The sequence below is a fragment of the Narcine bancroftii genome, chromosome 3, assembly GCF_036971445.1.
Source record: "Narcine bancroftii isolate sNarBan1 chromosome 3, sNarBan1.hap1, whole genome shotgun sequence".
Classification (NCBI taxonomy): Eukaryota; Metazoa; Chordata; class Chondrichthyes; order Torpediniformes; family Narcinidae; genus Narcine; species Narcine bancroftii.
The window spans coordinates 346,197,206-346,269,294 of NC_091471.1; the positions used below are offsets into that span (position 1 = coordinate 346,197,206).

A 72,089-nucleotide genomic window follows, 5' to 3' on the forward strand; every position below is an offset into this window, starting at 1 on the left:
ACTGCTTGTCAACACGATCCCTTTCTTTCAGGAGGATCTGAATCTTTGGAATTCTCGACCAAGAGAGCAGTGGAGGCTGAGTCATTGAATATGGGAGTCAGGAATTTGTGGAACAGGCAGGAAAGTAAAGTTGTGGCCAAGGTCAATTCAATTAGTCACTCAATGACAGAGCAGTCTTAACAGACTGGATGGAGGGAGGGCTATTGCTTTTATTTTCCAGTATGACAAGGGAATTAATCAGTTTATACTGACATTTTTCTTAGAAAAAACGTCATTGACATTTCCTGTCACTGTTATATACAAGAGAACATTTTAATTTCAATTAGATGTACCACACCCTTAATACTTCTTCCTGAGATAACATCCAATTACATATTGTTCATCTTGAGACAGTCACAGTTGAGTATGCATGTTAAAGGACATCCGCTGAGCAGTCGGATGGAGAGGCCGATGTTACTAACTGTTCACACAATCATAATCATTGTTCCACTGAACGCAAAGATTACTCCTCCTTTATGTCATTTTTGTTCCTAAAAAAAGATTTGATCACACTTCCCAATGTTTAATTTTGTAACACAAGGTAATTGCACTTCATACTGTTTAACTGACAAGGGCTCTAATGTTTGTGGAACATGGATTTTAATTTCAATTCACCTTTCATTAAACTAAACATAGTAGAAACCTATTAATTTTGTCATCCATGAGAATCACAGTAACAGGCTATAGTCAACATTTATTGCAATCATTTGGTGACTGATTTTGGGGTGAAACACAAAAGTTGACAGACACTGTGATTGCAGTAAAAACACAAAAAAATGCTGGAGGAACTCAGCCGGTCTCGCAGCAGCCAGAGGAGGTAAAGATTAGGAAGGGATAGAGTACCTTCCCAAAAATCTGGCAGCCTTATTTAGAGCATATAGGCATTTAGAGCCCACCTCACTGACAAAAGACAAAGGAGGAAAAACCCAACACCCAACCCCAACCAACCAATTTTCCCCTGCAACCGCTGCAACCGTGTCTGCCTGTCCCGCATCGGACTTGTCAGCCACAAACGAGCCTGCAGCTGACGTGGACATTTACCCCCTCCATAAATCTTCATCCGCGAAGCCAAGCCAAAGAAAGAAGAAGGCACCTCACTGGCACCATCATAAGGCTACGATTGCTACTGACTTGCTTCTGTAAAGATTATAACATTGTGGGTACTTGTCAGAGCTGCTGTGCGAATAATTCTGACGCAAAGTCCACAGACTGTACAACAGGCTTTAATTAACTTAAGGTTGTACACACCAGTCTTAGTATCTTTGCTGGCTCCACGTGTCTGCCTGTTCCCGAAGGGGCCGGCTCGAGTCTTTGACAGCCAGCAGGTGGGTCCAGCCTCCCAGGTTGCCTACCTGCAGGTACAGTGGTTGCCCCGTGCAGTAGGCTGGTAGGAGTGCGGCCAGTGTAGTGTAGTCTATCACCACAGTACTCATGTCTCTAGGTGTTTTACTGAAAGTACTAATGAATTTTCTTTTGTGTCATTTTTTTCTCTCTGTTTAATTCGACATACAGAGGGGAGGGGTGGTGGAGGGATGGGATTTCTTGACGTTTTGTATTTTGTATTATTGTTAAATACCTATAAAATAATAAATAAATATTACAAATAAAAAGATATTATAACCAACGTTTTGGGCCTGAGATCTTCTTCAAGTGAATTTTTTTAAGGTTATTGTATGCCATACATCACAGATGCTATTAATTTAAATTGACCAACCATATCCTAGTTTGCATATGCCAAGAGAGAATTTAATAACATAATGTGTGGTGTTGGTTAACTTTTTAAACCAGATTTCTAGTGTAGTTCTAAAAAGGCACCCTGTATTGATCAAGAGAGCTGCATGCTGTTTTTGAAATGAAAAAGAAACAAAATGAATGAGCCTAATGGAAATGAACTTCCCCAAAGCGTGATGTCCCATGGATGCATCTGTGGAGCTAAGGACCCTTGCTCCTGTTCTTCTGTTTGATTCTTTTAATCACATTTTACTCTCTAACTCCCTCACACCTAATTAGTGCTGGTCCAGAGCCATAAGTCCATCTTGTAGCATTGCCTCATTAAGATTATACAGAAGGTTTTTATTCTCAGCATTCCAGCTGTGAACACCATGTAGATTGCAATCTGAATCTCAGCATTTAAGTCTGTAATTTTTGTTGTTGGAGTTCGCCTTAATTATGTTAGCTAAAACTTACACAATGTTCCTTATTGACACTTAAGGTGACAGACTAATGGCAACTGTGTAAGAGCAAGCTAGGAGAAGTCATGGTAAATCAGTGCCTTGTTTATAGATGATGCAGTCTTTACTTTTGCCTCAGAATTCAGGTTGGTATTTCTTTCCTGCCAATTCGTAAATGAACACATGAATATGTGAACTCCTGTTAATGCAATAGCAAATCATATTGGGAAGAGAGTGGATGATGCAAAGAGGCTTCCAGGGAGTCTAGATCAGTTGAATGAGTGGGCAATAACTTAGCAAATATATATATATTGTGGGAAAATAAGAAGTTATCCATTTGATTAACCCAGTATTTTTGTAGTGGTGAAATATTGAAAGGTGGAACTATTCAAAGTGACTGAAATGACCTTGTGAACGAGTCACTGAAAGCCAACGTGGTTTACAGTAAACTCTTGGGATGAGAAACGAGGCTTTGCCCTTTGTATATTTCTGTGCAGGCCTAAAGATGCTTGTATTTGTTAAAATATAGAGAATTGATTACTTAATGAATGATAGATGAGCCATTGCAAGCTGTTTCTGTTTATGCATGGTGTGATATTGTGAAAGGATTGATGGGTTTCCGTTACACTTGGATATCTTTCGGTGAGTTGTTGTCAGTTGCAAATTCAAGTCTATTTTTTTTTGTTTATGGAGTTCCAAACAAACCCATACTTCAACTTACGAAGTGTCTTGTATTTTATATGCACTAAGTTTTGATTGTTTCACAGACATTTGTTCCACATCTCTCAAAGCAGAGGTGAAAATGATGCAAGAGTTTTAAAGAATAGTTCTATCAATGAACAAACCTGTGACAAGGCAATCAAACAGCAGATATTATAGGTATTGTATTGGATAAAGTAATCAGGTTGTTTTGGCAGACAATGTGAAGGAAAATCCTTAGAGTTTCTACAGGTACTGTCTTTCTTTCTTTGGCTTGGCTTCGCGGACGAAGATTTATGGAGGGGGTAAAAAGTCCACGTCAGCTGCAGGCTCGTTTGTGGCTGACAAGTCCGATGCGGGACAGGCAGACACGATTGCAGCGGTTGCAGGGGAAAATTGGTTGGTTGGGGTTGGGTGTTGGGTTTTTCCTCCTTTGCCTTTTGTCAGTGAGGTGGGCTCTGCGGTCTTCTTCAAAGGATGTTGCTGCCCGCCAAACTGTGAGGCGCCAAGATGCACGGTTTGAGGCGTTATCAGCCCACTGGCGGTGGTCAATGTGGCAGGCACCAAGAGATTTCTTTAGGCAGTCCTTGTACCTTTTCTTTGGTGCACCTCTGTCACGGTGGCCAGTGGAGAGCTCGCCATATAACACGATCTTGGGAAGGCGATGGTCCTCCATTCTGGAGACGTGTCCCATCCAGCGCAGCTGGATCTTCAGCAGCGTGGACTCGATGCTGTCGACCTCTGCCATCTCGAGTACTTCGACGTTAGGGATGTAAGCGCTCTAATGGATGTTGAGGATGGAGCGGAGACAACGCTGGTGGAAGCGTTCTAGGAGCCGTAGGTGGTGCCGGTAGAGGACCCATGATTCGGAGCCGAACAGGAGTGTGGGTATGACAACGGCTCTGTATACGCTTATCTTTGTGAGGTTTTTCAGTTGGTTGTTTTTCCAGACTCTTTTGTGTAGTCTTCCAAAGGCGCTATTTGCCTTGGCGAGTCTGTTGTCTATCTCATTGTCGATCCTTGCATCTGATGAAATGGGGCAGCCGAGATAGGTAAACTGGTTGACCGTTTTGAGTTTTGTGTGCCCGATGGAGATGTGGGGGGGCTGGTAATCATGGTGGGGAGCTGGCTGATGGAGGACCTCAGTTTTCTTCAGGCTGACTTCCAGGCCAAACATTTTGGCAGTTTCCGCAAAGCAGGACGTCAAGCGCTGAAGAGCTGGCTCTGAATGGGCAACTAAAGCGGCATCGTCTGCAAAGAGTAGTTCACGGACAAGTTTCTCTTGTGTCTTGGTGTGAGCTTGCAGGCGCCTCAGATTGAAGAGACTGCCATCCGTGCGGTACCGGATGTAAACAGCGTCTTCATTGTTGGGGTCTTTCATGGCTTGGTTCAGCATCATGCTGAAGAAGATTGAAAAGAGGGTTGGTGCGAGAACACAGCCTTGCTTCACGCCATTGTTAATGGAGAAGGGTTCAGAGAGCTCATTGCTGTATCTGACCCGACCTTGTTGGTTTTCGTGCAGTTGGATAATCATGTTGAGGAACTTTGGGGGACATCCGATGCGCTCTAGTATTTGCCAAAGCCCATTCCTGCTCACGGTGTCGAAGGCTTTGGTGAGGTCAACAAAGGTGATGTAGAGTCCTTTGTTTTGTTCTCTGCACTTTTCTTGGAGCTGTCTGAGGGCAAAGACCATGTCAGTAGTTCCTCTGTTTGCGCGAAAGCCGCACTGTGATTCTGGGAGAATATTCTCGGCGACACTAGGTATTATTCTATTTAGTAGAATCCTAGCGAAGATTTTGCCTGCAATGGAGAGCAACGTGATTCCCCTGTAGTTTGAGCAGTCTGATTTCTCGCCTTTGTTTTTGTACAGGGTGATGATGGTGGCATCACGAAGATCCTGAGGCAGTTTACCTTGGTCCCAACAAAGCTTGAAAAACTCATGCAGTTTGGCATGCAGAGTTTTGCCGCCAGCCTTCCAGACTTCTGGGGGGATTCCATCCATACCTGCTGCTTTGCCACTTTTCAGTTGTTCGATTGCCTTATATGTCTCATCCAGGGTGGGAACCTCATCCAGCTCTAGCCTTAGGGGCTGTTGAGGGAGCTGGAGCAGGGCGGAATCTTGGACTGAGCGGTTGGCACTGAAAAGAGATTGGAAGTGTTCTGACCATCGGTTGAGGATGGAGATCTTGTTGCTGAGGAGGACTTTGCCGTCTGAGCTGCGCAGCGGGCTTTGGACTTGGGGTGAGGGGCCGTACACAGCCTTTAGAGCCTCGTAGAAACCCCTGAAGTCGCCAATGTCCGCGCAGAGCTGGGTTCGTTTGGCGAGGCTAGTCCACCACTCATTTTGGATCTCCCGGAGTTTGCGCTGAAGATGGCTGCATGCGTGACGGAAGGCTTGTTTCTTCTCTGGACAGGACGGCTTTGTAAGGTGAGCCTGGTGGGCAGCCTCCACGTCCTCCCCCTCCACGTCCTCCCCCTCCACGTCCTCCCCCTCCACGTCCTACCCCTCCACGTCCTCCCCCTCCACGTCCTCCCCCTCCACGTCCTCCCCCTCCACGTCCTCCCCCTCCACGTCCTCCCCCTCCACGTCCTCCCCCTCCACGTCCTCCCCCTCCACGTCCTCCCCCTCCACGTCCTCCCCCTCCACGTCCTCCCCCTCCACGTCCTCCCCCTCCACGTCCTCCCCCTCCACGTCCTCCCCCTCCACGTCCTCCCCCTCCACGTCCTCCCCCTCCACGTCCTCCCCCTCCACGTCCTCCCCCTCCACGTCCTCCCCCTCCACGTCCTCCCCCTCCACGTCCTCCCCCTCCACGTCCTCCCCCTCCACGTCCTCCCCCTCCACGTCCTCCCCCTCCACGTCCTCCCCCTCAAAAGATGCTCACAAACTCAAGCTAGCATGCTGGAACATCAGAACCATGCTAGACAAGGCTGACAGCCACCGACCTGAACGTCGGTCTGCCCTCATTGCACATGAACTCCTCAGACTTGACATCGACATAGCCGCTCTCAGTGAAGTCCGCCTGGCAGATGTAGGCAGCCTCCAAGAACGCGGCGCGGGCTACACACTCTACTGGTCTGGCAAGCCTTCGGATGAACGACACCTATCTGGTGTAGGCTTCATGGTCAATAGCTTCATTGCCTCCAAACTCGAAAACCTTCCGACAGGCCTCTCGGACCGAATCATGTCCATGCGACTCCCCCTTCAAAACAAGCATCACATCACCCTCATCAGTGTCTATGCTCCAACCCTCCAGGCGGAACCAGCAGAAAAGGACAAGTTCTACACCGACCTGCGCAACCTCATCCAACGCACCCCTACAGCCGACAAGGTTGTCATCCTGGGCGACTTCAACGCTCGTGTCGGCAAAGACTCAGAGACCTGGCCAGGAATCCTGGGCAAGCATGGCGTCGGCAAGTGCAACGACAATGGGCGCCTCCTGTTGGAGCTCTGCGCAGAACAGCGGCTTGTCATTACAAACACCCTTTTTCAGCAGAGGGACAGCCTTAAGACCACCTGGATGCATCCCCGATCCAAACACTGGCACCTCCTGGACTACATCCTGGTGCGAGAAAGTGACAAACGAGATGTGCTCCACACCAGGGTCATGCCTAGCGCGGAATGCCACACTGACCACCGGCTGGTTCGCTGCAAGCTCAACCTTCACTTCAAGCCAAAGCCCAGGAACAATAAAGCCCCCAGAAAGAGGTTCAATGTTGGAAATCTGCAGTCAGACGAAGCGAGAGGAAACTTCCAGGCAAACCTCAAAGCAAAGCTCGACGATGCAACCCGCCTCAGGGACCCGTCCCCTGAAACCCTCTGGGATCAGTTGAAGACTACCATACTGCAATCCACTGAAGAGGTACTGGGCTTCTCCTCCAGGAAAAACAAGGACAGGTACTGTATGTTATGAGCAAAAGGACAGTTAAGGGACAAAATTAGTACCCTTTGAAGATCAGAGTGGTCGGCTATATATGAAGCTGGAAGAGATGGGAGAGATCTTAAATTATTTTTTTGTTTCAGTATTTACTCAAGAAACTGGCACAGAGTCTAGGGAAGTCAGAAAAACCTATGCATATTAAAGAGGAGGAGATGCATGATGTCTATAATCAAATAAGGGTGGATAAATCCCCAAAGCCTTAGACTTTGAGGGAGGCTAGTGTAGGAATTGTAGGGACCTTGGCAGAAATATTTAAAATGTCCTAGATGGCTAAGGACCTCTCTTTTTTTTTAAGGATTGGAGGGTAGCTCATGTTGTTCTGTTGTTTAAAAAAGGCTCCAAATGTAACCCCAGAAATTATAGGCCGATGAGCCTGACTTCAGTAGTTGGTAAATTATTGGAAGGTGCCCAAAGGGATCAGATATACAGGTATTTTGATAGCCAGGGACTGATTAGGGATAGTCGACATAGCTTTGTGTGTGGTGGGTCGTGCTTAACCAATCTTAAGGAATTTTTCAAGGAGGTTACCAAGCAAGTTAATGAAGAAAAGACTGTGGATGTTATCTGCATGGACTTTAATAAATGCCTTTGACCAAGGTCCCACATAGGAGTTTAGTCAAGAAGGTTCAGATGCTCGGTATTCATGGTGAGGTAGTAAACTGGATTTGACATTGGCTAAATGGGAGAAGCCAGAGAGTGGTGGTGGATGATTGCTTCTCATTCTGAAGCTTGACTAATGGTGTGCCTCAGGGATCAGTGCTGGGATCATTGATGTTTGTCATCTGTATCAATGATCTAGATGATAATGTGGTAAATTGGATCAAGTTTGCAGATGACACAAAGATTGGAGAAAGATCTGGACCAGCTGGAAAAATGGGCTGAAAAATTACAGATGAAATTTAATCCAGGGCAGTGTTTAATGAAGAGGGTTGCATTTTGGAAAGACAAACCAAGAAAGGACATACATGGTCAATGGTAGGGCACTGAGGAGTGTAGTGGAACAGAGGGAGCTGGGAACATGTATGCATCTTTCCCTGAAAGCGGTATCACAGGTAGAGAGGGTTATAAAGAGAGCTTTTTGGGATATAGGCCTTCATAAATAAAAGTATTGAATATAAGAGTTGGGATGTTATGGTAAAGTTTTATAAGACATCGGTGAGGCCAATTTTGGAGTATTGTGTGCTGTTTTTATCTCCTAACTACAGGATATCAGTGGGCTGATATCGCCTCCAACCGTGCATCTTGGCGCCTCACAGTTCGGCGGGCAGCAACCTCCTTTGAAGAAGACCGCAGAGCCCACCTCACTGACAAAAGACAAAGGAGGAAAAACCCAACACCCAACCCCAACCCACCAATTTTCCCTTGCAACCGCTGCAACTGTGCCTGCCTGTCCCACATCGGACTTGTCAGTCACCAACGAGCCTGCAGCAGACGTGGACATACCCCTCCATAAATCTTCATCCGCGAAGCCAAGCCAAAGAAGACAGGAAAGATATCAATAAGTTTGAAAGGGTGGAGAATAGATTTAATAGAATATTGCTGGGACTTCAGGAAGTGAGTTACAGGGAAAGGTTAAGCAGGTTAGGACTTCATTCCCTGGACCATAGCAGAATGAGGGGAAATTTGATAGAGGTGTACAAAATTATGAGGGGTGTAGACAGTCAATGCAAGTAGGCTTTTCCACTAAGATTAGATGAGGCACAAACCAGAGGACGTGGGTTAAGAAAGGGGAAAAGTTCAAGGAGAGTATGAGGAGACCTTCTTCAACAGAGTGGTGGGAGTGGATCAAGCTGCCAGCTGAAGTGGTAAATGTAGGCTCAATTTTAACATTTGAGAGGAATTTGGGCAGGTACATAGATGGGAGGGGTATGGAGGGCTAGACTGGGTGCAGATCAGTGGGACTCGGCAGAATAATAGTTCGGCACAGACCAGAAGGGTGAAAGGGCCTGTTTCTGTGCTGTATGGTTTTGCATCTCTGCAAAAGTCACAGGATAATTCTAAAGAAGCTGAAACCTATTTCAACTTTTCAGTCTCTAATTTGTTTAAGAGCTGTATGAAACCTGAAGAAGTGTGATTATTTCATGCATAATAATTTTTTTAACCTTAAATATAATATCATGGGGAGGTTTTCCGAGAAGGGTTGAATGTGTTAACATGCATTATTTCAGTAAAGCCCCCATCCCAAGGATCAGACGCAATATGTTTAATTATCACAGGCTCAATGCAAAATGTTACCTTGTAATTTTTTCAACAGACCAGACAATTACCTTGGATTATTTGTCACATTCTAACTTTGACACCATCATATGAAATAAAAATACTTACTACTCTCAATTGCTTGAACAACAATTGCTAGCCCCTTTTACATGGAGTTGTAAAGGTGGGTTTTTATCAGCCTTTCGAGTTCTGTAAAAAAAAATGGAAGGCAGATCAGGTGGTCCGAACTTACCCATCTTCGATCCTCCAAAGGGAGTAACCTCAGCGATGGAGCGAATTTGACTCATGGAGCCAGCTTTTCTTGGTTCTGCGTGAATATGCAAGCCGGCTTACTAAGAAGGGTCATGTCTACGGGAATACCGCAGCTTTGCAGTATAAAAGGTGCTACTGTTTCATCTGTTTTTTTCTACTCCAACAAATGGCAGAATCCGCCTCATAAATGAGATATACAAAATCCCATAGTGTATTCTTCATCTCTATAATAAAGTTTTCAATTTAATACTTCAAATTCAGTACAGTTTAATTTACGTAAGATGAGATGTTAGTTTTTAGGTAAAGAAATTAGCATGGAATTAATGGGAAGACAAAGGATTGGGAAGTTTTTTTAAAAATTGCAGAAGGAAACTAAAAAACTCATAAGTGAAATTAGGCTAGCAAATAACATCAAGGAGGAAATAAAAAGTTTCTTCAAGTATTTTAAAACGTGATTGTGTCAATGAAGGGTCTCATGGCCCGCATGTCCAAAAAACAACGATTGTTATGTGCACTTTTCTTCATCAGTCAGTCTAATTTCCTCACAAGCTTTGTTATTTTCTACCATCTCACTTCCTACTTGGTAGCATCAATTCACTGAGCAGCAGTGGAGCTGGAAGAATGTTGCTGCATACATAAAAAAAACACACCAAAATGCTGGAGGAACTCAGCTGGTCTTTTCAGCGTCAGTGGGAGAAAAAGATATATTGCTGATGTTTCGGTCCTGAGCCCTTCTTCAAGGAATAAGGAGAATAAGCCAGAAGCAAGAAATCTCATAAAAGTTTCATAATTCAAACAATATATTGGCTGGGGGAGGAATCCAGATCAACAAAAGGTGTTAATTAGTTACAGTAAGGGATGAGGTAAGAATTTATTATGTTTGTGTGAAAGGAGATGAAAGGAAGAGACATATGGGGGAAGAAGTGTGTGGGGGAGTTATGGTTAACAAAAGCCAGAGAAATTGATATTAATGCCTAAGTGCTGTATATCCCATTAAGGGCTACCTGTAAGATTGCACTTTCTGTCATAATGTAACAATTGCAAGAACTAGCAGCATATCAATGAGGAATGCTGGGCTAAAACCAACACTGTAACATTACACAGGGGGTATCCAAAAAGCATTATTTGGTAAGCTTCACAATGAACGTTCTTGCTCTATAAACCACTCTCACAAACAACATTAATATTTGGTGTGAAACAATTTCTGGACATATGCTTTTAAAAGCAATCAGTGATCAAGCATTTTTAATATTCCCCATTAACAATATATTTATTATGTCCTTTGATCATCTAGAGATTGATTCCCACCCTAAAATTATGGGAAAATAATGAGAATACATGGGAGTGAACATAATGGTAGACCTTGGGGCAGCTAATGTATGACTAACATCCCAGGGCAGGGCACAAAATATGCAGTTCCATATCATACTTTATTCTAAATAATATTATAATGTTGAAATGTCATGCTGATTAAAAATTCTAGCTATTGTTAATTTCTTTTTTTAAAATTACATTTATTTAAAACACTGTAGAAGTCCATTCCGGCATTAAAAGCGATGCCATCCAATTACATATGATTAACCTACTAGCCCCGCACGTTTTGGATGGTGGGAGGAATCTGGAACACCTGGACAAAACCCATGCAGGTCACAGGGGGAACGTACAACCTCCTTACAGACAGCGCCAGTTTCAAACCTGGGCCACTGGCTCTGTGACAGCCGCTGTGCTAAACCTGCTGCACTTATGTTAGAAACCTAACAAAATAATAACCACCCACTTCCAATTTTTGTCTCACAGACCTCAACAAGTCATAGTGTGCTAACTGCACCCCTGACTGAATGACTGGAGATCTGCTATTCCCAGCATTCTGTAATCCTTTCTTTTCTGGGCCATTGGGGTGAGGAACATGAAAATTGATTTGCTTTGAGTTTACTTTTGGAGTACAGCACTGTAGCGCGCGTCGAAAGAACCAAAGACTTGTTGATCCAAACCAAGGCTTTTATTAACTAAAAGACTGGAGCATATCACAAGTAGGTCGACCAGTCCAGAATGACTTGGTCTGGCTAGGAGCAATCCTTTAAGACCTGCCTGTAGGTGTGGCTACACTCTCAGCCAATCACAGTCATCCTACACTACCATCTGTAGGTGGTGCCGGTAGAGGACCCATGATTCGGAGCCGAACAGGAGTGTGGGTATGACAACGGCTCTGTATACGCTTATCTTTGTGAGGTTTTTCAGTTGGTTGTTTTTCCAGACTCTTTTGTGTAGTCTTCCAAAGGCGCTATTTGCCTTGGCGAGTCTGTTGTCTATCTCATTGTCGATCCTTGCATCTGATGAAATGGTGCAGCCGAGATAGGTAAACTGGTTGACCGTTTTGAGTTTTGTGTGCCCGATGGAGATGTGGGGGGGCTGGTAGTCATGGTGGGGAGCTGGCTGATGGAGGACCTCAGTTTTCTTCAGGCTGACTTCCAGGCCAAACATTTTGGCAGTTTCCGCAAAGCAGGACGTCAAGCGCTGAAGAGCTGGCTCTGAATGGGCAACTAAAGCGGCATCATCTGCAAAGAGTAGTTCACGGACAAGTTTCTCTTGTGTCTTGGTGTGAGCTTGCAGGCGCCTCAGATTGAAGAGACTGCCATCCGTGCGGTACCGGATGTAAACAGCGTCTTCATTGTTGGGGTCTTTCATGGCTTGGTTCAGCATCATGCTGAAGAAGATTGAAAAGAGGGTTGGTGCGAGAACACAGCCTTGCTTCACGCCATTGTTAATGGAGAAGGGTTCAGAGAGCTCATTGCTGTATCTGACCCGACCTTGTTGGTTTTCGTGCAGTTGGATATGTCTGTACATATGTACATAAACACATTGGTGATAGAATCTGTACTATCACATGCATACAGACTTCTGTGAAGGAAATATTGCAACAACTGCTTGTTAATTGTGGTTTCTGAAGTCTTGAATGAATATCAAAACAAATATGGAAATGTACTCATGGGAGATTGTTGCAGTTCCAACCAAATGATCACACTACCTGCTATTTCTGAAGCACTGGGGAAGCAAATAAAGGCTCAGAGGGTTTCTTATCAGGAAGCCCTGTGCCATTGAGATAAATAGCTTCCTAGAAACTATTTGTGCTGAATTATCTGTTAACGGGGTGATTTGTTACATCTAAACACCATCTCAGCATGAGATATTGAATGTGGCAAGTTTTGCCCAAATTTGGAGCAAGCACTGTTCTAATCATGGATGTAGTGATATCGCACATATATTCAGGAAAAGATTTTCCTCTGTATTCTGCCACTTCTAAATAGAGTGGCACATGATAACCACAATTCTTCCTTCCTACTGCCTGAAAGCAGCTCATATTCAGAGGGATGACTCACAGCACTAGCTGGAGTTCACGTCTCATGTCAAAAACATGAGCACAAAAGTTTGATGCAGTATTGAGCCTGTAATGCTAGACTATAGATACTTCCTGCTGCTATAAATGCTGAACTTCAGATGAGGTACTTTTGGTACTTTTATTTTTTTTCCCTCATAAAAAAAATTGCACTGAAAGATTCCTAAAGAATTGTAGGGAGTATCGCGGTTAGCGCAATGTCGTTACACCGCGAGAGGCCAGGATTTAAATCTGGTGCTGTCTATAAACCATTAAATTAAGGCATCAACTTTTAACCTGAGGAATCCAGTAGGATCTTCTTAGAGGCATTGATCTGAGCGCCCTGTTCTATATGTTGCTGCAAGTAAGAATTTTGGTCCGCCTATGCACTGTACTTGGATAAATAACAATGAACTATCTTTGGTCAACATTTCTCAAAGCAGATTATCTGCAGATATATGCTGCTATTGGAGACTGTCTTGTTATGGTTGGTTATTGGATTTCCAACATTACAACAGTATCCACACTCCAACACACGTTACTGTGCTTTAACATTTTATTCACACAATCAGAGGTCCACTTATCATTCTTCGCTGTGTTGAAAAAACAAGATGTACATTAAAGACCTGCACTCCATCACTTTCAAAAAGACTGTGGAAGAACTTCTTCGCTTGGTTACTCTTATCTCCTCTGTATTTCAACCTCTAAAGATTGTGTATATATAATTCATCACTTGCTGTAATTTATTTTATTCTTTTTGAATTTATTGGTAACCTGTTTAGTTTGGTACATTTATTTTTTTCTCATTAAAAAATTGCATTGAAAGATACCTAAAGCATTGCATTTCTATTCTTCAATAATAGTTAGCGTAGTGCAATGCTATTACAGTGCCAGTGACTCGGGTGCTGTCCGTAAGGAGTTGCTATGCTCTCTCGGTGTCGCATTGGGTTTCCTCTAGTTTTTTCCGATGCTTCAAAAACAAATGGGATTTATAGATTAATTGGGATGTTTGAGTGGCATGGGCTCGTGGGCCAGAAGGGCCTGTTACCACACTGTATCTCTAAATTAAAAGAAAATCTCCTTGCCCAGGCTTATTTGACTCTGCGACCTGCCCACATTCAAATAAATTTTTCCAAATATGTGGCATAATTGAAGTTTCTCAATTCACCCTTAGGCTTAATGGCAAAGGAAAACACTAATTTTATACAAATACATGCTAACTTAGTTTCAAAATATTTGAATTAAATATTTGTGAGGTCACTGACAATTCCAATAAACCACATTTTCAAATTGGTTGTTTGAAACTTCCAAAAAAATACACACTAAATTCAATAAAATATCAACTTTCAACATCTGTTCTAGATGATTACAACTAGCCAGGCTCTGGCCAACCAGTCAACAGGGATTATCAACCACGCATGGCCAAATTATTTTTATACTTGTGAGGAGGCATCGTGTGACGCAAATATTTTACTAAGCAAATTCATTTAGGTGCACAGTACATATTACAAGAAGTACTTCATTGAAAAACCCATACCAAAGACTAGTTGAGAATGACTATAGGCCTAACCACATTAAAAGCAGATGATAGTATTTTGTTTCTCTGTTGAATAACTTTTTCTGGAGGATGAGATGAAGAACCCTCATTTCAGTAGAGATGGACAAAACACTTCCATTTGGTTGTGCATCCAGCATCCATCTTTCCAAACAAAACCATAAAGCAGACTTGCTCATGTGTTGGTCAACAGATGACTTTTCTGCTGTGGTATATTCTCAAGGATGACAGCCATTCCTTGAAGAAGGGCTCAGGTCTGAAATGTCAGTTATATATCTTTACCTCCTATGGACACTGAGAGACTGGCAGAGTTTATCCAGCATTTCTGTATTTTAAGTTCAGTCACAGTGTCTGCAGACTTTCAAGTGACACACCATTCCCCAGATTCTTTCCCAGGTGGTTACGGCTATCAAGAGTATAGAGGAGGGCATCTCAGCAGTATTTGACTTCACACTTGATTTTGTTATATGACTTCATGATGACTTCTGTTTTCTCATTTTTTTTATCCACTTGGAAACATTAAGGATAATAAGTCACTACACTACCGAGTCCATTTCTTGAGCCTGTAGAGCTCGTCGAAAGAATCAAAGACTTGTAGATCCAAACCAAGGCTTTTATTAGCAAAAGACAGGAACTCTTCACAGGTGGCCGACCAGTCCGGAATGATTCGACCTGGCTAGGGACACAACCCTTTAAGGCCCAGACAGTAGGCGTGGCTTAGCTCTCAGCCAATCGGTGTAAGCACAGTCTAGATACTGTAACTATATACACTATATACATTGGTGATAGATCTGTACTATCACAGAGCCTCATTAAGTTTTAATGCATATTCAGGAACAAAGTGAAAATTTGGTGCAACTTTTAGGCATTGCAAGGAAAAGCAAATGGCACTGAGGAACAATTCATTCTTTCGGAGCATCAAGGGTCTCTGGAGTGCACTACCCTCAGAGCACTGGAGACTGAATCGTCGAATAGAGTAAAACTCACGTTATCTGGAATTCAAGCAAACGACAGCCTCAAGCAACTGGCAAAAAAATGGCATTAAATAAATAGGTAAAGAATATGAACATTTAAAACTAGTGTCCCCTAGCAGCTTGCTCACCAAACTCACAACATCCAACCTCAACAAAAATGCACTTATCCGGCATCTATCAATTTCCAATTGGTGCCAGATACCAGGGGTTTTACTGTATATTTAAGACCAGAACAAACAGATTGTTTGTCAATTCAGGGAATAATAGTCCATTTGGGGAATGAAGCTTAAGAGTGAATAGTCAGGAGCTGAGACTAAGGTTAAATCAGCCTTGCTCTTATGAATGGTAGAGCAGACTCAGGCCTGGTGGCCCACACCTGCTCCCATTTCTTTAAATTCTGGATTCTTGCATTGTGACTAATCCAGTTTTGAACAAAATGTTTTGACCTAACCTAAGTTCCAGGAAGGAAAATTGGTCATCTCAACAAGGTTGACAAAGGCAGCCAGTGAAGTTGCTGTCTCAGAGTTCCAGCATCTTTGGTTCACTCCTGCCTTCCAGTGCTCTCCATGTAGACTTCACGTGTTCTCTGTCATGGATTTCCTCCAACTGCTCCCACATGAGTTTCCTCCCATATCCCAACTACCCGTGTGCGAGACGGGTAAATGGCTCCTGGAAATGGCCTCTAGTGCTTAGATGAAAGAATGAATGCTAAAATTTAGGCTGGGATGTGGGGGTTGAAGGCAAGGAGGAAAAATTGGTAAGGTGGTTAATAGTTGGTAATGACCTGATAGGCTAAAGAGCTTATTTCCATGCTGCATCTCTCTCTTTGACTCCATGACTCTGTGGTGCAATCAAAACTCAGCGACATTACTGTTGAAAACATTTTATATCTTAGCATTTAGCTCCATGTTAAGTCAAGGTATATTACTTATTATGTTCAAAAGTGAAATTTGGCTTTTCTGTCATTAAACTTGCAAACATTTTATTTCTAATCTTTGACAGAAACAAAGAACCCTTCAGCCTCAAGCATTTATTTTCCAGGAAAGAGCTTCATTGCAGTTTCCTGGTTCAGATCTTTTTTTATTATTTCTTTGTGGAGGTCTGCCATTTTGGGCAATTAACATGTTTGCCTGTGGCACAAATGTGCTCTTCTGCACAAAAGAGCTACTGTTATAGTCGCAGGCGACGCTTTAAGGTTCCAGCAAATTTTCAGTTGGTTCATTTCAATGCCGTCTACAGTGTATACTACATATGATCTGGTGGGATGGTTTTCTTTCAGCTGTCTCTCACACTCGTAATTGCGAGCATATGAGATACTTATAAAACACAAATCAAAAACCCTCTTACAATCTCCGTGGACATATTTATCTCAATAAATATGTAATATAACGGGAAGTCACAAAATACAATAGCTTCACAGGGGAAAGCGCTTTTTTTTTCTTGCAGGAATTTTATGTGCTGGATACTATACAGCAATTAAAAAAAACTTATTGTTGAAGGTGGGTTTTCAGTGTTTTGATTGTTGGGTGCCTTAGAGCTTCCACCATTCATGCAACCACATTCCTGTGTAAGACAAAGTTTTCAAGTGAGAAGTAAGGCAAAAGATGAGGAAACTGTTCAGAGATTTTCCACATTTAAAGATAGCCTGGCCTCAGCGGAGAACAAAATGTTTAAATTAAGAGGGACAGCATGTTTTGAGTTGGCTTTTTAACCAGCTTTTTGGGCACTGGGCAGATACTCTGTGTCAGAGATGGTGTGATATTTGCTGGAAAATCTGTAAATAGGCTTGATATGGAAATACTATTCAATTTAATGGCAGTACCTTGATGATATTTTCCCCCCGTTCCTTGATGAGCTGCCAGTCAGGCTGGGAACCTTAAGGACTGTGAGCCACAGCCACACAGCAGGAAAAGAAATTGTGGATGGAAACATGAGGAGGAAATCATGGAGAATATGTCACGAAGCATGGTTTGGGTTCGGGCATTACGACAACATTTGGGGGCAAAGTTCAGAATGTGGAGTGGTTTTGGACAAATCCCAAAGGTAGGATAGAGGCATGTTTGCTTGAGAGATTGAAAGGAAGAACTACCTCACATCCTGACCCACAATAAACAGTTGCACTTGGTTCTGCTTTTCCCACTTTAGTTGTTGAGTTTCCTATGTCACTGGAAGCTTCTCCTGGAGTCATTACATTTAGAGCTAAGTAAAATTCATGACTGAAAGACCCCATTAATATCTCCTCTGGATGTTATTTCCTTCAGCCAATAACAGTTTTTGTGGATTACTTGTGTTCTGCCAAGGTGGGGCCAGTTCCATGCATTGTTGTCTTTTGTGAGACAATGCTATTTTTTTTCTACGTTATTTGTGCAAAATATGTGAAACTCTTCACTTATTGTGGCCAAAGGACTGGAAGTCCTTGGACAAGGCAGTGCCACACCTTGTAAAGCTGCTGCCTCATGCCTCCACCAACCTCTGTTCAATTCTGACGTCTGGTTCTGTCAGGGTGCAGTTTGCAAGTTCTTCATACCTGACTCAGGGACAGGCTCGAAATGTTGATCACCCTTTACTTCCTATGGATGCTGCGTGACGTGTTGAACTTCTCCAGCATGTTTCTGTTTTGGTTCCTCTGATTACGTGGGTTTCCTCCACGTACTCAGGTGTACTTCCACATTCTACAGATGTGCGGGTTAGTAGGTTGACCTTTTCTGTGCAGGAATGTGGTAGAATCTACAAGGAGTTGATAAGCATATGGGGAATATAAAATGTGGACCAGTGTAGAATTGAGTGTCGGATGGTCCATGCAGACCCAATTGACTGTAAATCCTGTTTCCATGCAATGTGAATGCAAATATGCTCTGGAATGGACCTACACCACCGTACCTTTAGGCCGAAAACATGATGCCAGGTGAAACGAAATCTTTTCTGCCTGTACATGATACTCTCCTTTCTCTCATACTCGTGTCCATCTAGAAGCTTCAAAATGCTCTTTTTGTGTCTGCTTCCACTCTCTGTGTAAAAAACCTGCCCCCATAGCTCTTTTGAACTTTTCCCCCTTCACCTTAAATGCATATTCTCTTGTATTTGACATTTTACCCTGGATCTCTGATTATCTACCCTATCAATGCCTCAAATTATTCCGTCGGGTATCCCCTCACTCTCTGCGCACCAGATAAAACTCAGGACAAGAGGATGAAGGGTATTTTTGTTGTGCCTGCAGGGCATTGAATGCCTAAATGTTGCAAATTCCATCCTTTAGTGCATTTCTGGATCACATGATAAGCCTGGCCTTACATGGTTTCACTTTGCGGTGAAAGCTCTTCAAGTGAAAGTTGTGAATGAGGATCACCACTTTGTCATAGGCCTGAATTGGAATCCCTCGACCAGAAATGGTATTGCAGAGACAGGAACAGTCATTATAATGGCAGAGTTTCAAGATTCAAGATACCCATCTCCACCATCAAAAGCAATAGGAGGCTTTGCCTTGATCCAAGAGACACAAGTCCATCCGTGAAGTTTCAATGGCTAGCTTCAGATTCAGGTCTCCCTGCCGTGTAATAAGAATGACCGATGCAAGACACAACTTATTCTCCTGTTCAGGCACCCACTTCTAGTTGAGGCCTTCATTCTCCATGCATGCTCCAGTGTTGCAGCTGCAATATTTGTTGTGTATTTCATCAATTCCAGATAGTCAGCTGTTTCAGCCTGTGTGTCTCACTTCCTAGAATTTTCAGTTTATCTTTCCATTTCACTGGAAATCAAGGTATAATATTCATCATCTTAGTATGCACTGCCCATTGATCTTATATATTTATTTGTCTTAGTCTTTTTTTTAAATCCCAGGATAGGGGAGTCTAAAAACTGGAGGACACAGTTTTAAGGAGAGAGGGGAAAGATTTAAAAGTGAATGCAAAGCAACCTTTTCACACAAAGGATGGAGGGTATAGGAAGCAAGTTGTGCCTCAGGAATCTGCAGAGGTGGGTACAATGACTACATTTCAAAAAAAATGGAGAGGATGGGGTTAACAGGGGCATGGACAAGCGCAGGCAAATGGGACTAGCTCAGCAGACAACTTGCTCGGCAAGGGCGAGTCAAGGCTGTTTGCATACTGCATCACTCTGTCACTCCATGATCCCTTGCTGACAGTTTGGGAGGGACCAGCTGGGAACAGTTCCTTGTGGCTCAGTGGGTGGATGTCAAAGTTGCATTAGAGCACAGAAATCAGGAGTTCACTGAAGGTCTGATCTCTTGTTCTGCCCTGGCATCCTCTTTCAACACAGGATTGATTCCAAATCTGAACTGTGGTTCCAGATGAACTTTGTATGAGCGTCTCCAGCTCAATGCGAGTCATTCATCCAAATGTGCCTGGTGGATGGCTCTCTTTCGCAGTCTTGTTTTATTTAAAATATATTTGCATGAGAAAATTGTTAATTTGGTCTTTTTTTTTCATTTGTGTCTTAAAACATTTGTTATTATTCAAATGTATTTCAACAGTCTCTTTGACACACTCTCTGGTCCAGATCCCCAGAATCTACTACCCAAGGCCGAGTTGCGAACAAAAAGGCTCATGTGATCATCTATTGAAGCTGCACGTCGCAAAGTGTATATACGGCCAAAGGCTGAACTGTGATTACTATGGATCCCTCATATCATGTTTAGTGTAGCGGCTAGCGCTACTTATTACAGATCCAGCAACCCGGGTTCAAATCCAGCACTGTCGGTAAGGAATTTGTGCATTGCCCCCATGTTTGCGTGGGTTTCCTCTGGGTGCTCCGGTCTCCTCCCACCCTCCAAAAGCATATGGGGTTTGCAGATTAACTGGTGTTATATGGACTCGTGGGCTAGAATGGGCCTGTCACCATGCTGTACAGGTAGTCCTCAACTTACAACTGTGTTCCTTTCTGACCAACCGGTTGAATCTCGAAATGGACGCGTCGGAAGTACATTAGCAAGATGTGTGGAAGCCATTTTTAATTCCAAATCGAGCATCAGCAGGGGATGGGTTGTTCCTCATCTTCTTTGGCAAGCTTACTGTGGTTACGTCATGCCTGCACGCAGCCGTTTTTTTTTTGGTCGCAAGTCGCATAGGTCATAAGTTGGGAGACTACTTGTATACCTAGATTTAAACATTTAAAATATGACATGTGGAATCCATAAAAATTATCATCTAATTTCTCCTCATGGCTACATTCACTGCCTTGTACTTGAAGTCATTTCTGCAAATGGCCTGCAATGAGCAGCTCTCATGGGATCTTCTCTATGGCTAACCATCAATATCAGTTTCAGAAATAAAAGACACTTTCCAGCCAGCCATCAGATTAATTTCCTCTGAAAATTGTTTAGCCAAGCATCTTTAATTTCCCACAGATTGTGCAAATCTGTCAAGGGCATCCTCCAATGCCATCACATTTTCTTCATTCTCCAGAAAATTTCAATCGACTTTCTCAGCAGATGGTCCTCTGATCAAAACCTGATTGTGAAATGGATGTTATGATTTACCGGTTGTATCGTCTCAATATTTTGCATCATCAAGGCAAAAGAAAATGTTTCACTAATGTGGTGTCTTTACCATGTCAAGTCAGTTCATGGAAAGTATTCAGACAAGAAAGTATTAGAAAGCTTATGGAAGAGGTGAGTTTGAGGAAGATATCGAGAAGAGGGACCTTTGGTGAAGGATCTCAGGAGTATGAGCCCATACACATGAAAAGGTCTAATTACTAACGATGGGAGAGTATATATACACAGAGCCAGAAATGAAGAATGGGTGGGAGAGATTTGTAGCATAATTTGAAGTTATAGAGATAGGGAGGTTAAAGACCACAAATACCTTTAAATATCAAGAAGCATGGAAGGCTGGTCAGAATTGAAACAGAGAAATGCAAGACCATGACCAATTTGCAACCAACGTAATTCTATTTGCTCGATATATAAATGAAATCTTATATCAGGAATTTGAATCGGTAATGTCAGCAGTTGAATATTTGGACCATAACCTGCCTGAAAAATTCAGTAATATCAAGCAGCAACTGTGGAACATTTCAAATCTCGAATCCTTCATCAGACCTCGCCTGACCTGCTGAGTTCTTCTGGCAGATTGTATTTTTATTTCAGATTTCTGTACCTTTAGACCACAGGCATGTGTATTTACAAATTCACAGCATTTTATACATTTTAACCCATTGCTGAGTTCTGGTAGTTTAGAGTGAAGCACAAATGTCTGCAGATGCTGTGATTGTAGCAAAACACACACAGTAAATGTTGTTGGAACTCAGCTGGTCCGTAGGAGGTGAAGCTATATTACCGACGTTTCAGGCCTGAGCCCTTCTTCAAGGTATAAGCCAAAAGCAGACAGACATCTGAATAAAGACAGAGAGAAAGGTGGGAGAATGGGAGGGGGAGGAGACCAGACCAACAAACGAAAGTTGTTAATTGGATATGGTAAGAGGAAAGGTGAGAATTGGTTTTGGCTCTTTGAAAGGAGACAGAGGAAAGATGACAGGGGGGCAAAAATGTGAGGGAGGGGGGAGGTTTTTAAATGGAAATCGTAGAAGTCCATGTTAATGCCATCCGGCTGGAGGGTGCCCAAGTGGAAGATGGTATTTTTCCTCCAAATTGCGTGTGGTCAGTCTGGCAATGCATGAGATCATGGATAGACATGTCAGCAAAGGAATGGGACAGAGAATTTAAATGGGTGACCACTGGGAGATCCACGCTATTGTGGAGGACAGAGACAAGGTGCTCATCGAACCAATCTTCCAGTCTCTCCGCTGTAGAGGAAGTAGTTTATAGACCTCGGAAATATCAAAATAAAATCTTATGCAGTTTATTAAGAATGAAATATTTTCTTTAATTTCAGACATCAACCAAATAAATCATTGTTAGGCACTCTAAAATAGAGGTTTTTATTTGTTCAAAATTATTTTGTTGCTGCAGAAAATTATAGCCAACGATAAACATCTTATGAATGATTTATTTTGTTTTTGACGCAAGTTGCAAAAGGAAGACCACAAGATTCTTAAAAGATTCTTGCAGTCTTTTTTTAAAAATCAAATCAATCTTGAAGATACAAGTTAGATTTAAGGAGGAAGCTTTGTGTTGAATGTCAGCAAACAATTTGCATCATTCACTGAGTAAAACGGAGAAAGGTGGGTTTTGATTATCTCTGCGTGTAAAGAAAATTTCAGAGAAATTGAATCCGAAGTCCATCAAAATTTAAAAAAGAGACCAACTTCAAATCTCCCTCTTTCAAGTAATTATCCAAAAATCCTGTTAAAATTATATGGAATATCTATTCTAAATTGATGTTGGTTTATTTTTTTTTTTTACACTCACATGCCTGTGTAAAAATCAAAAGTCCTCAGCATATTTTGCAAAATAATCCAGATCAATTGAATGCCTTTTGCCAACCTCATTTAAAAGATCTTTCTCTGAAGTACAAGGAACACCCTGAAAGTTGATAGTCAGCGATTAGTCTTTCAAATGGCTCTGCAGTTCTTAGGAGTGTCATATCTTTTAAATAATTTCCCCTGCACCAGTGAAACAGTCCAAAGTATGATTTTAAGCTATTGTATCCATGATGATGGATATATTTCATTCAATGCAAGTTCAAGCAATCATCGATCCAATCTTCATGTGTATCCAACCAGTCTTGGAGTGCTTGGAAAATTCCTGCGCATTCCCATACATTTTTCCTGATCGATGAAGAGCGAGTTTGCTTTAACAGAGAGGTCGTACTCTAAGGTTGATTTTGTTTGTGCCAACCTTTGTAAGGCACCTTCAGAATCTTTCAACCTTTGCTGCAACGTCTGGATGGTTGTGTCAAGCTCCCGAACTTCATTAACGAGCCTGAGAAAAGACAATGAGAGCAGTTATCAAACAAAAATCTTCGGAGCATGATGTTTGAAATAAAAAGTTCCAGAAATGAAATTGTTATTCTTTTCAGCATTTTTTGCGCTATCATAGCTTATTATCTTGTTTTTCTGTAATATTACATTTATTTGTTCAGCCTGAATTTTCTTATTCATGTATTTTTTCATTCTACTAACTGATGTAGATGAAAAAGGACTCTTGTTTTAGCCCATGAACTTCCTGCTTTGATTACAAAACTGGCTGCATATCCACAATTATTACAAGTAATAAAACATTCCGTGGCCACGTCGGTGAAAATGTGAGAGACCTTATTCAAAATGAATCACGTTTGAACATCAGTTATTGCAAGAAGATCCATTCATTTTATTAGCACCGATGTTTCATAAACATGCAGTACTCTTTCAATAGGGTGGAAAGATTAACACAGCAGTTAGCGCAACAGTATTACAGTGACCCAGGTTGAAATCTGGCACGGTCTGTACGGAGTTTGTATTGTTACGAGCTCAGAGAACCTCAAAACCCAGCAGCAATAGAAATTCATCAAGACAAATGGTTACTTCGACAAAAGTTGCTTTTAATTATCTTTAAACGAAAACAGAATCACACTTTAACTTATTATTATTAATTTAAACTTAACCTAAATTAACCCCCTTCTAATTCCAAGCAATGTGTGTGTAAGTTTAGAAAACTTCTTCAATTCACAGTCCAATCTCTCTTCTCACTCCTCCAAGTTCACTGGTTGCAGTCAATTCTTATCTGTGCACAGAATTTAACATTTATCAATTTCACCAGGCTTTGGTGCTTGAAAGGTAAATGGTTACCGCTCAGGAAGGTTCTTGTCAGTTTTCAGAGAGAAATTTGTTGTTCTCCAGACATACACAACTGATTCCTTTTTAATCAGCCACTTCAGTGTCTTGCCAAAGAAACTTTCCCCATCAGGGTTTTTCCAGGTGATAACCTCTTTCTTTCAGGTCACCATAGAGTTCCTTTTTGTTTCTATTATTTCAAGTAAAACATTAGGCAGCCAGTCCTCTCCTCTTGTATGGACCACAAGTCTTTGACCAGGCTGAACTAAGAACTCACAACCCATCTTCAAAATGGAGTTTTTCCACATTTGCCAGCTTGTCCTGTTCCAGTCCCAGCTACTGCTGCTGAACCGTAGAGCTGAATTCTTTCTCTCAGAGAAAACCACATGACCCTCTTAGAACAGCCAACTGCACTCAGACAGACTGCGGCCCTGGACCCAATCTTCGGAGTTCATTCATCTGTTGCTTTCCAATAATCCATTATTCCACAGCACATCCAATTAACACCTACTTGTGAAGTCCTTATAGGCATTCTTCAAAGCTTGTGCAAAGACACTCGGAGCCTGGACTGTCTGGCTTGAGCAGAGCTCTGACATTTTAAATGAGATCTGTTTTAAAGTGTTATATGTGACCTGCACTAAAAAACCTGCCACAATTCATCTTCCAAAAGCATAACTATATACAGTATAAAATATAACATAATCTGTCACAGTATATTCTCTCGTCCGAATGAACAGGGGTTGTAGGTAAATTGGGGTAGTTGAGCAGCACGGGCTCATGGACTAGAAGGGCCTGTTACTGGGGCTGTACGTCTCAATTAAAATAAAAAATTAAATTCCAATTAAAAATGTATGTCACTGAAAATTAAGCTGTAATAAACAGACAGCGCTGAAACAAAGTCTCATTGACCCGTAACCCTCCTCTTTCTTCACGTGCCGCCCGAGTTCTTTAATATTTCCAGCACTAACTGTTTGAGTCTAGATTTCTGATATCTGCAGTTTTATTTATTTTTTCTTCATGACCTCAGCTTTAATTTCATAAAGTGCAGAGTATTAAAATAAAAAGTTGATGTAATAAAACAGAAAAGAAAGACTGTAGCTAATGAACATTGAGATTGTTTTGCAGGTAATGTTAGAAAATGAAGAACTTCATATGATCATTTTCATTAATATCACTGAAAGACTGCTCTGGAAAATTGATTTTTTCCCCCCTGCCAGTCATCATGTTCATGCTTTTGACTTAACACTCTCAAAACTCAGTTTGAGTAGAATAAAAGAAATATCATATTCAGTATCAGTAAATTTATTCATGGTAATTTTTGCTGTGCTCAACTGTATTTAAATTTTTTTTTAAATTCTTGGATTCAGACAACCTTCATTTTGCTCCACATCTGCATGAAATCAAATGCCAAGCACGTCAATATCATTTATAAGGAACAGGGACATGCACATAGTTTAAAAAAAAAATCCAAATTACAATCCATGTCAACAACAGTAGGGTTTCTCGCTCATGAGGTAAGCTCGCCCATCTGCTTCCTTTTATGTCCTTTTCCAAATTGGAAAATAAAAGCACAAAATAACTGGTATTTCCTCTTAACAGTAAGACAGGGCATTTGGATTGTACAGTAGGTACACAAGATTGATGTACAGATGAAAGTAGGATAGACCGATGTTGCCTTACTTGACAGAATTTAATGAAGATACAACTTTCCTTTCTTCAGTAAGTATAGTCTGCCCACTGCTGACTACCGATAGAGTAGACCAGTGTTTGAAGGCTGACTGACTATCTATCGGTAGACCAGTGATTGGAAACTACAATCAATTCTAGATATGGGCATCTCCCACAGTTGCCTCGATGCATCATCTACATGTGAAATAGGAGGATTTATTTTTCCAAAACTTCCAACAGACGTGTCTTTGAAAGAAAAGGCATGCGTGAGACAATCTGAAAAACTGCTGTATTGCTGTGTTCATAGCAACAGTTTCTATGTTTGTGACAGCCACTGTTTGTGCTGTGTCACTTTAATTCCACCTTGTTTTTTTACAATAAATATTTCACAACGGTCTCAGTAACAATCTACTGGCTCAGGTGGCATAGCTGGGCCAGTGGAAGGTCTCTTCAAACAAAGGATGGAAACTGCCAGGTGGAGTTCAAACTCAAGAGTTATTAAGAAGCAATTTGCAAGTGATTAGACACCCTCGAATGCATTTTTAATCGATTAGATCAGAATTTCCTTCTCTGACTAATGGGTCAGGACTAAAGGGTGAGTACCATTTTGACTAAGTGTGGATCTCTTTTTGGTGTAAACACTTTGCATGCTAAAATAGCAAAAACTGACTCTAAAAGGGCCAAGATGTTTTCTATGGAACAAACTAGCCCCAGCAACTTGGTGGAATTCAGTGTTGTATGGCAAATGAACTTATTACGTGTGCATCCAAAACAGAAAACAAGCATGATTGGTGGCAGGAAGTAAAAATGTGGAGGAACTCAGCAGGTCTCAGTGTCCAGAGGAGGTAAAGATAGATTACCGACATTTGGGCCTAAGCCCTTCTTCAAGGTATGAGTGCAAAGCAGGCTGGCACCTGAATTAAAAGGTTGGTGAAGGAAAGAAAAAGGGGAAAGAGACCAGACCAACAGGCAAAAGGTGATAATTGGACATTGATAGGAAAGGAGGGAACAGGTGAGAATTGATCAGGGGAGGGTGGCTCTGGGAACGCAGAGCTGGAGGAAGGGAAATGGAGGAAAACGGAAAGAGAGACAGAGCTAGAGGAAAGGAGAAATAGGGGCATATGGGGGATTGTTCGTCTAATTAGCGGGTGATCTCAGTCTGGCAGTGTAAGAGACTACGGACAGACGTCAGCATGGGAACGGGGCAGGCAATTGAAATGGGTTATCACTGGGAGATCCCCGCTATTACGGCGGACAGAGCCGAGGTACTTAATGAAGACATCTCCTAGTCTCTACAATGTAATGGAGAACACAATGGGAGGACCAGATGCAGTAGATAATCCCTGCAGAAGCACAAGTGAAATGTTTGGGGACAGCTTAGGGCCCTGAATGGTGGTGAGGGAGAAGTTGTGTGCACGTATAGCATTTCCTGTGGTCATGGGGTAGGTGCCAAGGGGCCAACTGGGTGGAAGCAGGAGTGGACTCTGCGGAAGACAGAGAGGAGGAGAAAGGAAGATGTACATGTCTGGTGGTGGGATCATGTAAGAGGTGGCGGAAATGGCGGTGGATGACTTGTTGGATGCGGAGGCTAGTGGGGTGGTAGGTGAGAACATCCTGTCCTTGTTGGACCGGGGGGGTGGGGGGAAAGCAGGCAGAGAGGGCCAGATCAGATGTGCAGTTAATGGAGGATATGGAGTTGAGGGCCAAGTTGATGATCATAGAGGGGATGTCATATTTCTTGAAGAAGGAAGTTAACTCAGATTATCTTACATGGAATACTCATCCTGAGAGCAGATGCAACAGGGATGGAGGAAGTGTGAGAAAGGAATGGAATCCTTGCATGGGACAGAGTGGGAAGAGATGCAGTCAAGATAGCTGTGGGAGTTGGTGGGTTAGGAGACAATATGTGTCGAGAGTTTTCTCCCAAGATGGAGACAGAGAGAGAGAGATCGAGAAAGGGGAGAGTGCTGCTCGAGATGGACCAAGTGAATTTGAGGTTAGGGTGGAAGTTGGGAGCTAAGTAGATAAAGTTGATGAGCTCATCACCAAAGTAGTCATCAATGAAGCAGAGTAAGAGTTGAGGGAGCTTTCCAGTGTAGGCTTGTCACATGGATTAGTTCACCAAAGGCAGGCATAGCTGGAACCCTTGCGGGTACCCATGGTTACCCCTTTGACTTAGAGGAAGTGGGATGAGTCAAACGAAAAGTTATTGAGGGTGAGGATGTTCTGCCAGCAGGAAGTGGGTGGTGGTGGTGGAGGGGGACTGGTTAGGTCTGTTGTCGAGGAGAAAACAAAGGGCTTTGAGGCTTTTGGTATGGGAGAAGGAGGTGTATGGTGATTGGATGCCCATGGTAAAGATGAGGTGGTCAAGGTTAGGGAATGAGAAGTTGAAGAGACGGAGGGCATGTGAGGTATCACTGATGTAAGTGGGGAGGGCCTGGACCAGGGGGACAAAACAGAGTCGAGGTAAGTCAAGGGCAGGAAGTGACTTGTTGAATTTCTAGACTCTGTAATCATGTTCCACTCTACAAGATGTTAGTTTTCATAAATGTGAAATATGGAAGAATTTCTAAGCACCGTCTTTTATCATTGATCAGTGTAGAGCAGAAATATAGAACAGGTCCTGTTTGGTAGGGCGAATCCTAAATCACTGGACTCAAGGTTGCCACAGGCAGAATTATATTGGAATTTGACAAAGTTCAATATTAAAATCTACAACTTCAGGAAACTTGCTTTTTCCGTCAATATCCCAAGCGATGATTTCTATTGCGAGTTTTCCCACTACTATACTACATAGAACATTGAACAGTACAGCATGTGAGCAGGCTCTTTGGCTCATGATGTCTGTGCAGAACAGGATGCCATCTTAAATTAAATCTCTTGTACCTACATATGATCCAAATCCATCCACTCTCTGCATATTCAGAAGATTCTTAAATGCAACCATCATGTCTGCTTCCACCAATCTGCCTGAAAGCCCACTCCAGGCATATGCTGTGTAAAAACAAATGTCCCATATATCTCTGATAATTTTCCCCTCCCCCTCCCCAATACTTCAAATGCATGCCTCTTGAACGTAACTTTTTTTTAACCCTGGGAAGACTATCTACATTATTTATGCTTCTCATAATTTTGTACATTTCTATTAGGACTTCCCTCAGCCTCTGCCACTCCAGAGAAAATAATTCAAGATGTCCAGCCTCATAATCCAGGCAGCATCCTGGTAAATCTCTTCTGTAATCTATCCAAAGTCTTACTGTAATGGGGTGACCAAAACTGCACACAGTATTCTAAGTATAGTGCAACCAACATTTTATATACTATATTTATAACATGACTTCCTTTCTCTTATAGTCAAATGCCTTGCCCATTGAGGGCAAGCAAAACATACATGTTCATTTCCACCCTATTTACTTGTGTGCCCAGAGATTAGCCAAATTTTCTCTTTCCAATGGACATCCTGATTCTATGGCCATGTACACAGTCTTGCAATTTACATTCCATGTTTGTTTCCACTTTCTGACTGCCCTTGTAACCCTGAGGTAGCAGCGAGCAAGCACAAAACTCAAAAGTCTGTACAACAGGCTTTATTCAGGTAAAAGTCTGAACACCCATTCATGCTTCAGTAGCTTCCGTGTGACTAGCTCAGGAGGGGCCAGCTCAGGTCTATATTCATGTTGGCTGATTGACAGCCAGCCAGGTGGAGTCAACCCCCTAGGTGGTCTTCCTGCAGGTTCAGAGATCGCCCTCTGGAGTTGGCTATTATTTAGATTTTCTGTCTTGAACTGACCCCATTAACCTATTGATTCAGTAACTCGTAATCACTTTTTACTCCAGAAGAAATCGATATACAGATACTGGATGATCATTATCAATTATCACTGCCCTTTCACCGATATTCCAATTTTCCTATCATTTTTTCCCACCTTCTTTGCACTCAACAGAAATTGATTTTCTTTCTGCCCCAGATTTTGAAGCATTAACTCCATTTCTCTTTCCATAGATGCTATCCTGATGGAGTTTCCATCACTTTCTGTTTCTGTTCAGATTTCCCATATCTGCAATTGTTAGATTTTCATTGGGCCCCAATTCTGATTGACATGAAAATCAAAAGATAGGATACGAGACAATGGGCGGCACAGTTAGGACAATGCTGTTACAACGCCAGCAAATGGGAATGGGGCTCAAACCCCACGCTGTCTATAAGGAGTTTGTACGTTCTCCCCATGTCTGCATGGGTTTTCATCGGGGGCTCCGGTTTCCTCCCACCATTCAAACCATAGGTCAATTGGGTGTAATTGGGCAGCATGGGCTCGTGGGCCGAAAGGACCTGTTACTGTTCTGTACGTCTAAATTTAATTTAATAATGTGATCTTTTAGGTACATTTTAATAACCTTTGGGGAGTTCGGGACACACTTGGTCCAATTTAATCTTCATAAAACATTAGTTAAGGCTCAGATAAAGCACTATGTTCAGTTCAAAGTTCCACCATTAGGAAAGATGGCAAAGTCTTGGAAAGGGTGAAGAGGATATTTATTGGAATAATCCTTGAGCTGAGTAATAGGGTGTAGAGGCTGGGGGGGGGGGGGGGTGGGAAACTGTGACTTGAGAGCTGGAAAGGTAAAGTTACGATATGATAGATCTATTTAAAATCACAAATAATGTTAATGCTCCAATTTTGAGACATCGGCACATTTAATCACAGGGAACAAAGTTTCAAGATTATTGGAAAATAAGTGACAAGAGGAGCTTTATTCTCGTACAGTGATTTGTTGTAATTATGAGATAAACTGTATAATTCCTGAAGATAAAATATTTACATGGTCACAGCCAAGGGTCGTGGGACCAATTACGCCATTCAGGTTTTCAGCCCTTCTTTAGTGCTGTAACATTTTATCACTCCAATATTTTTCAGTGAAAGAAGTGTCTCAACAAGATTATATGGCTTTTAAACATGGATATTATATGCATTAGGCCGTATCAGATTTTATGAGTGTGGAGCAAGATGAAGAAAATCTTGCAGGCCATTTTCTGTTCTTTATTTTTGAGTGTTTGGGAGCTTATTTGGCTGGCTATTTTCCTGAGAGGGGGAAAGGGACCTTTTGGCTAAATGGATTCCTTTCAAGAAAGAGCAAAACGTTAACTGATGAACTGTGGTTGCTGCTCAGCTAGCATGTCTACATTGAATCTTTATTTTTCGACTTACTGCACTTGGACAGGATCACGGCAGAGCTCCACATTTGGCCTTCGTGTGCGCTCATCAAGTCGCGTTTGAGCTACTTTCAGAGGTCCTTCCTTGTCTCTGATCGCTCGTTTGATGTTCTCGATTGTCAGTTCAGTTTGGAAGATTGCTTGAAGAGTCTGCATGGCCAGAGAGAACACATGGGAGGGAAATCATGGCTGCAGTGGTCCCTCAGCATTGGCCGGGACTAATAACCAGCAAATTTTACATTGAGTCATGAAAGCATGCCCAAGACCATAGTAACTGGTTTATAGATCTTATCGATGTCAGAGTACTTTCTTCAGCAGCAGGAAAAACTAAACTCTGGTATTTACACCATCCCCTTTATAAACTTGTAAGTTTATCAAAGCATTAAGTTGCGGCAGAGATTAATAGGTGGGAGCAGGTAAATAATCTGTATGCATTTTTAACAAATACATAATACTGCCAACTCATTGTTGTAAATAACATTCAATAAGTACACTGTAATAAGTAAATCAAAGCTCCAATGGTCAAATCACCCATACAGTCAATGTTCTGAAACATTATTGATACAACATTCGAGAGATGATTAAAGAGACAAATCTTATGCCTTGTGAGCTCAATATTTTCCTGTAAAAAAACTCCTAATTTCTCCCTGCAGTTGAATAGGTTTAACCTGTTGTAGGCTATGTGAAAAGGTATCCTTGTCTGGAAGCTTGGGATGCCTTCAAATAGGCAGTGCCCTGTCGGAGTCACGCAGTGCAGCACACCTGACAATGAGAGAGTGGAAGATGACACTGCCAGCTTCTGACACCCAATTCTGGAAACTGGGACTTCAACAGGAATACCCATGCAATTCCCAGTGCAAGTAGTGACAGGGTGGGTAATCTGCTCTCAGAATCGCATCAAGATGTTTAGCCATGTCAAACATGCCATCAAAATACACACTGGCGTTGCCATGCAGCACTAAAGTCGATAAGAATCAACCCAAATGCTCTCCATTTATTGCAGTCAAATGGAAACAATTGCAGTGTTCAACTTTTTGTTTTCATATTTCCTTAATATACAGAAAGAAACCATTTTGGCCCATTCTACCCACATTTGGCTCACAATCCAATCGCATTCCCCTGGTAGGTTAATCAAATCAGCTACTGGACAGGATTCTAGGAATTCCTGAGGCCCAATGATCTTAAGGGCAATTAGGAATGGGCAATGATTGTAGGAACACAGGCTTTCTATGTAAATTTAGAAAATGAATGTAAAACCTATTCAGCTCTTTAATGTCTAGAAAGCTGCTCTTGGGCAAAGTAATGATACATTTTAATAGTATATATCAAGAATATAATTGTCCATATAGGGCAAAAATGCTTTTATATACCACCCTACTATGCAAAACCAAATTTCTGACCTGTGTCAGAAATATTAACCTGAAGCCTCGTTTTACCTTAGCAAGATGTATCTGCAATTTATTTTTGGCATCACTCATCTCAGATATGCGGTTTGTCAGTGATACATTGAGAGCATTGAACTGGTTCCACATCTCACTGGCTGTTGAATTGAGGAGATTTTCTATATCGTCCCGGACTTTTGCAGAAGAGACCCGTTCGTTCTGTGACCGTAAAATGTTATCATCTGTAAACTTGGCCCAAGAATCTGGAACTGAAATTCTGTTTGAAAATAAAAAAATTAAAATGATTGTAACCAGCATTTATTAGTAACAAGAAATACATTTTTCCAGTAGCACAAATGGGCCAAATAATCAAGATAGTTCTTCTCGCTATATTTCCAAATTATATTCCATCAACTACTAGGGCCGGTAAGGTTGGTATTGCGGATAACACAATGCCTTTACAGCGCCAGCGATTGCAACAGAGGTTCAAATCCCACACTGTCTGCAAAGAGTTCATACGTTCCCTCCGCGTCTTTGTGGGTTTTCCCTGGGGGCTCCAGTTTCCTCCCACCATTCCAAACGTACCAGGGGTGTAAGTTAAATGGGAGGCATGGACTAGTGGGCTGAAATGGCCTGTTATCATGCAGCTTGTCTAAATTTAAACGATATATTCTTTATTGTCTTCACAGCCGGACAATAGTTTACTACCATTACATTGTTAATATTTTATATCAATTTTTCATATTTAGCAACATTTTGACCCAAGATCTTGCATCTAATTGCAATGCATGATAATTAGATTCCAGATTTTGCATGACGTAGTGAACATGGTTCACTGTCATTAGGCAGTAAATCAGACAGAGATAAATGCAACTTTAACACAGGAAACAAGAAGCTGCTTTTCAAACTTCCCTGTCCCTCCCTCCCTTCTCTACACTGATTCTGTGGATAGACCTGCTGAAATCCATGCAAGACCTGACACTCTTAGCACATGAATGGATCATTTATTTATTGATATGCCATGGGATTACATATAGTTAGGGCATTTCCTCTTAAAAATAGATAATTCAGATTTTTAAAAAAGTCTTTGGGAGGAAAAGGAGATGGCAGCTGAGTTTGAAATGTGGCAATACCAACAAAGCAAATTTTCTCACTTATCCAAAGATGTGTTTGTGTTGAAGGCTCTGGGGTGGGACTCGAATTTGCAACAGTTTGACTCAGAGGCACAAGGCAACACTCGGCAACAGTTATCACCAAATACATATAAAGCAGTTAAATGATTACGTTCGTCTTGTACCACAGGTGTATAGTTTATCATTAAAGCGGTGGATGAAACATTCTGAAGAACACTGAAGCTATTCTGGCTCCGGGTTGTTGACAGATTCCATATAAACTTCTGTCACAAATGACAAAAACTTAAATTGAAACTAAGTATTTTCCTTTGCAGTTGTTTATATTGGAAAACGTCAGCTAAAAGCACACTAGTTTATAATACTTACAAATACCCATAAGAGATTAATAATTGTTGTAAGAGTACTCAGAGAATGATTTTAAGTATTTCTATAACTTCAAAGAATATCCTATCTGGTTGGCATAATGCTATGGTTTGAAGGGCTTGTACTGTTCTTTAGGTTTCCATATTCTAATAAACCATCAGGTTTTACATGCCATACAAGTTGTATTATTACTGACTAAAATCTTCTGTGCAAGTTACTAAACACTATCAAAATTATTGATCCAATCATACATCAGCTTTCAAAATTGCTGTCTGATTATTTCATGCTTCAGCCTAAAGTGACAAAATAACATATTAATTTGTACAGATTTAAACTTAGAAATCTGTAGAGGAATGCATGAAACACCATGTATAGCTCTAATTTAAACTAAGGAATTGTCATAAATATATAGGAAAGAGGCCATTTATACATCTGTTTAAGGATCTGAATCTTTATAATATTCACACCTATTGAACAAATCAAGGAAATGACATGGGAAATCAAAGGGATTATCTGACCTTGATCTTGAAGAAAGAAGAAATTCAAAATGTTACCATATTGGCCTGAAAATAATGAAGGAGAAACTATAACTTTCAATCTTCTTTCCTACAGAGGGAAAGCAATGTCTACAGAAGACTGGAATACACTAACAGCTTCTAAATTAATGCAAGAATTAAAAACACTAATGTGTAATTATAAAATATCTTGGTTGAATTTGTAAAGCAATTGTTTCTATTGTCAGACAATGCAACTTCAAGACTACCATGCTTCTAAAAACCATGATGGACACTTTGATTGCATGTATACATCCTCAGTGTACACAGAATGAAAGAAACAAAAGAAAGGAATTTATGGCTAGGCATTGTTTTTAATCTTTCAGACTGATGTTCTTCCTAAGATTTTCCCACATGAACTTAAGTCACTGAGAAATTTTAAGTGAATAAGACTACAAATTAATATACTTTCCACCAGTTACTGTAATAGGTCTGTGTTTAGCTTGTTTAAAAATACCAGACATTGTAAATTTACATAAAATGTATAATCATAGATAATTCATAAATAGGAAACAGTAACAATTCATTAAGTTATAAATGTTATATCTTACGTAGCGTCCACACGATCCACCCCTCTGTAGTAACCAATGCCATCAGATGTGTTTCGTAATTGGTGACACTTTCCGTCAATTCTGTAAGCTATGTTTTTATCATTGATATCCCGTTCCAGCTCATGCTGGACTCCTCTATTTGATCTGGGAAAAAAAAATGAACAACCTTATCAGTTCATGACTGCAAAAATAAGAAACCAATTGGGAAATATAGTACCAATGCAAAATATGGAATATGGACAGAAAATGCATGAAATATGGTAAGAAATGGATTTAATAATTCAGATTGATGACATTTTAAATTTGTTCCATTTAATTTCCATGGATTTGAGTGCAGTAAGCATCAAGTGGTTTCTATATTGGGAGAAAGATCCACCACTTCTGACTCATGCACAAATTTACCCTTCCTTCGTTGACAGTCGAAATGAAATCAAAAACAAAAGAAAATCTAGATATTGGAAAACTGAAATAAATGCAGACAGTCCTAGAAACTCTTAGCAGGGCAGACAGATCTATATGGAAAGGAGAATAAGAGTTAAAGCTTCTAAAATTAATTGTATTCAACACACCCTCCGGATACAAATTCAGGAAATTGGATGGGCAAGGGATTTATCATTTACTGAAGAGAAACTTCCCTTACTGCCTCCTTCAATTTCAAATGATCACAAATCTCAACCTTTGGGAGAAAACTAACTGCATTTTAAAATGTTAATGTCTTCTCATCATGTTCTGCACATTTGTGGTTTTCAAGATCAAAGGATGTTTTAAATCATATTGGAGAGATAGAGATTTCTTATTTTGAAATTAGGATTCCATGTCTTACGAAAGAGGGTTACAGAAATAGATCAATCTTGAAAAGGAATTTATTGACAGTCATATTATTCTTTAACCACATTCAAATATTAATGCTGAAGTGATAGGAGTTGTCTCTTCCACTGTAAAATATCAAAAAACAAATGCTTGTAATAAAATACGATTTCGGTAAACAACAAATGAAAACGTTTAAAACACTGCTTCAGATAGTCTATGGATATACATGGCTTTGATTGGAACAATCAATTTCCAATCCATTGAATCCATCTACACTTCCCACTGCCTTGGAAAAGCAGCCAAGGGACTCATCCCACCCCAGGAAAACTCTCTCCAGCCTCTTCTTTATTGGAAGAAGATTCAGAATGCGAAATCATGCACCACAAGATTCAAGGACGCTTTCTTTCCAGCTGTTACAGACTCCTGAACAGACCTCACACTGGTTAAATAATATTGGCTTCGCCCTGCTCCAGCTGATCTCTCTCTATAACACTGCCCTCTGCACTGTGTTTTGAACTTCAGTACTATGTAAGAGGTGCCAAGCTGAATTGCTCACAAAACAAAGTTTCTCACTTTACCTTGGTATATGTGACCATAAAGTTGACAATGATGATTCTAAACTGACAATGTTTGAGGCAAGATTTTCATGGCCTGCTGGACCTGTTCCTCTAGTTGTCTTCACTGAATACCTCTTTGTAAATTATATTGTTTTCTCCAAACATTGGCATTTTATTAGATCAGAATGATATTCAATCAAATATCAAACTTAATTAATACCTAATACTTAAGAACGTTAAAATAATGATCTTAATGTAATGCAAACTAACAGGTGGCATGGTTAGAATAGCGGTTAGTACCATGCTGTTACAGAGCCAGCGATCTGGGTTCAAAAATCCGACACTGTAAGAAGTTTGTATGCTCTCCCCATGTCTGCATGGGTTTCTTCCGGGTTTTCCGGTTTCCTCCCACTCTTCAAAAGAATTTGGGTGTAATTGGGCTGCACAGATTTAAATGGCTGGAATCGGCTTCTTCAATGCTGAAAATAAACTTTTCACAAATTTAAAATTTTTTAAGAGGAATTCCACAAGTACAACGCCATCATTTTACCTAGGTTTCATACAGCTACATAAATTTGGATTGCATGTAATTAGGGTCATTAAATTCCTTTCTCCAAGAGGCCACCATAAAGGAGCAATTGGAAAATTTAACCTTGGCTAGATAGGCTTCTGCACATCAACATCATAATTGAGTCTCTGCATATAAAAAAAACTAAAGTTAATTTGATGAGGGCAGCTTAAATTGCAGGAAGGCAGATTTCACTTTGCCTTCAGTGTTTGAGAGGCCAGAAAGGTGCTTAACGAAATGTCTGAGGGGTGACAAGTCTTTACATTTTCTTCCATAAAAACATCATGGCAAGTAATGTGTGTTATATTTTTATTTAGCAAACTGTGAGATGATTGTTTCTATGATGTTATTACATCTCAAAAACAACCAATGCAAAATTGTCCCCTGTACATTCGTCGGGAATTTGTTTTCTGTTTATGTATTGGTGAGTAGTTGGGCTCTTTAATTTCATTGAAGAAGTTGGTGAAAAGATTATGGAGTCTCACAGATCTAATTAGATACAACTCAGGCAGATGATAGTGAGGTTCTCTGCAAATTGTTTAGCAAAATGAATTGTCTAATGAAATACTGTTGCATTCACATTATCATTAAACCTTGGGTGTTTAAAAACATCATCCTTGCTCAGTGTTATTGGCCTAAGAATACAGAACATGAAAACACCATGCAGTGTACTGAACTCTCTTCAGTACACAGAATTCACTTCAGAACTTGACTTGTTTCCACACATCAAATTGTTGATCTGAGACGTTTTAAATGTATAGGTTGGTTTGTAATTTAAATGATGCTGCTCTTACACAAGTTGGGCTACTGCCCTATCCAGCTGTCTTCTCATTCTTCCTTGACAGGACTTTATACAATCAACTTCCTGGTTAAAGAAAAAATGCACATATTACTCAATGACCAAACAAAAATATATTTGTTACAAAGGATGTCTGGAATTCTTCAGAATCAATTACACCAACCTTTAACAATTGCTTCTCTACATCATCACACACGAGATCTATACCCATCCTTTTCTCCCTCTGGTATAGGCATTCCTGAGCCACCTGTTGTATTAATAATTACAGAATAATCAAAATTTGGAGGAAAGACCTCTGGACATTAATACATGTTCATCAGGCAGTTTATTATTGATTATCCTTACAGATTCAATATGATTTCACACAGATATTTATTTTATCAAAGACCTGATAAACCAGAGGAATGGGTTTCAAACTGATAACCACAAAGAAAAACTCATTATTCCTCTCCTGACAACAAAATCCGAGTTCTGGAGTACAAGACAGAAATGGGCTCTTTAGCCCAGGACATCCATCTGACCTTTTTTCCCCAGCAACACAATTTCATTCGCCGACATTGGGACTGCATTCTTCCCTTACCCATTTAAGTGCGTGTCTAACTATCTCTTGAATATAATGATATATTTTTTTTAAACTTTATTTAAAGATTTTATCACAGGAATAAAAAGAAAAATTACATTTAAAGAAAAGATATAAAATAAAATAATATAATTACAATACAACATTAATAACCTAACTTAATTTGAACATAACGATTGAATCGGACTCCACCATCTCCTCTGGAAACAAATTCCAGATATCAAACACACTGTGCAACACAAAATCCCGATTAGAAACACATTTCTCTCATATCAAACCTATGCTCTCCTGTTTTCAATAGCACAACCATAGAATTTTCTGTCCCCTACCATGGGGACAGAAAATTATTTATGGGTAAATCCCACTAGGTGTTTGCACTTGAATTGAAAGCCTTGGCCCTTTCTTCAAAAATCAGATTCTACCCTGCATATGTTTTCCACAGTAAAAGAAGAAAGAACTTTTGTGACTTTGGAAAACCAAAAGTACCACCTCCAATAACTGTCCTGAAGAACTTATTTATAATTTATTTTTGTAATTTAGAGATACAGCACCACAAGAACCCCTTCCAGCCCATAAGCCCACCCCATCCAAATACACCCATATAAACAATCAACCTTCTAGCCCCATACATTTTTGTAATGTGGAAGGAAACCAGGTCATCGGGAGTAAACCCACACAGGTGACGGGGAAAAAAGTATAAACTCCTTACAAACAACGCCAGATTCAAACCTATTTTGCTGGCCCCATAATAGGATTGCGATAACCGTACTGGGCTTTTTAAACAGTGTTACTACTTAAGTGGGGTTATGGGCTTTTAGGCGGGAATAGTTAGCATAGAGGTTTGCGCAATGCTGTTACAGCACCAGGGTTCGAATCCCATGCTGTCTGTAAGGAGTTTGTATGTCCTCCCAGTGTCTGCATGGGTTTTCTCCGAGAGGCTCTGGTTTCCTCCCACCCTCCAAAATGTTCCAGGGGTTATAGGCCAATTAGGTGTGACTGGGAGGCATAGGTGTATGGGCCAAAAGGGCCTGTTACCATGGCGTATGTCTAAATTTAAAATTTTGAAAGTTAATAATTTCAATTTAAACTTAAATTTAACCTAACTACACAAACGAGGACAAGTATATGTATTTGGAAATGGAAAAGGTCATGGCGCAGAGGTGATTCTGATTGAAAGATGGTGTGACCTCAGAACATGGGGAAGAGAGTAGCGTTGGTTAGGCAACAAGTCCAGTGGTGGCCAGAGAGACGGACTCCATTAGGATTCTTAGATCGAAAGTGATTGGGGAATTCGGCAGTGTTTGTAGAAGAAAGCAGATGGCAATAAGGAAGGGCGGATCAAAGGGTCAGATGAACCTCATCAGTCTCCTTTTAAGAGCTGATAAACCTGAGTTCCCTGTGACTGAATGCAGAATTACAGCGAAAATGAAGGGAGGTAGCTTCATCATCATTTTAAATGACTTCCTACCATAGATTCCTGACTTAACCATCCCAAACTTTTCCCTCCTTTAAAAAAACTGGCAAGGGGTCTCTGGGCAGGTACAGCTCCTGTTCAGTGTTAAATATGATACAGTTCCAATTCAAACAGTTATTCAGTCAATTGGATCAAGAAAACCAGGCTATTTTCAATGAATGCACATGGATTTTATTCCCATAAAAGTGTCAGATATTCGGACCATGAAACATTAATGGTGAAATGCTTTGGATTTGACATAGTAACAATCAAGGATAATTTTATTTGCATTGTATCAGTGTCTTCAGCTCATTAGGACCACACTATGATATCAAAAACACTTCAAAGCTACTTTCGCCAAACTACTGATCAGTGAATTTCTGAAATAGAGAAAAATTATAGACCATCACTCTTTTAATAATTAAAAATATTCTTTGCACAAAATGCTACTTAATTGAATATAGTTCTTTCTAATTAGTGCACCTGACATTAACTTTGTATATATAAAGCATTGTATATTACTGGAACATACCAAATAATGAATTACTACATAATATTTTACCTGTAAAGGACCCTCTGTTTCTATCAAGGCTCGCTCCAGCCGTTTCTTGATGTGCGTGAGAGCATTGGTCTCTCCAATCATCTGCTCAGCCTCGTGATCCAATTCCGATCTCCAAAACATAATGTCGTTGACACGCTCGCCTAAATTTTTGTTAGTTTCAAACTGGGTTTTCTTTGTAATGTTGTCCTTGTTCTGGAGCAGGCGAGCGGTGTCAACCCGTAGTCTCTCTGCAATATGTCTGGAGGATTCCGACTCCCTGTAATTGAGCTGATTGGATTCATGCCAATGCTCGGGAGTGTATCTCGTAAGTGCATGCGCTGCTGTTCTGTTTGGTGGTAAATGTGCACTTTTGGCTTCAACAGGTCCAGGGACATTCAAAGTAAAAGAGCCCAGGTTAGGAGCAATGCTTGCTACTTTGTAGTATATACTGGGTCTCCAAGGCATCATCAAGTTGTGTCTGTACCCATTAAGAGAATAATGCCCTTTGTAACTTGATATGGCTGGCAGAAAGTTAGCACTAGTTGCCCTGGGACGAGTGTAAGTAGCAGTCATTGTTGGGTCTAAAAGCTCAATGATGCCTTTTCCTATCAAGTACACAAATCATTATTATTTTTTTAAAAGCATAACTTTATTCTTTTGAATGTTATCACTATATAACATGTGCAGATATTGTACTTGAAATAATTTGCCCTGTGCTTCCAGCAGTGAATTACTTTGAGAGAAACCACAAGTGAAAGATCTGTTCACGTCCTTCAAATGCAGCTCCTGAATACGTTATGTTTTCATTTGATTATTAAAATTTATATTGATGAATTTGTTTTTTCACCATTTCTGTAACTATTTCAAATTATGAACCACCCTTCAAACCAAACATTACTTGCTAGATGTAGCATTAGTACCATCAGACAAATGCTCGTCAGAACTTGCTTTGAAATGGGAATGTACTCCAAGAAAGGCATTTGATTAATGCCAGTGCCTTTTTGTACGTGTAAATAATCCAGGATCACAAACTGAATTAATGATGTACAGCAGCAAATTACTGCAGAAAATAGAAATCTAATACGGGAACACAAATTGCTAGAAATACTCAGCAAGCCAGATAAAATATATAAAGACATTTTTAAAAAAAAATTTTATATGAATGACTTCCATCTAATTGGTAAATATATTGTTTTAAATCTCATTTCTTGATGAAAGTTTACAATTCAGAAATGTTAATCCTATTTCATTCTCCACAGGTATTTCAGGATTGGATATCACCATTGAAATTAAGGGATTGCAGGAACAAACTTGCAAAACATTGGATGGAGGCCATTCAGCCCATTTTATCTTTGCTCAATTTCTTTCCACAACAACCCAAAACGAACACTGCTCCTCCATTCACTCCTCATTATTACAAATCTATGCAAATTATGAAATCATGAAGCAACCCTTATATGTGAAGAGAACAAATGGAGAAAACCCCCAAATTCTATCCACTTAATGTTTAATCCTTTATCCTGCTGAGGGAAGGGCAGTGAAGTGAATCCAATGTCACCATTCTCAATAAGTAGTGTAATGGGTAACTTATAAGTTGGGCTTGCTGGTGACAACATAATTGATTTTTAACTCTTAATAATTTATCCATTACCTTTTGCAAATGTAATTGAAATAACACCTCAGATATGGCAAGATGGAAGGTACACCATTTAATTTTCTATATTTTCATTAGCTTATTATATTTTATTTAGGTGGGTGAATTGTTATTCTCACAGCTTGCATCTCAGTAATCCACTACCTTCTAACTTAAATGTTACTTGTGTAATTGCCAACAACCAATTGTAAATCAATACTGAAACATTTACTTTAAAATGTGGAAATTCTCCGAATGCAGGAACTGTGTGGTTGGAACAGACTTTTCACATCATTTTCATTTACAGTAATAAATAGAATTCTGCTGTCAAAACTTCTTAACGTCTCTCAACCCCTTTCCCTTATGTGGCAGAAACATCCAGATCTAACTATTCTGTGTTATGATGGCAGCTAAGTCTGGTTCTAATCAAAATTAGGAGGTGCAAGGAATGGTGTTACGGACTCTGTTTTTGTGCTGCAGTTCAACAAGTACCTTTTTTTAAAATCTTCTTCTATTCTCAGTTCTTAAGGTGATTATTTTGTAAAGCCAGGTTATTTGTTTTTTGTTCATCAATAACAATTGTCCTCAGATCTATATTTGATGAGAATGTATGCGTGCCAATATTAACCAGAAAAGAATGAACTCCAATGTCTTATAGAGTTCTGTAATGCTCCTACCTATTGTTAAAAACATTTAGCAAAGTTCTCAGAGTATTGAGGGGCCAAGACCTTCTTGGAGCACATATAGCTTTTAACCTCTAATCACGTGATCAGTTTTGGTGAAACACAAGCACTGCAGAAGCTGGTATCTTGAGCAAACAAAGAGAAGCAGAAATAGACAGTCAATTTTTTTGGATTGGGATCCTTTATCACAACAAAGGGTCCTGACCTGTCACTGAGGCTCTTGTTAAACTCAGTTGATGATGCTGAGCTGGCCACATCATTTGCATGCTCTACACCATTGCAACCTCAGTCTTGGAAGATTAGCAGTGGATCAAGATAAAGGGTGGCACGGATGACAAAGCAGCTACAACACCAATGATTGGGACCAGGCTTCGAATTCCCTGCTGTCTTGTAAGGAGTTTGCAAATTCTCCTTGTGTCTGCATGGGTTTCCTTTGGGGGCTCCAGTTTCCTCCCACCATTCTAAATGTACCGAGTGTTGTTCATTGGGGGTAATTGGGCGGCACGCACTTGTGGGCTAAAATGTCTGTTACTGTGCTGTATGTCTAAATAAAAAAAAATTCAAGGATGTGCTCAGATAACTCCGAGGATCCTCTGCTCTGGTCTCAAAGTGGAGAAACAATTCAGGGTGGTTTTAGAGCTCTCCAATCATTTTGTCAGGGGTTCATCAAAGGGCCCCATGTAAGCATAAAAAGAGTCATAGAGAGTCTTACGTCATGGAAACAACCCACAGGCCCAGCTAGTCCATACTGTCTTGCTTCCAACCCACTTGGCTGCATTAGACCCATATTCATCCAATTCATGAAGTTATCCAAATGTGTTTGTTTTTTTTTTAAAAAGGAAGATATTGAACTTCTATTACGTTGTCTGGCAGCTTGTTCCATATTCAATCTGTGTGAAAATCTGTTCCTGATTTCACTTCTAGATTTCACCCTCTCTCCCTTACTTTATAATTATGCAACCTCATCTTAGATTCACCAGCTCTAGGAAACAGATGTCACTATTCATCTTATCAAAGTCCTCATGATTTTATAGATCTCAATAAGATCCCTTCTCAACCTCCTACACTATGAGGAAAACAGGCCAATTTTTTTACAGTTTTCACTATAATTCAGCTTCCCTATTCCTGGCAACATCTTCGTAAACCTCTTCTGATTTCTTTCCAACGTTACAGTATCTTTCCCATACCTGGGTGACAAATAAAAGCATGCAATACTCCAAGTTTAGCTTTGCTAATGTCCTGTACAACTTGAACACAAGTGTTCCAAATGTCTTCACTATTCTGCCTATCTATGTGGTCATCCTTAATGAAATATGTACCTGTACCCCTAGGTCCCTCTACTTCTAATATTCTCTTGGGTACTCCTAATAACAGAGTAAGTTCTGCCCGAATTTGACTTACCTAAATCTCCTCACAACTACCTACCTGCTATCCCATCATTCTTATTCCCATCTGGATTCAACATTGATCTCATCAATCACCTTGGAACTAACAAAATTGGAATGACAGCAAGCCATCCTGAATCCCAAGAAGACTCTATTACTGATGTTTCAGGCCTGTGTCCTCTTCAAGGTATAAGCAAAAAGCAGGCAGGCATCTCAATAAAGACTGAGAGAGAAAGGTGGAAGAATGGGTGGGGGAGGAGTCCAGACCAACAAACAAAAGGTTTTAATTGGACATGAAAGAGGGAAGGTGAGAATTGATCCCAGATTCATGAAAGACCAAGGAAAAAGGGGAAACAGAACTAGAGGAAAGGAGACAACCATCACACTGAAAATCTGCTCCCAATGTCCCTTTTAAATTTCACCCTCCCTTAGTTTCCCTTATCCGGCAAAGATGGGGGATTTTAACAGAAACAGACAAGTCAATGCCAATGCCTTCAGGTTGGAGGATGCCTAGAGTGAAGACAAGGTGCTGGTCCTCCAACGTGTGTGTGTGTGTGTGTGTGTGTGTGTGTGTGTGTGTGTGTGTGTGTGTGTGTGTGTGTGTGTGTGTGTGTGTGTGTGTGTGTTGTGGGGGAGAGGGTCCTCAGTCTGGCTGTGCATGACACCATGGACAGACTTGCCAACAACGGAATGGGTTGGGGAATTGAAATGGGTGGCCTCCAGGAGATCCACGCCATTTCCGGTGGCCGCCGCAACGGCGCTCGATAGACCCCCTATGAGGAGGTTGACATACTGGTGGCCGGTAGCCTTGCCCAATGCGGTCTTCTCAGGAAGTGCAGTCGCTGTTGCACCTTCTTAACCAGCAAGTAGATGTTGAGTGCCCACCATACCTCAGTCGTGATCGGAACTCCAAGGAACTTCGTGTTCTCCGCTCTCTCTACTACAAATAGGTTGAAAGAAACTGCCCACCCCACCAAAATCGAAGACTCTGAAGATGATGAGAATGCAGTCCATACATCCAACTATGTCATGCCTGCAGTCTTAAATAATTAAATAACACAATTTTCTCCCTATCAGCTCACACACACACACACACACAAACTTTCTGCTTCTTAAGCTGGTTGCTTTGCTTATGCTGCGAGCCCTTTCCAACTATAACGTGGCAATAAACTTGAACTTAAAAATCTACGCAAACGTAGTCAGAGTTGACCCCTATTGAAAACTCCAGGGCTTGAGGCATTTGCACGTTCTCCTCCTAAGCCTTGATTATTTGAATGCATTTTCTAAACGCCAAATACTCAACTATCTACGATTATTGCAACGACTCAAGGAATTAGTTCCAATGCAAAATAAACGTCGCGTTTTACCGACCCCAATAACAGGCTATTTTTCTCTCTCTCTGGTTCGACAGAGTCGTCGTCGTCGACGCCTTCCCAAGATCCAAGGTGATGCAGCGCTCAGCCCGGCGGGGAGTGGACAAAGAGTCGGGGGCGGGGTGGGCCGGTTGATTGACACCCGTGTCCGCCAACCGCCGACGGAGCTCCGTCAGGTATCCTCGCCCGTTCGGGCTGCTCAGCGAATGAGGGGCGGGCCCGAGAGTCTGCGCTCTGGCCGTGTGCGGAAGTGGGGATCACGGTTGCCATGGACGCCGTGGGTTGACGACGGCCTTCCCGGGAGGAGAGACGGCAGATCTGCCGACGGGAGAATGGCCAGCGAGGGCAAGTGGACTTTTTTTTTCTATCATTTTTTTTATTTTTCACACTGTGAACCATATCAACCAAAATATATTCCAACGTTTCTCATTAAATATCCACAGTGGCATTTTTTCCCCTCCCTCCCCCCTCCCAAACCAATAAACAATATATACAACACAATAAAAGCTTTAAACAATATCAGAGGGCGTCCACTTGACTGCACAAGCCAGAAGGGAAATCAACCAACACAATGCCCACATCATTCAACTCCTGAACCAGTACAACCCTGGAATAAATTTAAAGTTCTTTATTAATGCCCTAAATTCAAACCAGTTCTTACTTTTAAATCCTGACTCCAATTTCGATGTTGCAAATTATTAATAGAAACATCTGCAATGTGTTTGGGACCATCTGACTCATTTTATCGCCCATGTTGTGCATCGTGGTAAACCACTTCTCTGTCGGGGCACACCTGTGTGCCTGTGGCTCGTGAATGAAGGTGGCTGTTCCACAGCCCCCTCCCCAGCTCAGGACGGTTGACCAGCATGGGCGTGCTTCCATTCTATTGTGAATAAAAGCCTCTCAGTTTTGCACGACTTCCCCTCTCATGGGAGTTATTGATGGGGCATCATGCATACCTGACTCCTACAACACAGCCCTTTCATTCATCATGTCCACATTGACCATCCATCGCGTAATTAATCCTCTTTAACAGCAATTGGTTCATAGTCTTCTATGGTTTGGCGATTCTAGTGTATTTCGAGGTTGTTCTTATTGTTACACCCGCTCAGGTAGAGATACCAGATTCGGGCAAGTTGACAGCTCTGTAGTGGAGAGTTCGCTTAACTAGTGACCTATAGGGGACACTCAACATCTCCTCACTGGTCAGGAAGGCGCAATAGCGACTGCGCTTCCTGAGAAGACTGAAGCAGGCAAGGCTACCGGCCACCATTCTGCCAACCTTGCACTGGAACTCTATGGAAAGCACTTTGGCCGGTTGCATCACAGAGTGGTATGGTTCCTGCAGAGAAATAGATGGGAGGTCAATCCACAGGACCATAAGAGTGGCAGAGAAGATCAATGAAGTCTCTTTCCCCCTCCCCCCCCCCCTCCCGCATTGATGTGATCAACCGGGATCATTTTCTGAAGAGGAGACGCAAAATTATTGAGGACCCCTTCCACCCTGTACACAGCATCTTTCAGCTGCTCCCATCTGGAGGGAGATGCAGGAGATTTAGAGCCAGCACCACCAGGCTGAGGATCAGCTTCTTCCCACAGACGGTGAGAATGATGAACGACCAAACGAACTGCTCACACGAACCCTCATATTCATGAAACAACCTGCATTTATTCATTTGTATATTTGAATACTTGTCCTGCATAAGTTTGTTTGTATATGTGGTATGTTTAGTTATGTGTCTGCGTGTTTTGCACTGAGGATCTGAGAACAGTGTTTCGTTAGGTTATACTTGTGGAATCAATTGACAATAAATTCAACTTGACGTGATTTCCTTCTGAATGAAAAATCCACCCTCAGATCCCCTCTTCATATCTTATTCCCTTCTTAAAAACCTGTGCCTCTCATTTATAGGAAGATGCGATGGGGTAATACACCAACTATGACCCTCTTTATATGGTTTCGCTAAATGAGATCCTCCATCAGCCTCATTCACACCAAGAATATGCCCTGCAGATAGCTGTAGGAAAGAAAATGATTGCAAGCTCTTAACATTCAAATAAAGTTTTAAAAAGGAGATATTTCATAAACTTCAACATGTTTCCTTGATAGTTAACATACTGTTTTCTTCCAATTTTAGACTTCCTTTCTTATTTTACATTCTGAAAGTAGAAAAATTGGAAAAGCACAGTAGTAACATAGAAATCAACATTTCCTGGAAAAACATCACAATCGTGAAAAGTAACATGAACTATATGCTCACCTGGAACTCATGAATGCTGCACAAGTTGGCTGAACTCAAAAATTCTTTCCCATTGAACTGTGCCAAATTAGACAGTGGAAGAACAGCAACTCCATTCATTGCAATGGTAAGGAATTCAGATACGTTGGGATTGACAGATCCTATACTTTTCTTGAACTAATTTAAAAGTTCTTTAAACTTTTTTGAATTATTTTAATTTGTTTTTAATTTAGGTTCTGGATATTGTTGGCAAGATCCATTCTGAATTCCCTTTGAGAAGGTGGTAGTGATAATTATCACAGACTTTATGGCTTGTTATTGTGCTGTTCTGTTCTGTGCTGTTTTGAACTGATGCAGTCCTACTGGGGATGGTCAAAGTCAAAGTTCAGATTTATTGTCTGCCTATATACATGACATGACATACAAACCTGAGATCCTTTTTCCTGCAGGCCAGGCAGAATTTCTACTGATTGGTATTGCAAAGAAAAATTGTACTCAAGAAAAGATATAAAAAAGAGAGAAAAGTTAACGAGAAGGACTTGAAATACAGGAAATAAATCTACAGTCATAAATAACGTGCAAAGTAAGAGTCCTTAAATGAGTCCCTGATTGAGTTTGTTGTTGGGGCAGCAGCTGTTCCTGAGTCCTGTGGCACCTACAGCTCTTTCCTGATGGCAGCAAGTGAGAACAGAACATGTCCTAAGTGATGCAAATCCTTGAGAACTGTTGCTGCTCTCCAACTGCAACGTTCCATGAATATTTTTCAGTGGTAGGAAGAGTTTGGCTGTGATGTACTGGTCTGTGCCACTATCTTTTGCAGGGGTTTCCACTCAGAGGTTGGGAAACCTTTGAGTATTGGTTCCCCCATATATGGGTGTGAGGCAGCTGGTCAGCACATTTTCCACTACACATCTACAGAATATTGGCAAGGTTTTTGTTGGTCCAGTAAAGGTTCTCTGAAATAGTGATTCCTAAGAATTTCAATTTGCTCACCCTCTCCACTTATGATCCCCCAATGATCACTGGATCGTACATACCTGGTTTTCCTTTCCTGAAGTCAACAATCAGCTTCTTGGTTTTGGTGACATTGAGTGTGAGGTTGTTCTTGGTCCACTATTCAGCCAAGTTTTCAATCTCCCTCCTGTATGTTGACTCATCGCCTCCTTTTATACAACTCACTACTGTGGTATTATCAGCAAATTTGTAATTGGTGTCATTATTGTACTGAGCCACACAGTCATAGGTATAAACTGAGTAGAGTGAATATGAAAGTCTGCAGAAACAGACAAATGGCATTAAATGGAGAAGATAAGAGGAAGAGTGAGAATTGATTTTGGCTCTGTGAAAGAAGACAGAGGAGAAATAGAGAGAGAGAGAGAGAGAGAGAGAGAGAGAGAGAGACAGAGCTAAAGGAAAGGAGACAGGGGCAAGAAAAGGGGGAGGGGTTCTAATGGAAACTGGAGAAGTAAATTTAATGCCATCTGGTTAGATGGTGCCCAAATGGAAGATGAAGTGTTATTCCTCCAATTTGCAGGTGGTCTCAGTCCGGCAGTGCATGAGAGCATGGACAGATATGTCAGCAATGGGATGAGGAATGGCTCAGGCCTGAAAGGTTGGTAATATTTATTTACCTCCTATGGATGCTGCAACATCAGCTGAGTTCCTCTAGCATTTCTGTGGAGAGCAGGGGGCTAAGAACGTAGACCTATGGTTGCTCCAGATCTTATAGAGATTGTAGAGGATATGTTCTTACCAATTCTCACTGATTGTTTTCTTGAGGTGAGGAAATCCAGGATCCAATCTCACAGTTGGATATTGAGGCCCAGGTCTTGAAATTTCCTGATGAGTTTTGAGGGGATGATGGTGTTGAATGTTAAACTGTAGTCCATAAAAAGAATCCTGATGTATGTGTCTTTCCTGTCCAGTCATTCCAAGGGTTGGTGGTATCTGCTGAAGACCAGCTGCTGCGATAAGCAAATTTAAACAGATCCATATCACCACTCAGACAAGAGCTGATATGACAAGAGCTGACAACATCAGCCTCTCAAAACACTGTGGATATGAGAGCCTTTGGTTGGGAGTCATTTAGGAAGGTTACTACACTCTTCTTGGGCACAGGTAAAATTGAGGCCTGTTTAAAACAGATGGGTACCACGCTGCGCCAGAGTGTAATATTGAAGACACCCGTGAATACATTGGCAAGTTGGTCAGCACAGAATTTCAGCACTTGGCCAGGTACTCTATCAGGACCTGATGCTTTCCTTGGATTCACTCTCCTGAAGGCAGCCCACACGTCATCCTCGGAAACTCTCAGTAGAGGATCATCAGGGGACATGAGGGTGCACAATGGCTCTTTCTTGTTCTGGTGGTCAAATCAGGCATTGAAGCCATTAAGTTCGTCTGGGAGTGAAGCTTTGTTGTTTCCAGTTCTGTTGTAAAGAGATGTTCCAGGATTTAGAGCCATCAACAATGAAGGACTGGCAGTATAAATTTGTGTTGTTTTGAAGACTATGGAACCTGGATTCTGTAAGTGGTGATGTTCTAATGTACTTCTGACCTTGTTCTTCCTGGTGGTGGAGATCAGAGTTTTGGGAAGTACTGTCAGAGTACCCTGGGTGATTAAATCCGGTGGATCTTGTTGGTGGCACTCACTATGTGTTAATGGTAGAGGAAATGAACATCTACGGTGGTTAATGGGGTACCAGTCAGGTGAGAAGCTTTGCCCTTTGTGCTTGCAGAACCAAATTTCAAATACTTCTTCCTGAAGCTCTGATGGTAAGTCATTTTATGAGTTTTAATTTACTTTAACTCAAAAAAGTTTAATAAATGTCATGCTTTCATCGATGTTCATCAATCCATAACAAAGTCACAAACAGGATTCACAAAACACGTTAAGGTGAAGGAAAGAGGTTTCTGAATTGGCTGAGAGGGTCATATTCAACAGGCATTCCGATTTCCTCTATTGTTTACAGTTCACAGGCAAGGACATAATCCCAGGCCTTGATTTGAATGAGATTCGTCAGCAATTTCATTTAATAAAGACAACATGTTGGTTATCATTTTGTCCTTCTTTATTGTTGAAAATGTCTACTTTAAAAATAGGGCTTGCATGGAGCTGACTGAGATGAGTAATTCAGCTGAGTGCCAAAATGTAAGTGCTAATCCATTATTTAAACAGTCACTTGAATTAATCTGTGTGATTCATTAACAACATTGAAACAGAGTTTATTGGTACATTGCTCACTTGATCTTATTTGGCTTTCAGTATTTAATATGTCCTTGAACACTGTTAGAACTGATTTTTGACTGTTAAAATTACATGATTACAAGATGGAGAGACCCAAAAATATTTTTACATTTGGAAATCAGTCTGTTTTATTGAAACTTGAGCATATGGGGTTTCAAACAATTGCTCTATGATAACGGTGCAAAAACTAATCCCATAATTATGATTAAATATTAATAAAGTTAGTTATTCCCAACTGCTCTGAATGGAAAGGTATACCTTCCTGGGAATCAAATTATTCACTGGGGAATTAAAAGCTGTGTTCATTGTCAGTGGTATCAAATTTAAAGAAGCGTTACTAGCGCGATGTAGTTAAATATTATAGCCATTAGGGATGAGAAATCATCTGAAATTGACCATTCTTGTTCCATTCTTAATACCTGTTTTTTTTTTAAATCAAACATACCCGTTACAATTTCCTAACTCTGCTTCAAATTGTTCTAAGAATTGCTCGAGCTTAGATAAACTGGACAGGCGGCCTTGTAGCTACAGATGTTATGGAGGAAAAGGACAAAGTGACATCAAGAGAGGCAGTAGAATCCACACACACTCAGAGTCTCTAAGGACTCCTTTAGCTCTTCTTTCTTTTTTTTTGATAGCAGCTGTGGACAAGTAGCATTTTTTTTTGGTCTGCCATTACATGGCATACAAAGGAGAAAGATCTTTGGGTTTACTTTGTGTACATGATCATAAAAGGAATCTTGAAGCTTTTCCTTGCCGTCAGAGTCTATCTTTCCTCTGAGCTCAGGAAGAGACAATATACAAGCAGCTCACAATGAAGCACAGGTTTCCCCAAGTTACCTTGGACTTGACATTAAGCCCCTTGGTTCATGAGCATTATTCAAGTCACGTCACCTTTATTTATCGTTCATACCATGCTCGCGCAGTAAAGAAGGGATAATGTTTCTCCAGGACCACAGAGCATATTTACATAAATAAAAGTTAGAAGTTAAACGCATTAAAATATTTAGACATAGACCGTAAAGGTCCATAGTACCCTATCCACATTTGTTCTGGGAATTCAGGAGCCTGATAGCTTAGCAATGGCATTAAAGGGACAATGGAGGTGAAATACTGATCTGCTCAGTGGCAAAACATTGTAATTATGTACCTTATTCCAAATAACTAGTGAGCAATAACACAAGAAGTTAATCTTCCTTCGATAACTTGTCAACAAAAGGAATAATGAGACCTACAGTTGAGCGCACCCAATCCTTGATCCAGATCCATTGATTCACATTCTAACGAGGTCGGTGCCAATTTTTATTTCCAATTCACATATAGTTATGCATGTGCACATTGAAGAACCAACCAGTGCTTGTATCAATGCTGTGATCAATTTCCAGGCCACTTGCTTGGTACTTTACAGCACAAAAAAAGCCCATTTGACCCAAAGGCCAGTAGATGAGTTTGTGCTTCACACGAGTCTTTTCCCATTTTATTTCATTCTATTTTATCAATATAACCATCTTTTTATTATCATGTAGAGAGCAAGCTTTTTTTCTAATTCAGTGGTTCTCAACCTTTTTCTTTCCACTTTAAGTATTCCCTATGTCATAGGTGCTCTGTGATTAGTAAGGGATTGCTTAAGGTGTTATGTGGATGGAAAGAAAAAGTTTGAAAACCACTGTTTTAATCGTACCTCAAGGACTCGTTATGTGCACGGTTTCATAACTCCAAAGGAAATGGGCCAATGACAATTCTTTTCAAGTAAATTATTTCAGTAACAACTGGCCCTAGAGCAGTGATTCTCAACCTTCCCTTCCCACTCACATCCCACCTTAAGCAATCCCTTACTAATCATAGAGCACCGATGGCAGAGGGATTACTTAAGGTGGTATGTGAGAGGAAAGAAAAAGGTTGAGAACCACTTATTCCAATAATCTTCACAAGGATAAGAAAGTTGAATTCTTTCCAAGACCAAGGGCATAAAATAATTGCCACAAGAAGAAGAATAAAAATGAGGAACTTTATTCACGCAAGATATTTATAGGATTTAGAAGGCAGCTCCCAAGAGAGGTGTGGAATACCATGGGAATTCTCAAATGCAATTGGTTATTTCTTGATAATGGATGGATTGTTAAGGAAACAAAAAGCAAAGGCAAGTGAGAAGGTGGCATAAGACTACACAGGGCAACAGTCTTAATAATCTACAAATTAGAAATCTGAAAACTCAAAAAAACCCAAAATAAATGATATCACATCATAGTAAGAATAATGAAGGAAAGTTTGCTTTGATCTGTGAATATCATCGTATTATCTTTTACCATTGAGTTTTGGATTCACTCTGGATGTTACCAGGATGTGCCAAGTCTGGGGATGGGGGCTAAGAACTTTCTGCCACTAATGTGAATTGCAGAGAAGACTTGATAGACCTATTGAACTTTCTCTGCTCATTACCTATCACTTGCTGATATCTCACGATCTTTTTTCAAAAAAATATGATCATCTGGACTATTATTTAAAATAGTAGATCCAAGTAATTCTGCAGACTAATTAGTTCTTACGTACAGGGAGTTCTTGCTTTAGTGCATGCCAACACGTTCTAAAGTTAAATTATGATGTAACAAAAATTAATTTTCCGCAATATTGCAGACATCAGGAGCCTGTAATGCAGGAGAATGTGGAAGAATAACATGCTGCTGGCAGATTATTACTTGGCTGTCACTAAATATCATCTGGAGACTTTAGATTGTAAAACTGCAGCCTTCAGACTCCAAATGCGTGGTCTGAAAATATTTAAGATGTCCAAAGAATGTTCTTGTCGAACTATGCAAATTTGCAAGGAGAAAAAAAATGACATTTCTGAGCAGTGATTTAATTTGAAATAATTGATCCAACTTTTAAACCCAGCAAAATAATATCAGTGTATAAACAAGTGATATTTTCTTCTTTATTTTCTCATTGTCTTCTTTTTACTGCTCCTCACATTTCATTGTCAGGAGCTCATGAGAGTGAACCAGAGAGTCGTCATTTTGACGCCAACATTTTTTGCTGAGATTGTAATTTATATTGTAGGTATAAAAGCAGATGAAAAAAGTTGCATCCTCTGTCCAAAAATAAATCTCGTCTAAGACTATTAATTTATTTTCCTTATGTTCTGTATTTTCTCTAATGCATAAATCACTTCTTCTCATACTTTATTTGCTGGCCAGGAGCTTGCATGAGATTAATGCTGTTTCTCCAAGTGCAGTTACTAGAACAACTATTAAAGCATCAGAAAGAATGATGAAATACCATTGTCATATTGTACTGAGTGTGAAATAAATTTCTCTAGTCTCTTGGACTAGTTTAAAAATCATTGAGCCAAATGTCATCCTGAGCCAAAACCGATTACATTCCCAGTTAGTGTCAATCATGGACTGGGATTTTCCAATGAGCCAAATGTATAGATCTATAATGAGAAAAAGACTGATGCAAAACAACCAAAAACAATCAATGTCATTCTATACTTATTGGCAACTGTGTGGCCAATATAACTAACAAGTGGTTGTGCAGTCATTTTAAAGTTGTTTTCAGATATTTGAAAAGGGGTAGACACCAATTAATTTTGGAGTAAACCTATTGTCAGTTATGTAATTCAAACTCCATCAAGTTTCCATTCTTAAAAATCTTGAGGAACATTTCTTGAAACAAAGCATTAAAAGAAAAAAATTACATTCTTGGTTGATTCTGAGCAGGTGATATTTTTTGAGTGGAAATAAGGAGGAAAAGTTCTCTTCTCATCCAATAAATTTATTATCTCAGCCTCCTGAGTGCCAAGTGCCTTATCGTGCTCCACAAGTTACTGATGCTTAAGATAAATCAAAGCACCATTTGTCATATGAGGACCATCAATCACATTAGCTTTCATTACTTTTGTCCTCATTCATTTCAAAATCCTCCATTTTTCCAATTCTCTCTACTTTCTCCATGACTTGTCTTTGTTCATTCACTAGAGTCAACCATCCCTGAAAAGTGGCCACACAGCAATTTTCCAGAAAGCAAAAGCCATATCACCTGTGCATGTGCCAAAATATTAGGAACATTCTATAAAATTTCTTAACTTATTAATTCCATACTGAGCCTTTTGCAGATTATTGTCAGAAGCACTTTTCAATTTCCAGCACACAAATAATTTTGCTACTAAACCATTATCATTAACTTAGATCTCACATCATGTTTAAAATTCTTTACATTAACTATAATAATCACAAAATATATTTATAATTTTCTTTTGAAAATATTTTATTGAGTTTAATATATAAATCCTACAAACAAAGTCATCTAATAATAATAAACATGTCATATCATATCATATTGAAGATCTCTTGTATGAACTTTTGAACAAGCAAAGTTTCAGTAAAATAACATCCATGCACCCACAAAGGAATACATTTGAAAAATAGAAACCTTTGATCATGTGTGTTCTTGGAAACTCATACGGATATCATTGACACTGTGACAGAGTATTTAGAGGTGGTTTGGGAGGAATTGTTAGAGCAGCTTGGCCACACACATTTTAAAACACAGAATATTTGCAGGACTTTTGCAGAGTGCTTTTTGCAGGAGGCCACAAAGTATGGACAGCAGCTTGCCTGGGAGAGCATGTGATCACACATTTTAAAACACAGAATATTTGCAGGACTTTTGCAGAGTGCTTTTTGCAGGAGGCCACAAAGTATCGACAGCAGCTTGCCTGGGAGAGCATGTGATCACACATTTTAAAACACAGAATATTTGCAGGACTTTTGCAGAGTGATTTTTGCAGGAGGCCACAAAGTATCGACAGCAGCTTGCCTGGGAGAGCATGTGATCTTTGCAGGCAGAGAAGAGTTTTGCTCTCAGAGAGGGAGGGTGCGAAACCAAGAGAGAGGAGACAGAAATCAGTTCCAAAAGGACAAGCTGGCAAGCTTTGGAGGGCTGTCTGGTCAAAGGAGAGACAGGCGGTCTGAAAGGTGACCTGAAAGAAAGAGGGTCATCTGGAGAGCCCTGAAGGGGGAAAGTTTCGTCAGCAAGACTGATTGAGAAGGAATCAGTTGCAGATGTCCTGGAAAAGGAATCTCTCTCTGAAAACCAGCAAGAACCCTCCTGAGTGGTAACCATTTGCCTGTTAAGCACCAAAGACTAGTGAACTTTGTTAATGCTAACTTCTGTGCACAGTACAAGAATTGCCTGCAACCAGTGAGATTGGATTGTGATCCAAAGAACTTTTCTAATCTTAAATATACGTTGCACACACCTACACTTAGTATTAGAGAAGGGAATAAGTAGTTAGGTTAAGTAAGTAGGTTAAGTAATAAGTTAAAGTTTAATTCTGTTTTCTTGTTCAAATATAATTAAAATACTTTTGTTTAAGTAACCCTGTATTGTGATGCATATCTGTTGCTACTGGTTTTTGGGGTCCTCTGGACTCTGTAACACAACACTGTGAGCACTTTAGGTAGTAAGTCAGACAGCTTCAATGGAGAGTACCTAAGACTTGAGTATACACATCTGTCATAAGATAGCTCATCACATTCCCATGATCATTCATTTTTGTGCACAAAACTACTCCTTAAATTTCAGTTGGGATAGGTGCAGATATTTCAATTGCAGAGTTTAATTTACAAGCACATTATTATTATTGATCCAAACATTTTGTGACCCAATATAGATATGTTTTTGGGAGATAAATTGGGGCAGGTTTGTTAGTGAGGTCACATACAAACACTTTAAACAGATCTTATTTAAAATACTGGAGCTCTGCTCATGTTAGACATGTCAGGGCCCCAAGCCATTGCAAAATCTTTGGAGAGTGCCCAAGAGACTTCACTAATGAATCGTTGTTTACAAAAAGGCAACAGATGAAAGACCTTGTCAGAGCCGCATTCTGTCTGGAGAGGAACTTGCTGTTCTAGGAGGGATGTGTTTTTGCAAGTAGAGAGAGTCAAACAGGCTTTCTCTTTGAGAGGGTGAGAGAGACACACAGATAACAGTTCTACAGATTTACACTCATCAGCAGCAGCTGGGACTGGAATAGGACAAGCTGGCAAGCTTGTGGAAAGCCCCATTTGGAAGACGGGTTGTGAGTGCTTAGTTCAGCCTGGTCAAAGCCCTTATGGTTCATGCAAGAAGAGAGGACTGGTTGTCTAATGTTTCACCTTAAATAGGAGAAACAAAAAAAAAAGGAACTCTGTGGTGACCTGAAAGATAGAGGTTATTATCTGGAGAACTCTGAGGGGGGCAAGTTTTGTCAGCAAGACACTGAAATGGCTGATTAAAAAAGGAATCACTTGTGGGTTTCCTGGAACAACAAATCTCTCTCTGAAAACCGACAAGAACCTTTCTGAGCAGTAACCATTTACCTTTCAAGCATCAAAGCCTAGTGAACTTTATAAATGTTAAATTCTGTGCACAGTATAAGAATTACCTGCAACCAGTGAACTTGAAGGAATGAGAAGTGAGATTGGACTGTGAACCAAAGAACTTTTCTGAACTTACACATGCACATTACATACACGTGCGCTTAGAATTAGAAGGGGGTTAAGTTAAGTTAGTTAAGTCAATAGTGATAAGATTTTGTTTTCATGTTTAAAAATAATTAAAAGTAACCTTTGTTTAAGTAACCATTTGTCTTGGTGAATATCTATTGCTGCTGGGTTTTGGGGTCCTCTGGGCTCGTAACAATTTAAAAAAAAACTATCTCTGGCTAGTTGTCAGAAAACAATGAGAAGATGGGCCTTTGGTTGCTTGTCAGTACTTGCAAAGAGATTGTAGGACCCTTTGGTTAGTCTGGAACCCACTGGAAGATACTGCAAAATCTCTGCACGAATAAATGTCAAGAATAGTGAGACTCCTGTCCAGATGGGGAATTATCCTCTGAACCTGAGTGAATTTAAACACTGGATAAGAAGAAAGTGAGAGTGAGCCTTTTTCCACTGAGGTTTGGTGAGACAAGAGCTAGAAGATGTGGAGTAAGAGTGAAAGGTGAAACGTTTAAAGGGAAGAATAAGGGATCATTATGCTATGAGTGGTGAGAGCGCGGAATGAGCTGTCAGCTGAAGTGGTGAATGTGGGGTCTATTTTGACATTTAATGTTTTTTTAAATTTAGGCAAGGTCTTTTTTCTGCTGTGGCATGTTTTGGAAGTCTTCATGCAATGCATTATTTTCAAGTTAAATGCTGTGAATATGGTGATGTAATGCAACAATTCACACTCTTTTTGTAAATGCAGATTTGTTTATCTCTTCACAACTCGGCATGTAGAAATGCCAAAATAACAAAATGCAGTACAGGCAAAATAAAACTTATCAGTAAACTGTGAATATCGGCTACTCTGAAAATAGTCTTGTACCTAAATTAGAACAAGCTAAAAATACATTTATATAACAAACAATAATGGTCTTTGTAGTTCTGGTAATAGCTGAACATGATGCCAATAACTTTCCAAGGACAAATGAAATTTAAAGTCGCCTACCTCAGTGATGATTTTTTTTAATGACAAATAAAATATTTTAGTTTAATGCAGGGAATAGTTATTTAATCCATTATTTTAACTAATACAGTTAAACTTCCTGAATTGAGAGATACAAGTCTGCTAGTTATAATTTCTTTGTGATGTAACTCCATTTTCAGTCTAGTTTCTGCAGTTCAAGGTACATAAAGACACTGATTTTGCAAAGCAAAGCCAGCAGTTTTGCACAGATCTGTTGACATTTCCTGGCATAGGTTCCTCCAAGATCAATGTTTGCAAGTACAAACAGTCTGTATACGTGGACAAGCATGGAAGTCATGAAGTTGCTGGCCACACCTTTGTGGCTCCCACTTCCCCAGCAGTGCACTGCAAAGTTACGGTAATTTCCCAGTATTTATGCTGAAGCATTAACTCGAAGGTCTTGCAGCCTGCTAGAAGCTGGTACAGCTGAGGAATTTCCATTCCTTTGAATGAACTTCTCCAAGCGGGTGAAGCAATTATTAGATAGTTTGAATCTTTTTAAATCCATTGCATTTCGTTGATTTTTAAATTATTTTTAAATCATGTTTTAGTAGAGGTATAGAAGCCTGGAGTCTAGCACCTTTAGGTTCAAAAACAGTGATTGTTTTCCAACAGCTGTAAGACTCTTGAACCTCCTTTACTACCCTAATTGTAGCACTATTTCAAATCTAATATATAACTTTCTGAACTTATTGACACACACATTACTTTGCACCTCATCCAACTGTGAATATTTATTAATGATTTATTTTTCACTTCCTTTATAGTTATTTCCATTTTTTTCTGCCTTCTAATGTGTTAATTATTTTATTCTTTTTTAATAGTGTGTCTTATATCCCTGAGAAGCTGCAGAAAACATAACTTTCATGCATTGGTAAATTATACCTATGTAAATAACAATCGACTTGATTTATCCAATCATTCAAATAATTATTTGGTTATTGATGGCTCTTGCGTATGTTTGACAAATTTTGTAACACATTTTCATGATAATAAACCTGATTCTGAACAGAGTAAAATGTGAATTCTGAGATCAAAGTAAGAACATAATGCTTTATACAGCAAAGATAATGGTAAATAACCAATATTTTGGCTTGAACCAAAATTATGGTATGAAGATACCTTGATGAAAGGCTCAAGCCTGAAACATTGGTTATGTATCATTATCTTTGCTACACTGCTTTGACCTGTTGAGTTTCCCCAGCATTGTGTTTTTGTCTGATTCTGAATATATATACATATATATATTTAAAAAAAATAAATAAATAAATAAATAAATAAATACATATATATATATATATTTATATATATATATATATATACACATGTCCTGGAGGCAATGTAGCTTGGATTAATTAGATTGGCTTCTGGAAACTAAGACCGCAGAAAACTGCAGAGAATTGAAAAAGCAGCTCACACAATCCCTCCTCCCTTTGATCATCAATATTTCCCTCCACCTTAGAAAAGCATCTGACGTATTAAAAAAAAATTCATCCCACCCCAGCCATCTTCTCTTCATCCTCCTCTCTTCAGGAAGAAGATTCATGAGTGTGAGATCAGGCACCACCAGATTCAAAAACGTTTTGTTTCCTGTCATTAAAATGAGTAAAATAACATTACCGTTGCTCTGTGCTAACCAATCTCTCCCTGTAACTCTATACTGTGTTTAACTTATTATTGTAATATTGATAGGTTAATGAGCTAGACTGCTCACAAAACAAAACTACACCTTGGTTGATGTGACAATAACTTGAACTTGAATTAGAGAACTGAACTTGCAGGAGAGGTGACCGTGATGGGCCAATCCCTGCCAGAGTTTAGGAAAGGCAGATCTAACACATGTAGAGTCCAGAGGCAACTAAAATTGATAGATTGGCCACTTGGGTCTGGGAGAAGAAAAGTATCCTTCACTTCGAGGTTTCCGGATCTTTGACAAACTTTCCCAGGAAGCATTTTAGGGTTAGGCCATTATATTTTTGAACAGCTCAGGATTCATGGGTGGGACATGGACCTGTCAGGTGAGTGGACTTGCACTTATGGGAAGCCATGATCTTATTGAATGGAAGTGTAAAGTCACAAACCCTAATCTGCCTCCTACTTCCTACATTATTTTTTTTATAAACCCTGCACACTCAAATATTCTCAAAGCCTATTTGTTGATATTCTGGCTGTTAAATTCACTGCTTGAAAGCTCTTATTGGTAGTTTGGAATCCGAGGACTTTGCATCTGCCAATCACTTGCCATTAGTCCAGTTTTGCCTTGTCCGCAGGAAAAGGATGTCATTCAAGAACTCAAGAACATGTGAACAATAAAGAAATGTATACAAGCTGTGAGAATTACAGACATTAAAAAAATCAATAAAGAGTAGAAATAAGAGTCCTTATATGATTGAGTTTGTGGTTGAGGAGTCTGATGGTGGAGGGGTAGCAGCTGTTCCTGAACCTGGTGGGTGCGAGTCTTGTGGCACCTAGACCACTTTTCTGATGGTAGCAATGAGAACAGAGTGTGCCTTGAGTGGTGTGGATCCTTGATGATTGCTGCTGTTCTCCGACAGCAGCGTTCCCTGCAGATGTTCTCATTGGTGGAAGGGTTTTATGAAAATATCAAAAAGAGCATCTTATAAAATCAATCTGTATTTGAACAGTCCAGAATAGAATTCAGACTGTTCATGAACTTGCCAAGCATCAGGAGATTTTTTGAAAGATTTGCTGTAATGATAAATTAATTACTCATCTTGTTATGTACATGTTATAAAGCACATAAAAAACAATGACTTTCACACAGATGTTTGAGGGTATACCATACATATTCCCTTATAAAATAGGATGAAGTATAAGATAATAATAAACTGTCCATCTTTTCAAAGGTATAATTCAATTTTAAGATTATCAATATTTGCTTTTATTATTTATAATTTCATGGAAATGTCCTGTTACTACTTACTCAGCACACCAATTAACCTGTCATTTATATCAGGCATCTGATACAACACAGGCAGTGGCAATAAATGCAGAAAGCATTAACATAAATTTTAATATTTTTTAAAAATTGCAAAAACATTTTTAAAAGCAACGATGTGCTAGTTGTCAGCTGATTAGCAAAAGGTGTATTCTTTTAAATGTTGGGGTATGTCTGTCAGTTGATTTGAAAGAAATGCTGATGTCCAGTTAGGATTGCTTAGAGGTTCATCAGAAATGTAGAGACATTTTAGCTATAACTATACATGCCAATTTAATTGATACACAGTGTCGGACATATTCATTTTTTCCAATCAATTTCAGGGCTTTCATTCAGATGTAGGAGAAAATCATTAATTAAGTGATATTGTTAGATTAATAAATAGCATAAATGCTTGATAAATGGAGTAGATCAGTTTGCTTTTGAAGCCCACATTTAAGTTTTTGACAAAGATGTTATCAGGGCTGGAGGGGTCGTGTCATGAGGAGAGGCTGGAACCTTTTCTCCCTGAAATGTAGGTATACAAAATCATGAAGGCCATGGATAAGGCGAATACTCACAACTTTTCCACACAGAGGGTGGTATGATTATACAACGAGCTACAGGAGGAAATGGAGAAGGTAGGTTTAATGACAATATTTAAAATATTTAGACGGGAGCAGAAGAGGACAGGCAAATGGGAATAGCTCAGATGTGAGCTTGTTTGATATGGACAAATGAGGCTGAAAGAACGGTTTCCATGCTGTAGGACTTTATGTTCCTGACTCTATAATTACCAAAGAGTGATCTTGCATTTTGGCTCAAAGGGTAGATGAGTCTGAGGTGTACTATCTGTACACCTGTCACACCTCATAGGGGGTGGGAAATCCCATTCATACCTTGGCCATCTTTAAACTCGGCTATTCTATTCCATTAGTTTCAAGTTAACTATGGAGAAGAATAGGTTTTGGTCTTGGGTTGAAATTCTAAATTAGAGAAGAGCCAATTTTGTGGAAATGAGAAAGGATCTAGAATGTGTGGACTGGGATAAGTTGTTTTCGGGCAAGGATGTGCGAGGTAAATGGAAGACCTTCAAAAGGTGAAATTTTGAGAATACAGAGTTTGTATGTTCCTGTCAGGATTAAAGGCAAGGTTAGAAGGCATAGGGAACCTTGGTTTTCAAAGGATATTGGGGATCTGGTTCAGAAGAAGAGAGAGATGAATTGCAGGTACAGGCAACGTGGAGCAAATGAGGTTCTTGAGGAGTATTAAAAATGTAAGAAAAACCTCAAGAAATAAATCAAGGTTAAAAAAAGGCATGAGGTTGCTTCGGCAGACAATAGGAAGGGAAATCCTAAGGGTTTTGATCAGTATATTAAGAGCAAAAGGATAGTAAGGAACCAAATTGGTCCTCTTGAAGATCAGAGTGGTTGGCTTTGTTTAGAGCCATAAGAAATGGGGGAGATCTTAAATGGGTTATTTGCATCACTATTCACTCAGGAAAAGGTCACAGAGTCATGGGAAGTAAGGAAAACAAGCAATGAGGTCATGGAACATATACAGATTAAAGAGGAGGAAGTGCTTGCTGTCTTAAAGCAAATAAGGGTGAATAAATCACCAGGACCTGACAAGATATTTCCCTCAGGCCTTGAAGAAGGCTAGTGTAGAAATTACAGAGACTTTGGCAGAAATATTTAAAAAGTCCTTAGCCAAGGGTGTGGTGCCAGAGGATTAAAAAGACTTCAAAAGTAACCCTTGAAATTATAGGCAGGTGAGCCTGATGTCAGTAGTAGGTACATTAATGTAAGGTCTTTTAAGAGATCGGATATACAATTATTTGGATAGCCAGAAACTGATTAGGGATAGTCAACATGGCTTTGTGTGTGATAGGTAGTTTTCAATCAATCTTAAGAAGTTTTTCGTGGAGGTTACTAGAAAGTTGATGAAGGAAAGGCTGTGGATGTTGTCTAAATGGACTTTAGTAAGCTCTTATTCGTAGTGAAGTATTGAAGTGGATTTGATAATGGCTGGACAGGAGAAGCCAGAGAGTAGTGGTGAATGAATGTTTCTCAGACTAGAGGCCTGTGTAGTGGTGTGCCTCAGGAATTGGAGCTAGGACCATTGCTGATTGTCAATTATCTGGATGATAATGTGGTAAATTGGATAAGCAAGTTTGCCGATTACACTAAGAGTGAGGTGTTATGGACAGTGAAGAAGGTTTTCAAAGTTTGCAGAGGAATCATTTCAGGTGGGAAAATGGGGTGGAAAATGGCAGATAGAATTTAATGCAGACAAGTGTGAGGTGTTGCATTTTGGAAGGACAAACCAAGAAAGGACATACATGGTAAATGGAAGGGCACTGAGGAGTGTGGCATCACAGGTGGATAGGGTTGTAAAGAGAGCTTTTGGCATATTGGCCTTCATAAATCAAAATATTGACTATAGAAGTTGGGATGTTATGTTAAAGTTGTCTAAGGTATTGGTGAGGCCAAATTTGGTGTATTGTGTGCAGTTTTGGTTACCTAACTAGAGGAAAGATATAAATAAAATATAAAGAGTGCAGAGAAGATTTCCTGGAATATTGTCCAAATTTCAAGGACTGAGTTACAGGGAAAAGTTAAACAGGTAACGGGAGGCACAGTTGGTGTAGCAGTTAGCACAATGCCTTTACAGTGCCAACGATTGGGACTGGGGTTTGAATCCCATGCTCTATATAAGGAGTTTCTACGTTCATGTCTGGGTAGGTTTTCCCAGGGGGCTCCAGTTTCCTCCCACCATTTGAAATGTACCGAGGTTGTAGTGTTATTTGTGTATAAATTGGGAAGCACAGATTAAATTTAAATTTAAAAAATTGTTAGGACTTTATTCCCTGAAGCATAGAAGAATGAGGGGAGATTTGATAGAGGTTTTTAAAATTATGAGGGACATAGAGTAAATGTAGATAGGCTTTTTCCACTGAGGGTAGGTGAGACACAAACCAGAGGACATGGGTAAGAGTGAAAGGGGAAAAGTTTAGGTGGAACATTTCTTCACACAGAAATGGTGGGAGTATGGGATGAGCTGCCAGGTGAAGGGGTGAATGCGAACTCAATTTTAACTTTTAAGAAGAATGTGGACAGGTACATGGATGGAAGAGGTATGGAGGGCTATGAACGGGATGCAGGCCAGTGGGACTAGGCAAAAAAGATATTTTGGCACATTCATGAAGGGCCAAAGGAGCCTGTTTCTGTGCTGTAATGTTCTGTGGTTCTATGGCTGGTTTCTGAGCTCTTTCAAAGTTCCCCTGCTCATGGGTTATCCAGCATCCTGTTATTGTCTCTGTTCTGTAGTTCTGTAGTGATTCTCTTCACTTCTCCCTTCATTGCCTGATATCTACTTGGCCCAATCTTCTTAAACCTTCTTCTGAAGTCTCTCTCCCTCTCTCAGGACCAACTTTGCCTCCAACAGTTTTTACATTTCTGAGTACATCCATTATATTTACTCAACTATTGGATTAGCATTACCAGAAGGTATAACTAGTTCTCAATCATAATGCTAAATGACGTGGAACAATAACAGTGCAAGCTTTTTGCAAAGTGCAGAAGTTCCCCATTATCATCATATCATTTGCCTGACTTACACTTGTTTGTACTCTGGAGTAAATGCATGAGCTACACAAGGTTTGTGATAGGTAAAATTTATTTATAGGATGTAAAAATCCTTGGTGGCTTCAAGAGAAAAATTTCCAAATTTAAATTCTTTCCAACCTCTAAATAAACAATACATTTAGCAAATGTACTATTGCTATAGTCTTCAATAGACAGTGTTCAGACGCATATAATTTTGCAATAACACTGTTAATTATTATCAAGAGCTGTGAAATACTTACCATTCAACATTTACTTCTCAAACTTCATGACCCATTGTGTTGGAGTTCAGTTGTGATATTCTTGCCAACCTTTTGTCTAACTGCTTTCTAGCTATTAGTGTCACAGCATGAAGTAGAATTAATATTGTTTGACATGTAATTCAGTGTTTAATTGAGTATAATTCACATTATTGCATCAGTTTAGGCTTATGAAAATTTATTTGAAGCATCAAAAAGCATTAACTACCAAAAAAATTGTTGCAACCTCAATTTGGCTACTTTAATTTTGTTTATGAATATCTAATTTGGGCCCAGATTCAAATGCAGATCATTGTATATTTTGCAAAGATATGAAATAGTGCATTCTGCAGGCACAGTTAGTTTCTAGCCTGTCTTTACTATTCCTGTTCAGTCAGGATAATTTAAAAAATAATTTAGCAAGTGTGCAATAGAAAACCTGATTAAATGGGAGTGAGGTAATTGGATAATTTATATCGATATGAGCTGGAAAGAATAAGCATGGTGAAATTTCCATCGATATACTTTGCAGACAGGAGGTTTGTTTCTCTCTTGTCTAAACTTCATTCATAGTTGAAGAGCAATTAAAAGGGGACAGTAATCATGGAGAAATGAGAAGTTTGAGATGAGAACTGAAGTATTTAAAGCTCCATCTATTGGTTGGTATGTGGAGTGGTGATACTCAAATAAGCAATGTGTGTAGCTCATTTTTAATAGCAAAAGGATATTTTGACACAGAGTGTTAAAGTATTAAAATAAACCAATAGTCAATGTGTTTTATAGAACATGTCAAAATGTAGCCAAGTGTTCTTTAAAAAAAAAGTAAAATCTTTGCCTCAAAAATGTTGCTTCCTCCGTGATTGAGAGTTATGGCAGTTCAACCTAATAATAAATAATCTTTTGTTAAAAAATCAATAACCCATTCAATTTTGAATCATGGTTTCATCATTTAATATGTAGATACATTTTATTGTATTTTTTTAAGGTAAGCACTAAAGTTAACTAAAAATAAAATTCAATTATAAAACTTTAATTAGGCTGCAATATGCAAATGACACCACTGCATATAGGACATTATTTGTCAAGTATAGTACACTGGTTATCAAGATGCCCAGTTATTTGTTTCCATATGTATGATTGATTGATCTGCTAAACTAGCTGGAGACGGAAAACAATTCTCTAATTGGCTTTACATAAAAAGTTACAAGTTATTTGCTTTTGAATAAAAAAAATTCTATTCATTTCCTCATAACGTCCTTCTTTGATAATGTCCTTCGATAATGTCCTTCTTCGATAATGCTATTGTTTGATAATGACACTTGGCAATGCAAAAATGTTCAAAAAATAGTAATTTTTTTGAGACTGAAAGGTAATTTTCAGTGATGCAAAATATCAGAATCAGTGCAATTTTAAATCTTGAAAACACTGACAAAGCTGGAATTTTCTGGACATTTCCTTTCCCATTTTGATCCGGGCATTTCTATTCAAGGAACCTTGAGAATTGGAATGATTTTCCCTTTCCTTCTAGTAAACAATTTCTGTGTAGACTGTCTACTTTGGGAGCCTGCTGTTCAGCATGTAAATGACATGGCCTGCCCATGGTAGCTGTTATCAGAGCCTGGCAGAAGATGCTGACACCAATTAGAAAGGCAAATAGTGTATAAGAGGGTTTGAGTGCAAAGGCAAAGATGTCTTTCCAAAACAATATGACCCTCCTCCCCCCTCCCCCCACAAGTCTGTACATGAAATATTGTGCAAGGTCTGTTCTTTCTACCAAAGGGTAGTAAAGGGTATGCAGTGTGAATTCACAAACCTGACTTCTGGTTTGGCAGTTTTGTCCTGAGTTTAGAATGAAAAGCAATCTGAATGTAAGATACAAAACTGTTATTGACTTGACAGGCCAGAAGATATCATGTTGAGATGACTGTAACTAAGGGTTATCATCTCAAAGTAAGTGTTGGCCATTCAGGACAGACGAGACGAATTTTGTTCAGTTAAAATTTGGTGAATGTTTGGAAATGTCTTTGTAAGTCAATGAGTATATTTAGAGCAGGAGACAAAACTTTTTTTTCTCTATAAAGAGCATTGGCGATCTGGGATTAATCTAGCAAAGTAATATTAAAGTAAAAGATCAACCATAAAAAAGAAAATGTAAAACAATAGATTTTATTTTTTTACATATTCCTTTCCATGGGAGTTAACCAAAAAAATATATGAACTATAAAACTTCAATTCAAACTGCAATACACAAATGATACTGCTGTGTACATTATGTATACATTTTCTAGTGTTAAACAAGAAAATTTGCAAATTCTGGGGACGAGTGCAATGTTCCTGATGAAGGTCTCAGGCCTGAAACATTGGTTACCTTTCACTTCCTATGCGTGATGGGTGACTTGCTGAGTTGCTACAGCGCTTTGGTGCATTGCAATAAATTTTCATTCTTTCTTTTCATAAGTATTCAACAGATTATTAATGGTGGAATCAAATAACATCTCTTCATTTTCTGGCAGCTTCTGTTTCATCGGACTCACCTGGGCTCTCGGCATCTGTATGGTTTTGATCTAGGCATCTGTGCAGGACCTGATTTCCAGAGGGGAGATTAGGATTCACTGGTGATCCTTTGTAAAGCGGAGGCTCACAGAAATCAAAAACAAACTGTAATATTAGGAATCAAATACCAAGCATACAAGTAAAACACAAAATAGGAACTGGAGCTGAAAGGCCAGGTGAATAGCAAAGTTTTTAATAAGATATTGGAAATGGTTTAAAAGCAAGTTATTTAAGAGGGTGCGAGCAGTCAGGAATAGGTCAAGCACATGTTCAGAGATCCAAACAGGTAGTGATGCAACAACTTTCCCCACACGTGGCTTTCCTGCCTGGTCTTCTTTTCCTTCTGCATCTGCCTTGTGGGAAAGACATAAATGGACCTTCGCTCAGGCTTGTACTAGATCCTATTGAGCTCCCATTGGTTTTCAGTCAAGAGGAACCTGGTATGCACATTGTGAGGCTCTTACCCCTTTCAGTAAATAGCTCACCTGCCTTCTGAGTTTTAACTGTTCAATCCACAGTCTAATCAGTTTATTCAGATTTAAAAAAACTTTAAAAGTTTTTAAAAAAAATTGCCACAATATAAATATCAAACAGTTTATAAAAAGAAGTAAGATTGGGGGATCTGATGTGCTTCTGTGAAGAACAAACTTAATTTCATGTGCATAATCCTGGGTAATTGGCACAGAATCTGCATTGGAATTTTCCCCCTTTTTCAAGTGCCATATGTTTTTAAATGCATGTGTTAAACAGATTTGATTGATGGGGATGCACATCAGATTTCCATTAGTGTCATTTTTTGTTATGTCTCGGCATACAGATGACCACTTTAAACCAGGAAACACATCAAAACAAGGGACTGTCGTTCATTTTTAGAACCATAATGCACAGGATGAAACATAACAGGATTGATATTAATAACCAAATGGGAGAAGAAAGGTGGAAACAAAATGATTAGTACATATAGTATCTGGCCATCGACTTTCAATGGTGAAACAGCAGCAGTCAGAATATGCAGTTTGCCTGCAGCATATATCGAGTCCACGCTGCTGAAGATCCAGCTGCGCTGGGTGGGTCACGTCTCCAGAATGGAGGACATTCGCCTTCCCAAGATCGTGTTATAGGGCGAGCTCTCCACTGGCCACCGTGACAGAGGTGCACCAAAGAAAAGGTACAAGGACTGCCTAAAGAGATCTCTTGGTGCCTGCCACATTGACCACCGCCAGTGGGCTGATATCGCCTCAAACCGTGCATCTTGGCGCCTCACAGTTTGGCGGGCAGCAACCTCCTTTGAAGAAGACTGCAGAGCCCATCTCATTGACAAAAGACAAAGGAGGAAAAACCCAACACCCAACCCCAACCCTGCAACCGCTGCAACCGTGTCTGCCTGTCCCGCATCGGACTTGTCAGCCACAAACGAGCCTGCAGCTGACGTGGACATTTACCCCCTCCATAAATCTTCGTCCGCGAAGCCAAGCCAAAGATATAGATATGCAGATTAATTAAAACATCTGGATACAGTCTGGTACAAAAGCAGCAATTAAGAATCAGGGCTAAATCAAGGATATCACATCAATAATTTAGCTTCACATAGCGACATAAAATTTGTGCTATTTTGCACCTATTTGCATCTGAAACCATGCGAGTAAGTTTGCTATCAGATTTTCACACCTTGGCTGTAGGAGGCCATAGGTAAAGGTTCCATTATTGTCATGTAATACTACATTTAGAATGTAACATGCATGAAATTCTTTAACGTTTGTCTACTGTAAGGCAGACAGAGTCCCCACTTTGTCCAGCGCCCCTTACAGAAACCTGGTGGTCCTTGGTGGTCTCCCCTCCAAGTACTGACGTATTCAGACTGCTAATGGAAACCTAGGGGAAAACATTGCAAATCTTTAACACATGTCTCTTACTGCAATTTCAAGGCAGAGGTATGCTTAGCACCAGGATTGCGACCATCAATAATGAACAATATTGATCGTTTCCGATTGTTCACTTTATTTTGTTATTCCAAAATTTCTATCTAAGGTCACATATTTATGGAGGGCCATGATTTTTCGGATTAGATACCATTTATTGCCAGGCAATAAAATAGAAATGAGAAGAGAGTTCCCTCAGAATTACTGAGTATCTGTGATCTGCCTCCAGCACTCTTGCAGCCTCTGGTTCAGTTCAAATGAGCCCAGATCGAAACCTCTGACACAATGATTAAGCATTCAGTGCCCAGGCCCCTTCTTGCTCTCCACACCCTCTTGAATTCCAGTTTATACACCTGGTTCTCATCAGACGGCCTCCAGCCCTCAACCTGTGCAAGACCTTTGACCTTGTCGCCAGCAGCCTGCAACCAGGGTGGCTTCCTCACCCACAGGTCACCAATAGCTCATCAGCTCTGTGTGTCTTTCAGCCGCAGGGCCCCTTGCTCAATTCCCACCTTGGTCACGTTATCTCCTCTGCTGCTCTTTCTCAACGGGGTGGTGGTTTCTCCATTTTCTGGTGCCTTGTGCCAGTCCACTGCTCCCCCAGATTCTGCAACCCGTTGCCATCTTGGGCCCAGACATTGTGGCCACAAGATTTTAAATAAAATACCGTTGACTCCTTTAACAGGCCATTTAATTCCTTTATAGAGCCGACAGCAGTCAGGCAGGGCAGTAGGACCCCACGGGTGGGGCGGGTGGGGGGGGTAGAGCAGTCACCTCCGCTCTCCACTCTCCCTGGGTCCACACCACATGCCGTAACAGTATCTCCGGCAGCACCGCCATTTTCTCTATGGGACATATTCATCTACTGACATTTTTATTTAATAAATATTATATTGTGGAGCTAGAAATCCAAGAGCAAGAAGTACATAATTAGTATGAATGAAGATTACATTCCAGGATTACTTTGGTATTACCAGAAACTATAGTTTTATCTATTGGATATTGCTGGAAGCAACCTTCTAGAAAATCAAATAGGTAAATAAAATAATGACATTCTTGTCCAATTATTTTCCTTGAATGCTATTCTACATTAGTTGTCAGATAAATGAACATTTGACAACTAGAGGCAGTGGGAGGCATGAGAACATGTGATGAAAACTCCAGGAATTCATCCAGCTCAAATGTCAACAATCAAATACAGTGGAATTCCCATTTTTTGTTTCAACCCAATGGAGATCAAACAATAAGTCAGATTGGCTTGAAGTGAATGCAGTTGGCCCAGTGTTAAACAATGGTTGCTGGGTGCAGAGGGTGACTTTGAATTGCAGTTAAAATCTTCAACCACAAATCTTTGCCAAACATTGCAAGTAGTTCTGAATGGAAGAAGTGCTGTATATGTGGTCTGTTTGTTGCAAATTCACAAAGAGTGTAACCTGAAGCAAACGAGTGAATAGAAATTTTAAAAAATGACACATGATTGGGTTGCAGGAAAATCTTAAATGTTAAATGGAAGTTCCCTTCTAATTCAGCATAAGTGAAACTTAAATAATTAAACCAAAATAAATCGAGTTATTAATTGTTATTGTGATCAGAAATTCATGTGTGTTTTTTGTTTACATAGAATTTTTTTTCTGTTCGCAAATGTCTTCCTACCTTCTGGAGTGGCCATTCACACACGAGTGACCAAAACTAGAAATCTCTGAGCGCTTCCATGAGTTTAGACAGCAGTAATTAAAGAGGCCGGACTTGCTATTCATTAGCCCGTAGTTTCTGGAATGCCTGTAGTTTACATTAGACTGCAGGCATTCTGGAAAATTTACTAGGGGTCCAGGAAGTAAAATTTCAGAAGGGGAATGAGTCCCTCATTTCCGTTTCAATCTTTTTACACAGACTGCGTTCCGGAAATTTGGGAATAATTTCCCGGTACACAGCGGCTGTGTAAAAAATCATAATAGATAGTGTCCATGTGAAGTCAGAATGTTGTTTTCATTTAAAACCAATAAATGAATTCAAAGACTCAAGAGAATGATGGCTTTGCTAATTTGCAATACATTTCTTTTCTAAACTGTTAGTTTTGTTGGAAACGGAGAATTTTTCAACTCAGAACTCAGATTAAAGCGACTCAGTTGATGCTTCGTATAAAGAATATAGAAGGATTATCTACACCTGGTTCACATGTACAAAGTAATAGAACAACAATAAACTGGTAAAAAAGTTGTACTTAATTTTCCAAGTTAAATGTAAAACCAATTTAAACTAGAAAAATTGTGAAAAGCTAATAATTTTAAGAATTTTTTTTGTCTGAGTAAGTTGAGTTCAAGTGAATACAACGCCAGAATATGGTCAACAGATAACCGCCAGAGATTTATGGGGGTCTTGCTCTAAAGCACACTTGCAATATTTACTCAGGTAGAACTGTACTCTATCTGAACTCCTGGAAGACAATGTTTGTGATTTCTGTTGAGAAGTAATGTATGTAGGCAGTCTAAGTTTAAACAGAGAATCATTATGAAAGAGTATTTTCTAGATTGGTAGATCCTTACAAATGTTTGGCTTATTTCAGTGTACACAATCAAGCATTAAGTGGAAAGGACTTAGACAGGTACATGAATAGTAAAGGTTCAGAGGGATTTGGGCCAAATTCAGGCAAATGGAAATAGCTTGGTTGGCATAGGCTGAAGGAAGGGGCTGTTCCCA

The 72,089-nt window shown here is 40.0% G+C and overlaps 1 protein-coding gene and 1 long non-coding RNA gene across 3 annotated transcripts; one reads left to right on the forward strand and one right to left on the reverse strand.

The window, feature by feature from the left end:
* Positions 1 to 22,101: 22,101 nt before the first annotated feature.
* Positions 22,102 to 45,230, reverse strand: tekt3 (tektin 3). Its single transcript, XM_069923019.1, has 8 exons — positions 45,135 to 45,230; positions 40,084 to 40,667; positions 37,652 to 37,735; positions 37,484 to 37,554; positions 34,755 to 34,898; positions 32,208 to 32,430; positions 30,767 to 30,921; positions 22,102 to 23,061 (listed from the first exon to the last, which is right to left on the reverse strand). Exons 2-8 carry the CDS (start codon positions 40,633 to 40,635, stop codon positions 22,845 to 22,847), a joined length of 1,446 nt encoding a protein of 481 aa, XP_069779120.1. The 5' UTR covers positions 40,636 to 40,667; positions 45,135 to 45,230; the 3' UTR covers positions 22,102 to 22,844.
* Positions 45,231 to 45,386: 156 nt separating this feature from the next.
* On the forward strand, positions 45,387 to 50,432 carry LOC138759341 (uncharacterized). 2 transcript variants are annotated; one of them, XR_011354792.1, is made up of 4 exons: positions 45,387 to 45,481; positions 47,275 to 47,503; positions 47,826 to 47,959; positions 49,302 to 50,432. It is a non-coding gene; the product is annotated as an uncharacterized lncRNA (long non-coding RNA). The 2 variants fall into 2 exon arrangements; XR_011354793.1 differs by lacking the exon at positions 47,826 to 47,959.
* The last annotated feature ends 21,657 nt before the right edge of the window (positions 50,433 to 72,089 follow it).

Excerpts from the sequence above, each read along its gene's own strand:
- tekt3 (XM_069923019.1), bottom strand. The coding sequence starts at position 40,635 with ATGACTGCTACTTACACTCGTCCCAGGGCAACTAGTGCTAACTTTCTG. Across the intron at positions 32,431-34,754 it reads GTGGATCGTGTGGACGCTAC|AATTTCAGTTCCAGATTCTT; the intron begins GTAAGATATAAC and ends ATTTTCAAACAG. Across the intron at positions 30,922-32,207 it reads TGCAGATACATCTTGCTAAG|ACTCTTCAAGCAATCTTCCA; the intron begins GTAAAACGAGGC and ends CTGGCCATGCAG.